At 42.9% G+C, this 72,089-nt stretch overlaps 1 protein-coding gene across 1 annotated transcript; it reads right to left on the bottom strand.

The window, feature by feature from the left end:
• Positions 1–30,038: 30,038 nt before the first annotated feature.
• Positions 30,039–69,673, bottom strand: LOC138663845 (oocyte zinc finger protein XlCOF6-like). Its single transcript, XM_069750197.1, has 7 exons — positions 69,614–69,673; positions 51,971–52,108; positions 51,663–51,842; positions 51,456–51,579; positions 51,275–51,372; positions 41,061–41,151; positions 30,039–32,632 (listed from the first exon to the last, which is right to left on the bottom strand). Exons 1-7 carry the CDS (start codon positions 69,638–69,640, stop codon positions 31,032–31,034), a joined length of 2,259 nt encoding a protein of 752 aa, XP_069606298.1. The 5' UTR covers positions 69,641–69,673; the 3' UTR covers positions 30,039–31,031.
• Positions 69,674–72,089: the final 2,416 nt, after the last annotated feature.

Genomic DNA, 72,089 nt, shown 5'->3' with positions numbered 1-72,089 from the left:
AAAAAAATAAACAAAGAAATAACATTCTTTTTTGCTGCAGTGCATTTCACACTTCCAGGCTGATCTACAGTCCAAATGTCACAATGCCAAGTTAATTCCAAATGTGTAAACCTGCTAAATCTGCAGGGGGTTGAATACTACTTGTAGGCACTGTATATTTATAATGAAAAAATATAACAGCATCAAAATACTATCTTAGGCCTGTCTCACACGTCCAGATAATTCTGGTACCGAAATAAATCGGTACCGGAATTATCCGTGTCCGTGTGCCCCTACGTTTTTGTGGCACATCAGTGTGCCCACTGGGTACCACACGCACCGTGCTGGGTACCACACGTACCAGCATCTGGTGCTGAAGCCCCATTCATATCTTCCCTGCAGCAGCGTTTGCTGCAGAAAAGGTATGAATAATAGTGTTTAAAATAAAGATCTATCTTCCTCGACGTCCTCCCACCCCCTGTTCGCCCGCCCCCACCCCCCACCCCCGCTGTTCTGAAAACACTCACCAAGCTCCCTCGTTGGCTGTCGCTTCTTCCTGTTCTGGCCGCAGCTTCTCCTGTATGCGGTCACGTGGGGCCGCCGATTACAGTCATGAATATGCGGCTCCACCCCTATGGGAGGTGGAGCCGCATATGCATTACTGTAAATGAGCGGTCCCACGTGACCGCATACAGGAGAAGATGCGGCCAGGAGAGGAAGCAGCGCCGGCGAGGGAGCGAGCCGGGTGAGTATTTTCAGAACAGCGGGGGGGCGCACAGGGGGTGGGAGGGGGGTGGGCACATAGATCTTTATTTGAAACACACTTATTCATATCTTCTCTGCAGCAAACGCTGCAGCAGGGAAGATATAAATCGCGGCTTCAGCACCAGTGGGGGGGGACAGCGCTTAATGTAGCGCTGTCTCCTGCATGGCACATGGACTGTAAAGTAGATACGAAAAAGGAGGTTAACCTTCACAGCACCCCGTCTTGTCGGATGAACCTCCCACACAGATGGAGGGATACACGAAACGCGTAGGGAAGTATACCTTTTTCGTATCTACTTTTGTGGGGTCTAGTATAGATACTGGTGATATTTAGCAATGGGGGATTAGTATGGACAGGCATGTGCCATCTCCCCAATTATAACACCAGATAAAAAAAACGGTTATTATCTTACCCATTATGATAATAGGGTGAGATTGTGCAGTTCTCTGTTTTTCTTTCACGCATCGTCTAAGTGGTCATTTTTTTACCTAAGCCAGCAATATTTGTTTATCCATAGGACATATGTGGTTTAATGTAAATGACTTTTGAGGTGAAAGTTGATATTTTTCCGTACTGCTAAGAGGTCTAGGACCGTACATCTTGAGGCCTGCGGCAGGTCCGTTTACAGGAATCTCATGATTGGGAGGTCTGTAGCAGTCCGGTTCATTGGTATTTTTGTATTTTGGCTTTTCTCTTCCTGAAAGGTGATATACTGTTTGTCCTATATGTATGTTTGTCTAAAAAAATTTGGCATCTTATTTTAAATGAGTTTATTAAAAATTAATTTTTAACTAAATAATCACACCCTGCTTTTCACATTATATTTGATTGGTGGTCACAGCTTTCTAGATGATTTCAAGACAAGAATCATTCAACACCGACATACTATAAAAAAGAAACGCTTGGATTTACCAGTTTCCAAACACTTTTCAGAAAAAAAGCATACTGAGAAGCAATTGCGGTTTCGTATAATTGACACTATACCTGTTCAGAGGAGGGGATCGTATTAGATTATTAAAAAGGAGGGAATTGGAATGGATAACGAGACTGAATACTCTTAAACCGTATAGACTGAATGTAGATTTTAAATTGAATCAGCTTCTGTAACATGCATTGTTGGCTCTTTCTCCGATATGTTTTTAATATGTATATGAAGATCCTTTTTGATCGCCTTTCTCTCTTTTTCTTTTTTTCCAGGTGTCCCATTATATAAAGCAACAATGTTAATACATTTTCTTCTGTTTGTTCTTTTTTTATTGTTTTTTTCTTTTTTTATTCTTTTTTTCACATTTTGCTTGTTTTTTTGATACATGGAACAATATTGAATGTAAATCGTTGAATTCATTCGATATACTATCATCCAGCTTGAAATGTTAGAGAAATTTAATAAAATTCCTATATAGATCTCTAATTGATGTGTTCGGGTCTATGTATTTTCAGAATTGTGGACACTTCATGTATAATTGATCAGTGGTCTTGTGGTGTTACTTGTTGTGGATTTGAGTGACAGGGGGGTTTATTCGCCTCCTTTGTCACTCGGGTCCATGATTTGACGTAGGAGACGCCGCTTTAATGAGTGGGGTTATCCTGTGTCTTGTAGCACGGTTTTGGGCTTATGTCCTGACCCTGGTTCTCTTTAAAGGGACACTACCTGAATTTGGAGGGAACAATCTTCAGCCATGGAGGCGGGGTTTGGGGGTTTTTGATTCACCCTTTCCTTACCCGCTGGCTGCATGCTGGCTGCAATATTGGATTGAAGTTCATTCTCTGTCCTCCATAGTACACGCCTGTGCAAGGCAAGATTGCCTTGTGCAATCAAAAACCCAAAAACCCCGCCTCCATGGCTGAAGATTGTTCCCTCCAAATTCAGGTGACAGTGTCCCTTTAACATGTTTATTATAGGTCCTTTTCTGATCCCATTAACTGTTTGTATTTTCTGTGAAAAGAACCGAAAACTGTCTTATATTGATATTCTTCTAGTAATAATGGCCTGTGTGTCAATATATAGGACATGGAACATATAAATCTTTTCAGTGGGATGATAGTTGGTGTTCCATATACGCTCTGCGCAAGTGCAAGCTTGTCTTTAATATGTCTTGGTAGTGATAGCAGCACATAAGCACATTAGTGATCGGAGGTTAGTGGAATACCACAATAAAGATGGTGTCCGGTGCTCTGGATGTGATCTGCGCAGGCGCGGAGAGAGGCGCTATGGTTTATGGGTACTTTCGTCACGGACATGCGCAGTTGACATCTAGGAACGCCGTGGACATGATGTTTTACAAGAAAAGACATGTGTGAGTTTTTTTTATTGCGCTTCATGGATTGGGACACCTGGTTAGTTAAATGATTGCGATTAGGTACTTAATGTACTTTTAAATAATGTGAGAGATCGCATGAAGATTTATGCATATAAATAATATATCTTAAAGGATTCTTGAATACTGCACGTATGCACTTTCTTTGTCACTTGGCACGAACATATTATTGTATATTATTTGACATTTGGTATAATGATGTTATTAATGAGATTTGTATGTGTTTTATATAAAAACCTGACACTCCCATGTATTCACTGCTTGAGAAAGGATATCACATCCGAAACGTTGCCACTCCGTTCGGGCATTAAAGTCCACTTTTTTCATTTGGTAGTGCTGTTTTCCTTTTTTCATCTTATATATATATATATATATACAGTGGGGCAAAAAAGTATTTAGTCAGTCAGCAATAGTGCAAGTTCCACCACTTAAAAAGATGAGAGGCGTCTGTAATTTACATCATAGGTAGACCTCAACTATGGGAGACAAACTGAGAAAAAAAAATCCAGAAAATCACATTGTCTGCTTTTTTAACATTTTATTTGCATATTATGGTGGAAAATAAGTATTTGGTCAGAAACAAAATTTCATCTCAATACTTTGTAATATATCCTTTGTTGGCAATGACAGAGGTCAAACGTTTTCTGTAAGTCTTCACAAGGTTGCCACACACTGTTGTTGGTATGTTGGCCCATTCCTCCATGCAGATCTCCTCTAGAGCAGTGATGTTTTTGGCTTTTCGCTTGGCAACATGGACTTTCAACTCCCTCCAAAGGTTTTCTATAGGGTTGAGATCTGGAGACTGGCTAGGCCACTCCAGGACCTTGAAATGCTTCTTACGAAGCCACTCCTTCGGTGCCCTGGCGGTGTGCTTTGGATCATTGTCATGTTGAAAGACCCAGCCACGTTTCATCTTCAATGCCCTTGCTGATGGAAGGAGGTTTGCACTCAAAATCTCACGATACATGGCCCCATTCATTCTTTCATGTACCCGGATCAGTCGTCCTGGCCCCTTTGCAGAGAAACAGCCCCAAAGCATGATGTTTCCACCACCATGCTTTACAGTAGGTATGGTGTTTGATGGATGCAACTCAGTATTCTTTTTCCTCCAAACACGACAAGTTGTGTTTCTACCAAACAGTTCCAGTTTGGTTTCATCAGACCATAGGACATTCTCCCAAAACTCCTCTGGATCATCCAAATGCTCTCTAGCAAACTTCAGACGGGCCCGGACATGTACTGGCTTAAGCAGTGGGACACGTCTGGCACTGCAGGATCTGAGTCCATGGTGGTGTAGTGTGTTACTTATGGTAGGCCTTGTTACATTGGTCCCAGCTCTCTGCAGTTCATTCACTAGGTCCCCCCGCGTGGTTCTGGGATTTTTGCTCACCGTTCTTGTGATCATTCTGACCCCACGGGGTGGGATTTTGCGTGGAGCCCCAGATCGAGGGAGATTATCAGTGGTCTTGTATGTCTTCCATTTTCTAATTATTGCTCCCACTGTTGATTTCTTCACTCCAAGCTGGTTGGCTATTGCAGATTCAGTCTTCCCAGCCTGGTGCAGGGCTACAGCTCTTTGGTCTTCACCATAGTGGAGTTTGGAGTCAGACTGTTTGAGGGTGTGCACAGGTGTCTTTTTATACTGATAACAAGTTTAAACAGGTGCCATTACTACAGGTAATGAGTGGAGGAAAGAGGAGACTCTTAAAGAAGAAGTTACAGGTCTGTGAGAGCCAGAAATCTTGATTGTTTGTTTCTGACCAAATACTTATTTTCCACCATAATATGCAAAAAAAATGATAAAAAAACAGACAATGTGATTTTCTGGATTTTTTTTTCTCAGTTTGTCTCCCATAGTTGAGGTCTACCTATTATGTAAATTACAGACGCCTCTCATCTTTTTAAGTGGTGGAACTTGCACTATTGCTGACTGACTAAATACTTTTTTGCCCCACTGTATATATATATATACACACACACTGTATATATGTTTTCACGAATATTTGAGCCCATGGATCCATTCTATGTCCATTTTGCAAGCCAGCGAGAAAATCTCGCCGTACGGATGCCATACGGATTACATACGGAGGTTTACATACGCAAAATACGCAGCCACACCCTGCCTACGGATGACATACGGATTACTGTTTTGGGATCATTTCTGCATATTACGCCTATAAAAAACAGACCATATTTCCCTACACTGAGTGTGACCCTGGCCTAAATCTTCAGTGTCACTAATGCTTTTCTGGACTGTAGCTTTTGGTATGGCAGATTCATCGATCATTTGCTCCTCATCTGGCATAACATCATTCATTCACTATATGACTCTGAATCTATTCAGTCTAAAATTCACTTTTAATATACTGAAAATCATGATTGAATTTTTGATTTAACCCCTTTACCCCCAAGTGTCGTTTGCACATTAATGACAGGGCCAATTTTTACAGTTCTGACCACTGTCCCTTTATGAGGTTATAACTCTGGAACGCTTCTATGGATCCTGGTGATTCTGACTAGTGATGAGCGAGTATACCCGTTGCTTGGGTTTTCCAGAGCACGCTCGGATGGTCTCCGAGTATTTGTGACTGCTCGGAGATTTCGTTTTCCTTGCCTCAGCTAAATGATTTACAGCTACTAGCCAGCTTGATTGCACGTGAAAATTCCCTAGCAACCAGGCAATCCCCACATGTACTCATCCTGGCTAGCAGCTGTAAGTCATTCAGCTGAGGCAAGGAAAACTAAATCTCCGAACACTAATTCTGACATTGGTTTCTCATCACATATTGTACTTCACGATAGTGGTAAAATTACTTTATTATTATTTGTGGAAAAAAATGGAAATTTGGCGAAAATTTCACAATTTGCCAACTTTGAATTTTCATGCCCTTAAATCACAGAGATATGTCACACAAAATAGTTAATAAGTAACATTTCCCACATGTCTACTTTACATCAGCACAGTTTTGGAACCAAATTTTTTTTGTTGGAGTTATAAGGGTTAAAACTTGATTAATGAGTTCTCATTTTTACAACACCATTTTTTTAGGGACCACATCACATTTGAAGTCACTTTGAGGGGTCAATATGATAGAAAATACCCAAAAGTGACAACATTCTAAAAATTGCACCCCTCATCGTGTGCAAAACCACATTCAAGAAGCTTATTAACCCTTCTGGTGCTTCAAAAGAATTTTTTGAATGCTTTTATAAAAAAATGAACATTTAACATTTTTCACAAAAAAATTAATTCAGATCCATTTTTTTTTATTTTTCCAAGGGTAATGGGAGAAATTGGACCACAAAAGTTGTGGTTCAATTTGTCCTAAGTACGCTGATACCCCATATGTGGGGGTAAACCACTGTTTGGGCACATGACAGAGCTCGGAAGGGAAGGAGCACCGTTTGACTTTTCAATGCAAAATTGGCTGGAATTGAGATCAGATGCCAGGTCGCATTTGGAGAGCCCCTGATGTGCCTAAACAGTGGAAACCCCCCACAAGTGACCCCACTTTGGAAACTAGACCCCCCAAGGAACTTATGTAGATGTGTGGTGAGCACTATGAATCCCCAAGGGCTTTACAGAAGTTTCTAACGTAGAGCCCTAAAATTAAAAAATCATAATTTTTCCACAAAAATCTTTTCACCCCCAATTTTAAATTTCCCAAGGGTAACAGGACCCCAAACGTTATTGTGTAATTTGTCCTGAGTACGCTGATACCCCATATGTGGGGGTAAACCACTGTTTGGGTGCACAGCAGAGCTCTGAAGGGAAGGAGCAGTGTTTTACTTTTTCAACACAGAATTGGCTTGAATTGAGATCGGACGCCATGTTGCGTGTGGAGAGCCCCTGATGTGCCTAAACAGTGGAAACCCCCCAATTCTAACTCCAACCCTAATCCCAACCATAACCCTAACCACACCCCTAACGCAAACATGCCCCTAATCCCAACCCTAACCTTAACCACACCCTAACCCTGACATACCCCTAACCCTAATCCCAACCGTAATCCCTATCATAAACATAATCCAAACCCTAACCCCATCTCTAGCTCCAACCCTAACCTTAGCCCCAACCCTAACACTAACTTTAGCTCCAACCCTAGCTTTAGCCCCAACCCTAGCCCTAACGGGAAAATAGAAATAAATACATTTTTTTTTATTTTATTATTTTTCCCTAACTAAGGGGGTGATGATGGGGGGTTTGATTTACTATTTATAGCGGTTTTTCAACAGGTTTTTGTTCGGCAGCCATCTCACACTAAAAGACGCTTTATATTTTTTGCATCACCACATTTTAAGAGTTTTAATTTTTCCATATTTTAGTCCACAGAGTCATGTTAGGTCTTGTTTTTTGCGGGAAGAGTTGGCGTTTTTATTGGTAACATTTTTGGGCACATGACATTTTTTTATCACATTTTAGTCCGATTTTTAGGAGGCAGAATGAACAAAAACCAGCTATTCATGAATTTCTTTTGGGTGGGGCGTTTATACCGTTCCGCGCGTGGTAAAATTGATAAAGCAGTTTTATTCCTTGGGTCAGTACGATTACACAGCGATATCTCATTTATATCTCTTTTTATGTTTTGGCGCTTTTATACATAAAAAGCTATTTTATATAAAAAAAATAATTGTTTTTGCATCGCTTTATTCTGAGGGCTATAACTTTTTTAATTTTTTTGCTGAAGACAGTGTATGGCGGCTTGTTTTTGCGAGACAAGATGACGTTTTCAGCGGTACCATGTTTATTTATATCCGTCTTTTTGATCGCGTGTTATTCCACTTTTTGATGATGATGATAAAGCATTGTTTTTTGCCTCGTTTTTTATTTATTTTTTTAGTGTTCACTGAAGGGGTTAACTAGTGGAACAGTTTTATAGAACGGGTCATTACGGACGCGTCGATACTAAATATGTGTACTTTCATTGTTTCTTTGTTTATTTTTTTTACTCAAAGAAATGTATTTATTGGAACAATATTTATTTATTTATTTTTTTCTTTATTTATGAATTTTTTAAAAATATTTTTACACATGATTTTTTATTTTTTTTATTTTTACTTAGTCCCAGGGTGGGACATCACTATACATGGTCAGATCGCTGATCTGACATTGTGCACAGCACTGTGTCAGATCAGCGATCTGACAGGCAGTGCTGCAGGCTTGCCAGAGGCTGCTCTCCGCAGGCGCCGGGAAGCCACCTCCCTGCAGAACCCGGAAGGACCTCCGCAGCCATCTTGGATCCGGGGCTTGCAGGAAGGAGGAGGTAAGAGACAGTTTTATAGGTTGCGTCATTACGGACGCGGCGATACCAAATATGTGTACTTTTATTGTTTAGATTTTTTTATGCAAATATTTATTGATAGAATAAATATTGATTTTTTTATTATTATTTTTAAAAAATATTTTTACAATTATTTAAAAATAAATTTGTAATTGACTCCTACTTTTACACTTTGTCCCACTATGGGACAATCATTTTTTGCATGCTGATCGCTTCTATGGCAAGCTGTCAGCGCTGCAGTTTCTGTACACTAACCTGAGAGACGTCCTGACATGCACTGCGCATGACAGGAAGTAACTCAGCTCTGGACACCTGGATGTCGTCATAACGACATCGGGTCTCCATGGCAGCGATTGGGACCCCACAGCACACCGCAGAGGGGCTGTCACCTCTTGTGCCGCTCCGGAATGCTGTGGTCGATCACAGCATTTCGGGGGTTAAAGTGCCGGGAGTGGTCTGTGACGTCGGATGGCAGAAAGGGGTTAAAACTAACAAGTATCATTGGTCAAACAATCATTACAGAAATTTTTAGAGGGAAAAACATTGTGGATAATAAACATAGGTTTAAATCATCTAGTTCTGAAGAACACACAGATCGATGCCTCACACCCATCACTTTATCTCTGGAATACAGTGAACAATTTTCTATCATTATAAAATTGGCTATCAATTACTGGATTGTTTAAATGGGGCGTGAAGTCTTGTAATGTGTTCGTATACCAAGAAATGTTTAAGAATGTTTTGATTTCTCAAACAAAGCCGAGTTTCCTGCTAAAACCTTAAATTGCCAATCACATCATGTTGTGTACGTCGTGGAGCGCTCTCACTGCAACGTAAAATACATCGGCCGTATCACTCGCCAAGGTCCGCGCTTATGGAGCATGTCTACGCCCTACACAACCATGAATACTCTCATCAGCGAATCTGTCAGGAATCAAAGCATTTAATTAAAAAACATCATAGCAACACATCAGGAATAACGGTTTATGCCTGGGGTGGGGAACCTCAGGCCCCTGGGCCACTTACGGCCCTCGATAACCTTTTATCCGGCCCCCAAGCAGATTCTCAGGGACCACATTCTTGTGCAGGGAGGTGTATTTTAATTACAAGCAGCTCATTAATTTCTTCTTGCTCTGTTAGCACACACGCAATGTTCACTACTGAACACTGAAGGGCATGCAAAGAAAAATTACATCCTGAAACCAGTGCCAGAGTCAGGATGCACTTCGTGGGCGGAGTTTGTACAGTCCCCGAAGGATGGTATAAATATCCAAATGGCCCTTCGTAGAAAAAAAATGTCCCCACCCCTGGTTTATGCAATCGTACAGGTATTCAGTAGAAACAGAGGCTACTGTGAAATGACGTGAGGCTTAGTGGATATATAATCTGAATACAAGTTGTGTCTGAATCTTAGAAAATATATTATGCTCCATTATTAGTTATCTATATTTACCATAAAAGTAGGTGAAGAATTGAATGGATCATAATGTTCCTATTCTTCCCATTGCTTATATTACATTGAGGTATAACTGTTTATGGACAATAGAAATATTGTAATAAGAATTAATTTATAGAATATTAATAACTTCTGTAAACAAACAACTCCTAGTTTTGGCATACAAACACTGTTGAAAAATCACTGACGTCTGAATGATTCCGAAGAGTTTTTACAGTATCAATTTGAGACAAAGCCGGATTGTGGAGATGGTTTTAGATGCAGGTAACATATGTAAGGAGGAAGACCGGCTGTGGCTACCTGTGCAATACTGCATCCAGAACTGCTGAGGCTGCTTCCAGCGTTGCGGGGGGAAGGAAAAGGGAGCCGGACAGGACCCATGACCTGGAGAGAAGGGGCGTGGTAAGCAGGGGATAAGAGAGAGTGTAGCGTGGGAAAAGCCAGAGAGTTCCTGTCGAAGGAAGGAGCAGGCAGTGGCAAACTACACTCTGCGAAGTGAGGTGAAGCGTGGAGCAGAGACCCAGGAGGGGTTCAGTGAGGGCTCCCGAGTAGCAGTGGGCGCGCTGTCAGGCACCGAGCAAAGCAGTATGGGTGCAGGAACGAGAAAAAGGAGCAATATCATGGGGTGTGTATCCAGCTATCGGTGGGTGTGCAGCAGAGCACACGCCAAGTACAGACTTGTGCAGAACTTCACACTTCGGCTCTGCAGATTAATGGACTAGGGGCTTAACAGGCAAAACCGGTGACTGCCCGCTGCTGCCAGAAGAAGGACCGTGTGTTGGGCTGGGAAGCCTGAAGACGCAGGTGGTTTATTGCATTCATTGTGACATTTGCCATCTTAAAGGGAACCGGTCACCCGTTTTTTTCAAGATGAGCTAAAAATAGCGTTAAATAGGGGCAGAGCTGTGCTTTACATTAGTGCATTTTGTGAGCCTTTGTTCCCCACCTATGCTGCCGAAATACCTTTGTAAAGCCGCCGTTTTGGGCTGTCACTCACGCTGGTCTGGTCAGGTGGGCGTGGTGACAGCGCTGTTTCTCCCCCAGATCTCCGTTGGTGGTGTAGTGGTGTGCGCATGTCCAACTGGCGAATCCACTGCGCAGCTTGAAGGAAAAGAGCGCGATCTGCGCTATTCAGATGTTTATCGGTGGGCGCGGCCATCTTCCTGAGGCCGCGCGTGTGCAGATGGTTCTTCTCGGCTTCCCGGGGCTTAAGGAAAATGGCCACGGGATGCCGCGCGTGCGCAGATGGTTCTTCTCGGCTTCCCGGGGCTTAAGGAAAATGGCCACGGGATGCCGCGCGTGCGCAGATGGCGATCTCGGCGGCCATTTTCCTGAAGCCGAGTTCGTATGGAGAAAGGTTTTTCTCCCGCTTGAGGAGGCAATCTCCCCAAAAAATTATTCCTTCGGGAAGCCTTCTGGATCATACAATTAGATACCAAACAACCAAAGGGTCTTCATTTTCGTAATGACAACATGTTCATTTACTAAATAAAAAAACTTTCTAGCATCAAATTATTTGTCTGCCATTGATAGCTATCTAATTGTGCTGTGGGAACACGCTCCATTTTTTACGTGTCTATTCACATTATAAACAATTTGTTCATCTTCAATTTCGTAGTGTGAACATGCTCCATTTTGTATGTATTCATCCATATTATAGACAATCTATTTTTACTTTTGCAATATAAACATGCCATTTTTCTGTAGGTATCTAATCATTTCACAGCCAATTTGTCCACCTTGCATTTTGCAGTGTGAACATGCTTCATCTGATGGTTTGGAGTTGTTATGGATAATTTTGTGTTTTGCGGAATAGCAAGAGAATAAAAAGATATATGTAATACTTCTGCATGCAATGTATGAAACATGTTTTTCCATGGGATATATCAATGTGCAGTAAAATTCGACAAACTGTCGTTTATAAACAATATAATGTTTGCATTTTTGTATATTCATTAAGTCGCATTCTGAAGCTATGCTTGATCTGAATATTAGATTTTGAGTTAACATATAGCATTAACCCCTTTCTGTCATTAGACGTACTATTCCGTCCATGTGGGGTGGGCCCTACTTCCCATGGACGGAATAGTACGTCATGGGCGATCGGCCGCGCTCACTGGGGGAGCGCAGCCGATCACCGCCGAGTGTCAGCTGATTATTACAGCTGACATCCGGCACTATGTGCCAAGAGCGGTCACGGACCGCTCCTGGCACATTAACCCCCGGCACACTGCGATCAAAGATGATTGTCGCATTACGGCGGCCCAGGGAAGCATAGCACAGGGAGGGGGCTCCCTGCGTGCTTCCCTGAAACCCTAGGAACGCGATTTTGGATCCTCCCTGCAGGCCCCGGATCTAAAATGGCCGTGGGGGGCCTTCCGGGTCCTGCAGGGAGGTGGCTTACAAGCCCCTGCTCAGAGCAAGCGCCGGCAAGCCTCCTTCAGTGCCTGACATATCGCTGATCTGACACAGTGCACTGCAAAGTGTCAGATCAGCGATCTGTCACTGTAACATGATGTCCCCCCTGGGGCAATGTTACAAAGTTAAAAAAAAATATTTACATGTGTAAAAAAATCCTAAATAAAGAAAATATATATATATATATATTGAATCAATAAATACATTTCTTTGTCTAAATAAAAAAATAATAAAAGTACACATATTTAGTATCGCCGCATCCGTAACGACCCGACCTATAAAACTGTCCCACTAGTTAACCCCTTCATTGATCACCATAAAAAAGGCAAAAAACCATGCTTTATTATACCGCCAAACAAAAAGTGGAATAACACGCGATCAAAAAGACGGATATAAATAACCATGGTACCGCTGAAAACGTCATCTTGTCCCTCAAAAAATGAGCCGCCATACAGCGTCATCACCGAAAAAATAAAAAAGTTATAGTCCTCAGAATAAAGCGATGCAAAAATAATTCTTATTTATATAAAATACATTTTATTGTATAAAAGCGCCAAAACATTAAAAAATGATATAAATGAGGTAATCGCTGTAATCTTACTGACCCGAAGAATAAAACTGCTTTATCAATTTTATCAAACGTGGAACGGTATAAACGTCCCCCTCCAAAAGAAATTCACGAATTGCTGTTTTTTGTTAATTCTGCCTCACAAAAATCGGAATAAAAAGCGATCAAAAAATGTCACATTCCCTAATATGGTACCAATAAAAACATCAACTCATCCCACAAAAAAAAAGACCTCACATGATTCTGTGGACCAAAATATGGAAAAATTATAGGTCTCAAAATGTGAAGACGCAAAAACTATTTTTTGCAATAAAAAGCGTCTTTTAGTGTGCGACAGCTGCCAATCATAAAAATCCACTAAAAAACCCGCGATAAAAGTAAATCAAACCCCTCTTCATCACCCCCTTAGGAAAAAAAATTAAATTTAAAAAATGTATTTCCATTTTCCCATTAGGGTTAGGGCTATGGTTAGGGCTAAAGTCAGGGTTAGGGCTAAAGTTAGGGTTAGGGTTGGGGCTAAAGTTAGGGTTGGGGTTTGGATTACATTTACGGTTGGGATTAAGGGTTGGGATTAGGGGTGTGTCAGGGTTAGGGGTGTGGTTAGGGTTATGGTTGGGATTAGGGTTAGGGGTGTGTTGGGGTTAGGGATGTGGTTAGGATTGGAGTTAGGGGGCATGTTCGGGTTAGAGGTGTGGTTAGGGTTATGGTTTCACTTAGAATTGGGGGGTTTACACTGTTTAGGCACATCAGGGGCTCTCCAAACGCGACATGGCGTTCGATCCGAATTCCAGCCAATTCTGCGTTGAAACAGTAAAACAGTGCTCCTTCCCTTCCGAGCTCTCCCGTGCACCAAAACGGGTTTACCCCAACATATGGGGCATCAGTGCACTCAGGACAGTTTGGGCAACAACTTTTGGGGTCCAATTTCTCTAGTTACCCTTGGGAAAATAAACATTTGGGGGGCTAAAAAATCATTTTTGTGGGAGAAAAATTATTTTTTATTTCCACGGCTCCGCGTTATAAACTGTAGTGAAACATTTGGGGGTTCAAAGTTCTCACAACACATCTAGATAAGTTTTTTGAAGGGTCTAGCTTCCAATATGGGGTCACTTGTGGGGGGTTTCTACTGTTTAGATACATCAGAGGCTCTGCAAACGCAATGTGACGCCTGCAGACCATTCCATCGAAGTCTGCATTCCAAACGGCGCTCCTTCCCTTCCAAGCTCTGCCATGCGCCCAAACAGTAGTTTTCTCCCACATATGGGGTGTCAGCGTACTCAGGACAAATTGGACAACAACTTTTGGGGTCCAATTTCTCCTGTTACCCTTGGGAAAATACAAAACTTGGGGCTAAAAAATAATTTTTGTGGAAAAAAATATATTTTTATTTTCATGGCTCTGCGTTATAAACTGCAGTGAAACACTTGGGGGTTCTCTCACAACACATCTAAATAAGTTCCTTAGGGAGTCTACTTTCCAAAATGGTGTCACTTGTGGGGGGGTTCAATGTTTAGGCACATCCGGGGCTCTCCAAACGCGACATGGCGTCCCATCTCAATTCCAGTCAATTTTGCATTTGAAAGTCAAACTGCGCTCCTTCCCTACCGAGCTCTGCCATGCACCCAGTGGTTTACCCCCACATATAGGGTATGAGCGTACTCAGGACAAATTGCACAACAACTTTTGAGGTCCAATTTCTTCTGTTACCCTTGGGAAAATAAAAAATTTGGGGGCGAAAATATTTTTGAGAAAAAATATGATTTTTTATTTTTACGGCTCTACATTATAAACTTCTGTGAAGCACTTGGTGGGTCAAAGTGCTCACCACACATCTAGATAAGTTTCTTAGGGGGTCTACTTTCCAAAATGGTGTCACTTGTGGGGGGTTTCAATGTTTAGGCACATCAGGGGCTCTCCGAACGCAACATGGCGTACTATCTCAACTCCAGTGAATTTTGCATTGAAAAGTCAAATGGCGCTCCTTCCCTTCCGAGCTCTGCCATGCGCCCAAACAGTGGTTTACCCCCATATATGGAGTATCAGCATACTCAGAACAAATTGTACAACAACTTTTGGAATCAAATTTCTCCGGTTACTCTTGGTAAAATAAAACAAATTGGAGCTAAAGTAAATCTTTTGTGAAAAAGTTGAATGTTCACTTTTTTTTTAAACATTCCAAAAATTCCTGTGAAACACCTGAAGGGTTAATAAACTTCTTGAATGTGGTTTTGAGCACCTTGAAGGGTGCAGTTTTTAGAATGGTGTCACACTTCTGTATTTTCTATCATATAGATCCCTCAAAGTGACTTCAAATGTGATGTAGTCCCTAAAAAAAAATGGTGTTGTAAAATGAGAAATTGCTGGTCAAATTTTAACCCTTATAACTCCCTAACAATAAAAAATTTTGGTTCCAAAATTGTGCTGACATAACGTAGACATGTGGGAAATGTTACTTATTAAGTATTTTGTGTGACATATCTCTGTGACTTAAAGGGACTCTGTCACCTGAATTTGGAGGGAACAATCTTCAGCCATGGAGGCGGGGTTTTGGGGTTTTTGATTCACCCTTTCCTTACCCGCTGGCTGCATGCTGACTGCAATATTGGATTGAAGTTCATTCTCTGTCCTCCATAGTACATGCCTGCGCGAGGTAAGATTGCCTTGTGCAGGCATGTACTACGGAGGACAGAGAATGAACTTCAATCCAATATTGCAGCCAGCATGCAGCCAGCGGGTAAGGAAAGGGTGAATCAAAAACCCAAAAACCCCGCCTCCATGGCTGAAGATTGTTCCCTCCAAATTCAGGTGCACAATTTTCAAAATTGAACGTTGAAGCGTTCCAGAGTTATAACCTCATAAAAGGACAGTGGTCAGAATTGTAAAAATTGGCCCGGTCATTAGAGTGCAAACCACCCTTGGGGGTAAAGGGGTTAAGGATATTCTCATATATAAAAACAGGTGCATTGTGCTTATGTTAATTCCATCATGATGCCATAGGAGGCTGTGCCTCTCTCTATATATAACTTCTGATGTAACGCTGCTATATTCTACGACTAAGGGCTACAGCCAGAAATGCGTTAGAATGCTACATGATTTTACAATTTGTCAGGACCACTTTTTTTTTAAAGAATTAGATAAAGAAGAATATTTTCATTGAAATTCAGTTTGCTGATCCAAATTTTTTTTTGTCTGATGATTTCATTGTATGATTGTAATAGGTATTTATTCACATGATATACTGATAGTGGCACATAGACACTTTAACACAGTGGTTAGTATCTTTTAGCATTCACTATATTAATAAAGTTTTACATCATTGTAATTGCCAGGTGCTGTGCGCTTTGTACAGGTCCGTCCGTCTGCTCCCAGATTTGTTTTTCCCCGGCAATCAAGAGTAAGCTGACACGCACAGCGGCCGTTACCACAACTGCCTGAGTGTTTGCGGCTCACCTCCTGGAGATGACGAATCACTTCATGGGATGCGATGGAATGATGCGGCGCGTCGCCTCTCTATGGAATTAGCAATGGTACACGTGATCCATCATCTGTTAGCTCATTGGAATCGGGATAGTTTTTAAAGGTCCGGTCTCCCTCTCCCTCAACATGCCCCCTGAAGAAGTATAGACGAAACACGCGTCGGGGAAGAGGGACACGGCAGAGGCTCCACACACTTAGTAAGCATACTGGAGAATTTCAGTCTTTAGTTACACTTCTTGGGAGGGTTGTTTTGCCTTAGTCAATAAGGATTTTTTGCATCACTACTCATATTGGGATATGAGCTATAGATATTACCAGGCTATTATATCTTATATATGATTTAGATACTTGAATTCCTGACTATGCGGCAAATTATTTATCCACTAAGGTGATTGATTGACAATAGATTGTTTGTCTCCATCAGTTGTGTACATACCTTACTATTTGGCATATTATGTATGGTTAACGGAACCTAGTAGCCTTATGTGTCTCTCACAATTGTTACCTGATTTTGTTCAAATCTTGCTCATTTTTACTTTACTAATTTAATAAAAGATATTTTTATTGATTTTTTTGAAAATTGTGCTGTTTCTGTTCATTCCTATTGGACATCTTGGTGTAACAGACATAACACAAACTGAAAATTTTGCAGTGGTCTCTTAATTTATGCCAGAGCTGTATTTTTTCTGAGTTTAATAATTAACGTATAATATTATTAATTTTGCATACTCCGGTATACATCATCACTTTATCACTGTGGTCATTCATACATTCGTATATACACTGCTCAAAAAAATAAAGGGAACACTTAAACAACAGAATATAACTCAAAGTAAATCAAACTTCTGTGAAATCAAACTGTCCACTTAGGAAGCAACACTGATTGACAATCAATTTCACATGCTGTTGTGCAATTGGAATAGACAACAGATGGAAATTATTGGGAATTATCAAGACACACTCAATAAAGGAGTGGTTCTGCAGTTGGGGACCACAGACCACATCTCATTACCAATGCTTTCTGGCTGATGCTTTGGTCACTTATGAATGTTGGTTGTGCTTTCACACTCGTGACAGCATGAAACGGACTCTACAACCCACACAAGTGGCTCAGGTAGTGCAGCTCATCCAGGATGGCACATCAATGCAAGCTGTGGCAAAAAGGTTTGCTGTGTCTGTCAGCGTAGTGTCCAAAGGCTGGAGGCGCTACCAGGAGACAGACCAGTACACCAGGAGACATGGTGGGGGCTGTAGGAGGGCAACAACCCAGCAGCAGGACCACTACCTCAGCCTTTGTCAAGGAGGAACAGGAGGAGCACTGCTGTTGTGAGTTCTGTTTTTGGGCTCCCTCTGGTGGTTACTGATGGTACTGGGTGACTTGTCTTTCTTGGGTCTCTGGGTTCCACCTGTTCCATCAGGATATGGGAGTTTCCTATTTAACCTGGCTTTGCTGGCATTTCCTCGCCGGTTATCAATGTATCCAGTGTGTCTTGTTACCTCTGCTCCCTGCTCCTAGAACCTTCTGGTCAAGCTAAGTTTGAATTTTCCTGTTTTGGTGTTTTGCTTTATTTGGTTTTTAGTCCAGCCTGCAGATATGTGATTCTTTGCTGCTGGTTGCTCTAGTGGGCTGAAATTGCTCCTCATGTACCATGAGTTGGCACATGAGTTCAAGTAATTTCAGGATGGTTTTTTGAAGGGTTTTTCGCTGACCGCGCAGTTCACTTTTGTATCCTCTGCTATCTAGCTTTAGCGGGCCTCATTTTGCTGAAACTGTTTTCATACTGCGTTTGTGCTTTCCTCTCATTTCACTGTCATTATATGTGGGGGGCTGCTATTTCTGTGGGGTATTTCTCTGGAGGCAAGAGAGGTCTGTGTTTCTTCTAATAGGGGAAGTTAGATCTTCGGCTGGAGCGAGACGTCTAGGATCATTGTAGGCACGTTCCCCGGCTACTTTTATTTGTGTGTTAGGTTCAGGGTCGCGGTCAGCTCAGGTTCCATCGCCCTAGAGCTTGTTTGTATCTGTGCTTGTCCTTTGGTGATCCCCTGCCATTGGGATCATGACAGTATAACCGGCCCACAAAGTGTTAATTGTATTGGCTGAAGTAGGAGGATAAGTAGTCTGAGGAAGTTTTTTTTTTTTTTCTCTTTCCCTCAGAGTTTGCTGCCTAGCCTTATTGCAGCCTGGCTACTTCCTCCTCCTCTTAATCTTTGAATGGCTCTGATCCCAGCTGTTTATCATGGACGTCCAGAGTTTGGCTTCCAGCCTGAATAATCTTGCCGCTAAGGTTCAAAATATACAGGATTTTGTTGTACATGCTCCTATGTCTGAACCTAGAATTCCTGTCCCAGAGTTTTTTTCTGGAGATAGATCTCGTTTTCTGAATTTTAGGAATAATTGCAAGTTGTTTCTTTCTTTGAAATCTCGCTCCTCTGGAGACCCTGCTCAGCAAGTCAAGATTATTATATCTTTCCTGCGGGGTGACCCTCAGGATTGGGCATTTGCATTGGCACCAGGGGACCCTGCGTTGCTTAATGCGGATGCGTTTTTTCTGGCATTGGGTTTGCTCTATGAGGAACCTAACCAAGAGATTCAGGCTGAAAAAGCTTTGTTGGCCCTCTCTCAGGGGCAAGATGAAGCAGAAATGTATTGTCAAAAATTTCGGAAGTGGTCGGTGCTTACTCAGTGGAATGAGTGCGCCCTGGCTGCAAGATTCAGAGATGGCCTTTCTGAGGCCATTAAAGATGTTATGGTGGGGTTCCCTGCGCCTACTGGTCTGAATGAGTCTATGACTATTCAGATTGATCGGCGTTTACGGGAGCGCAAACCTGTGCATCCTTTGGCGGTGTCGTCTGAACCGTCACCTGAGATAATGCAATGTGATAGAATTCAGTCCAGAAGTGAACGGCAAAATTATAGGCGGAAAAAAAGGTTGTGCTTTTATTGTGGTGATTCAGCTCATGTTATATCAGCATGCTCTAAACGCACAAAAAAGGTTGATAAGTCTGTTGCCATTAGTACTTTACAGTCTAAGTTCATTCTGTCTGTGACTCTGATTTGTTCATTATCATCCATTTCCGTCGATGCCTATGTGGATTCAGGCGCTGCCCTGAGTCTTATGGATTGGTCATTTGCCAATCGCTGTGGGTTTAGTCTGGAGCCTCTGGAAGTCCCTATTCCTTTGAAGGGAATTGACTCTACACCTTTGGCTATGAATAAACCTCAGTACTGGACACAAGTGACCATGCGTATGACTCCCGTTCATCAGGAGGTGATTCGCTTCCTGGTACTGTATAATTTGCATGATGTCCTAGTGCTTGGTCTGCCATGGTTACAAACTCATAATCCAGTCCTTGACTGGAAATCAATGTCTGTGTTAAGCTGGGGTTGTCAGGGGGTTCATGATGATGCACCTCCGATTTCTATCGCTTCATCTACTCCTTCTGAGATTCCTGTGTTTTTGTCTGACTATCGGGATGTTTTTGAGGAGCCTAAGCTCAGTTCGCTTCCTCCTCACAGGGATTGCGATTGTGCTATAAATTTAATTCCAGGCAGTAAATTTCCTAAAGGTCGTTTGTTCAATCTGTCAGTGCCAGAGCATACTGCTATGCGGGATTATGTTAAGGAGTCCTTGGAAAAGGGACATATCCGTCCATCTTTGTCGCCTTTGGGAGCAGGTTTTTTTTTCGTGGCCAAAAAAGATGGTTCCTTGAGGCCTTGTATAGATTATCGTCTTTTGAATAAGATTACCGTAAAATATCAGTATCCTTTGCCATTGTTGACTGATTTGTTTGCTCGCATTAAGGGGGCTAAATGGTTCACTAAGATTGATCTTCGGGGTGCGTATAATCTTATACGAATAAAGCAAGGTGATGAGTGGAAAACCGCATTTAATACGCCTGAGGGCCATTTTGAGTATTTGGTAATGCCTTTTGGACTTTCTAATGCTCCTTCAGTCTTCCAGTCCTTTATGCACGATATTTTCCGTGAATATCTGGATAAATTTATGATTGTGTATTTGGATGATATTTTGTTTTTTTCTGATGACTGGGAGTCTCATGTTCAGCAGGTCAGGAAGGTGTTTCAGGTCCTGTGGGCCAATTCCTTGTTTGTAAAAGGCTCAAAGTGTCTCTTTGGAGTCCAGAAGATTTCTTTCTTGGGGTATATTTTTTCCCCTTCTACTATTGAGATGGATCCCGTCAAGGTTCAGGCTATTTGTGACTGGACGCAGCCTACATCTCTTAAGAGTCTACAGAAGTTCTTGGGCTTTGCTAATTTCTATCGTCGTTTTATAACTAATTTTTCTAGTGTTGTTAAGCCTTTGACGGATTTGACTAAGAAGGGTGCTGATGTTGCTAATTGGTCTCCTGCGGCTGTGGAGGCCTTTCAGGAACTTAAGCGCCGGTTTTCTTCTGCTCCTGTGTTGCGTCAGCCAGATGTTTCGCTCCCTTTTCAGGTTGAGGTTGATGCTTCCGAGATTGGAGCGGGGGCGGTTTTGTCACAGAGAAGCTCCGATGGCTCAGTGATGAAGCCATGCGCGTTTTTTTCTAGAAAGTTTTCGCCGGCTGAGCGGAATTATGATGTTGGTAATCGGGAACTTTTGGCCACGAAGTGGGCATTTGAGGAGTGGCGTCATTGGCTAGAGGGTGCTAGACATCGTGTGGTGGTCTTGACTGATCACAAAAATTTGATTTACCTTGAGTCTGCCAGGCGTCTGAATCCTAGACAGGCTCGTTGGTCACTGTTTTTCTCTCGTTTCAATTTTGTGGTTTCATACCTGCCAGGTTCAAAGAATGTGAAGGCGGATGCTCTTTCTAGGAGTTTTGTGCCTGACTCCTTTGGAAATTCTGAGCCCTCTGGTATCCTTAGGGATGGGGTGATTTTGTCTGCTGTCTCCCCAGACTTGCGACGTGCTTTGCAGGAGTTTCAGGCGGGTAAACCTGATCGTTGTCCGCCTGAGAGACTGTTTGTTCCGGATAATTGGACCAGTAGAGTCATCTCCGAGGTCCATTCTTCTGCGTTGGCAGGTCATCCTGGAATATTTGGTACTAGAGACTTGGTGGCCAGGTCTTTTTGGTGGCCTTCCTTGTCGAGGGATGTGCGTTCTTTTGTGCAGTCTTGTGAGGTTTGTGCTCGGGCTAAGCCTTGCTGTTCTCGGGCCAGTGGATTGTTGTCACCTTTGCCTATCCCGAAGAGGCCTTGGACGCACATTTCCATGGACTTTATTTCGGATCTCCCCGTCTCTCAAAAAATGTCCGTCATCTGGGTTGTGTGTGATCGCTTTTCTAAAATGGTTCATCTGGTACCCTTGCCTAAGTTGCCTTCCTCCTCTGAGTTGGTCCCTCTGTCTTTTCAGAATGTGGTTCGTTTGCATGGGATTCCTGAGAACATCGTTTCTGACAGGGGATCCCAGTTTGTGTCTAGATTTTGGCGGACGTTCTGTGCTAAGATGGGCATTGATTTGTCCTTTTCGTCTGCATTCCATCCTCAGACGAATGGCCAGACTGAACGAACTAATCAGACCTTGGAAACTTATTTAAGGTGTTTTGTTCCTGCTGATCAGGTTGACTGGGTTACCTTTTTGCCGCTGGCCGAGTTTGCCCTTAATAATCGGGCTAGTTCTGCTACCTTGGTTTCTCCTTTCTTTTGTAATTCGGGGTTTCATCCTCGTTTTTCCTCTGGTCAGGTGGAACCTTCTGATTGTCCTGGAGTGGACATGGTGGTGGATAGGTTGCATCGGATTTGGAGTCATGTGGTGGACAATTTGAAGTTGTCCCAGGAGAAGGCTCAGCAGTTTGCTAATCGCCGTCGCCGCGTGGGTCCTCGACTTCTTGTTGGGGACTTGGTGTGGTTGTCTTCTCGTTTTGTTCCTATGAAGGTCTCTTCTCCTAAGTTCAAGCCTCGGTTCATCGGTCCCTATAGGATCTTGGAAATTCTTAACCCTGTGTCGTTTCGTTTGGATCTCCCGGCATCGTTTGCTATTCATAATGTGTTCCATCGGTCGTTGTTGCGGAAGTATGAGGTACCTGTTGTTCCTTCGCTTGAGCCTCCTGCTCCAGTGCTGGTGGAGGGAGGATTGGAGTATGTTGTGGAGAAGATCTTGGATTCTCGTGTTTCCAGACGGAAACTCCAGTATTTGGTCAAGTGGAAGGGTTATGGTCAGGAGGATAATTCTTGGGTGGTTGTCTCGGATGTTCATGCTGATGATTTGGTTCGTGCTTTTCATAGGGCTCATCCTGGTCGCCCTGGTGGTTCTCGTGAGGGTTCGGTGACCCCTCCTCAAGGGGGGGGGTACTGTTGTGAGTTCTGTTTTTGGGCTCCCTCTGGTGGTTACTGATGGTACTGGGTGACTTGTCTTTCTTGGGTCTCTGGGTTCCACCTGTTCCATCAGGATATGGGAGTTTCCTATTTAACCTGGCTTTGCTGGCATTTCCTCGCCGGTTATCAATGTATCCAGTGTGTCTTGTTACCTCTGCTCCCTGCTCCTTGAACCTTCTGGTCAAGCTAAGTTTGGATTTTCCTGTTTTGGTGTTTTGCTTTATTTGGTTTTTAGTCCAGCCTGCAGATATGTGATTCTTTGCTGCTGGTTGCTCTAGTGGGCTGAAATTGCTCCTCATGTACCATGAGTTGGCACATGAGTTCAAGTAATTTCAGGATGGTTTTTTGAAGGGTTTTTCGCTGACCGCGCAGTTCACTTTTGTATCCTCTGCTATCTAGCTTTAGCGGGCCTCATTTTGCTGAAACTGTTTTCATACTGCGTATGTGCTTTCCTCTCATTTCACCGTCATTATATGTGGGGGGCTGCTATTTCTGTGGGGTATTTCTCTGGAGGCAAGAGAGGTCTGTGTTTCTTCTAATAGGGGAAGTTAGATCTTCGGCTGGAGCGAGACGTCTAGGATCATCGTAGGCACGTTCCCCGGCTACTTTTATTTGTGTGTTAGGTTCAGGGTCGCGATCAGCTCAGGTTCCATCGCCCTAGAGCTTGTTTGTATCTGTGCTTGTCCTTTGGTGATCCCCTGCCATTGGGATCATGACACACTGCCAGAGCTCTGCAAAATGACCTCCAGCAGGCCACAAATGTGCATGTGCCTGCAGAAACGGTTAGAAACTGACCCCATGAGGATGGTCTGAGTGCCTGACATCCACAGATAGGGCTTGAGCTAACAGCCCAACACTGTGCAGGACGTTTGGCATTTGCCACAGAACACCAGGATTGGCAAATTCGCCACTGGCGACCTGTGCTCTTCACAGATGAAAGCAGGTTCACACTGAGCACATGTGACAGACGTGACAGAGCCTGGAGATGACTTGGAGAGCAATCTGCTGCCTGCAACATCCTTCAGCATGACCAGTTTGGCAGTCCGTCAGTAATGGTGTGGCATTTCTTTGGAGGGCCGCACAGCCCTCCATGTGCTGGCCAGAGGTAGCCTCACTGCCATTAGGTACTGAGATCCTCAGACCCCTTGTGAGACCATATGCTGGTGCAGTTGACCCTGGTTTCCTCCTAATGCAGGACAATTCCAGACCTCGTGTGGCTGGAGTGTGTCAGCAGATCCTGCAAGATGAAAGCATTGATGCTATGGACTGGCCCCCAGACCTGAATCCGATTGACCACATCTGGGACATTATGTCTCACACCATCCACCAACGTCATGTTGCACTACAGACTTTCCAGGAGTTGGCAGATGCTTTAGTCCAGGACTGAGAGGAGATCCCTCAGGAGACCATACGCTGCCTCATCAGGAGCATGCCCAGGTGTTGTAGGGAGGTCATACAGGCACGTGGAGGCCACACAGACTACTGAGCATCATTTCCATGTCATGAGGCATTTCCACTGAATTTGGATCAGCCTGTAACTTCATTTTCCACTTTGATTTTGAACATCATTCCAACTCCAGACCTCCGTGGGATATTAGTTGTGATTTACATGGATAATTTTTAGGTTTTATTGTTCTCAACACATTCCACTATGTAATGAATAAAGATATACAACTGGAATATTTCATTCAGTGATATCTAGGATGTGGGATTTTAGTGCTCCCTTTATTTTTTTTGAGCAGTATATTACTTATGAGATATATTTATTTCTGTACAATCAATTTGTGACAAGTATGTTCCTTGTATATTGGTACCCTCGGTAAAGTCAACTTCCGTTTTAACATCTCCTTTAAATCATGTAATATATTTTGTTCTATATGTACCTAATAATGACAAAACACAAAAATTGAGCTTGGTTTATGTTGGTATACATGCAGCACATAAATGCAAGTCATACAAAACCTACAGGAATCAAAATGAACATAAACTCTGCTATAACTAAATAAGTAAAAAGCAAAAGTGCATTTAAATAAAATAGGGTTATGAGTAACACTATTTTGATCCGAAATAGAATAAAAACCATCCCACAATAGAACCCCATGTACGGTAATTTAAATGCACGTTTGCTTTTTATTTAGTTAAAGCAGGGTTTATGTTCATTTTGCTTCTTGTAGGTGTTGTATGTACCTAATAATAAAGTCTATTGATTTTTTTATATATATGGCTGTTTTACTCCTAGTTTTCTGTGTAGGTTATATTTTTACAAGTCTTATTAGGAGGGCCTATTATATTTTGTTTATCTATTTAAAGGTTATAGAAGAACGGAAACAGCCATGCTTACTGCACAGATACAGGAACAGAACCAAGCCTACTACCTAGGAACAGTACCAGAGCAGTGCTTACTACATAGCTATAGGAGCAAAACCAAGCTAAGTCCAGAGATATGTTAACAGAACACAATGTCAGAATAAAAACTCTGTGAATTAGAAATTGCATGTTATTGTCATAGATTTGCCTAACTCATCAAACTGCAAGTTGTGTTGACAAAAGCTGAACACTACAAAAGTTATATAGTGAGATCCTTTTGCACACTACCTTAGTAAAACAGCAAAATCCCTCAAAAAATATATTGATTTAGTTTAACAATACTATTAGGATTCAGCTGTTTTCACACCCTTTGCACTCGTCATATCACCATGTTATGTACAGTTTGCCTAGTTAAAATCACGCCAACCTTTCTCTTCTCAGTTTCTCCATTGAAATAATGAGAGAAGCAGAAGAGAAAGTGGATGAATTGTTTCTATGCAATTAGCATATGGGCCAGTAATATAAGGAGCTCAGAGAGTTTGAAAACAGCCGAATAATAACGGCGCATGCACACGTTGAGTATTTGGTGAGTTTCTTACCTCAGAATTTGTAAGCCAAAACCAGGAGTGGGTGTAAAATACAGAAGTGGTAACGTGTTTCTGTTATACTTTTCCTCTGATTGTTCCACTCCCGATTTTGGCTTATAAATACTGATATAAAATACTGACCAAATACTGAACGTGTGAATGTAGCCTAATAGTACATTTACACACTAAAACCAAAGACAGAAACATAATAAGTAAATAAACAGCAAAAATACATGAACATTATATAGGGTACTTCGTTAACATAATTTTGATTAATAAAAAATGCAAAAGCCATCCTACCAATTCACGGTGACCGTAATCAGGATGGTCCTAATTTTAACCCCTTAAGCCCCAAGGGTGGTTTGCACATTAATGACCGGGCCAATTTTTACAATTCTGACTGCTGTCCCTTTATGAGATTATAACTCTGGAACGCTTCAACGGATCCTGATGATTCTGACATTGTTTTATCGTGTACTTCATGATAGTGGTAAAACTTATTTGATATTATCTGCATTTATTTGTGAAAAAAACGGAAATTTGGCAAAAAAATTTAAAATTTTGCAATTTTCCAACTTTGAATTTTCATGCCCATAAATCACAGAGATATGTCACACAAAATATTTAATAAGTAATATATCCCACATGTCTACTTTACATCAGCACAATTTTGGAACCAACATTTTTTTGTAACGGAGTTATAAGGGTTAAAAGTTGACCAGCAATTTCTCATTTTTACAGCACCATTTTTTTTAGGGACCACATCACATTTGAAGTCATTTTGAGGGGTCTATATGATAGAAAATAACCAAGTGTGACACCATTCTAAAAACTGCACCCCTCAAGGTGCTCAAAAACCGCATTCAAGAAGTTTATTAACCCTTCAAGTGTTTCACAGGAATTTTTGGAATGTTTAAAAAAAAATGAACATTTAACTTTTTTTTCACAAAAAATTTTCTTCAGCTCCTATTTGTTTTATTTTACCAAGGGTAGCAGAGAAAATGGACCCCAAAAGTTGGTGTACAATTTGTCCTTAGTGCGCCGATACCCCATATGTGGGGGTAAACCACTGTTTGGGCACATGGAAGAGCTCACAAGGGAAGGAGCACCATTTTTCAAAGCAAAATTTACTGGAACTGAGATGGGACGCCATATTGCGTTTGGAGAGCCACTGATGTGCCTAAACATTGAAACCCCCCACAAGTGACACCATTTTGGAAAGAAGACCCCCTAAGGAACTCAGCTAGATGTGTTGTGAGAGCTTTGAACCCCCAAGTGTTTCACTACAGAACCGTGAAAATAAAAAAATTAAAATTCACACAAAAATTATATTTTAGCACCTGTTTTGTATTTTCCCAAGGGTAACAGGAGAAATTGGACCCCAAAAGTTGTTGTCCAATTTGTCCTGAGTACGCTGATACCCCATATGTGGGGGGATCCACCGTTTGGGCGCATGGGAGAGCTCGGAAGGGAAGGAGCGCCATTTGGAATGCAGACTTAGATGGAATGGTTTGCAGGCGTCACATTGCGTTTGCAGAGCCCCTAATGTACCTAAACAGTAGAAACCCCCACAAAAGACCCCATATTGGAAACTAGACCCCCCCAAAGAACTTATCTAGATGTGTTGTGAGAACTTTGAACGCCCAAGTGTTTCACTACAGTTTATAACACAGAGCCATGAAAATAAAAATAAAAAAATTTCCCCCCAAAATTATTTTTTAGCCCCCAGTTTTGTATTTTTCAAAGGGTAACAGTTGAATTTGAAACTCAAAAGTTGTTGTCCAATGTGTCCTGAGTACGCTGATACCCCATATGTTGGGGTAAACCCCTGTTTGGGCACACGGGAGAGCTCGGAAGGGAAGGAGCACTGTTTTACTTTTTCAACGCAGAATTGGCTGGAATTGAGATCGGACGCCATGTCGTGTTTGGAGAGCCCCTGATGTGCCTAAACATTGGAAACCCCCCCAATTCTAACTGAAACCCTAATCCAAACACACCCCTAACCCTAATCTCAACGGTAACCCTAACCAAACCCCTAACCCTGACACACCCCTAACCCTAATCCCAGCCCTATTCCCAACCGTAAATGTAATCCAAACCCTAACCCTAGCCCCAACGCTAACTTTAGCCCCAACCCTAACTATAGCTCCAACCCTAACCCTAACGGGAAAATGGAAATAAATACAGTTTTTTAAAGTTTTCCCTAACTAAGGGGGTGATGAAGGGGTGTTTGATTTACTATTTATAGTGGGGTTTTTAGCGGATTTTTATGATTGGCAGCCGTCACACACTAAAAGACGCTTTTTATTGCAAAAAATATTTTTTGCGTTACCACACTTTGAGAGCTATAATTTTTCCATATTTTGGTCCACAGAGTCATATGAGGTCTTGTTTATTGCGGGACGAGATGATGTTTTTATTGGTAACATTTTCGGGCACGTGACATTTTTTGATCGCTTTTATTCCGATTTTTGTGAGGCAGAATGACCAAAAACCGGCTATTCATGAATTTCTTTTTTTTTTGGGGGGCGCTTATACCGTTCCACGTTTGGTAAAACAGATAAAGCAGTTTTATTCTTCGGGTCAGTACGATTACAGCGATATCTCATTTATATTATTTTTTTATGTTTTGGCGCTTTTATACTATATAAACTATTTTATAGAAAAAATAATTATTTTTGCATCGCTTTATTCTGAGGACTATAACTTTTTTTATTTTTTCGCTGATAATGCTGTATGGCGGCTCGTTTTTTGCGGGACAAGGTGACGTTTTCAGTGGTACCAAGGTTATTTATATCCGTCTTTTTGATCGCGTGTTATTCCACTTTTTGTTCGGCGGTATGATAAAGCGTTTTCTGCCTTTTTTTTTTACGGTGTTTACTGAAGGGGTTAACTAGTGGGACAGTTTTATAGGTCGAATCGTTACGGACGCGGCGATACTAAATATGTGTATTTTTATTGTTTTTTTTTTACATTTAGATAAAGGAATGTATTTATTGGAATATTTTTTTTTATTATTTATTTAGGATTTTTTTTTTTTTTTTTTACTTTTTTACTTTGCCCCAGGGGGGGACATCACACTAAAGTGACAGATCGCTGATCTGACACTTTGCTGTGCACTGTCTCAGATCAGCGATCTGACGTGCACAGTAGGGAGGTTTCCCGGCGCCTGCTCTGAGCAGGCGCTCTGAAGCCACCTCCCTGAGGACCCAGAAGTAGCCCTGCGGCCATTTTGGATCCGGGTCCTGCAGGGAGGAGAGGCTCGGTACAAGGTGAGCACATCGCCTTGTACCGATCGTCTCAGGGAAGCCCGCAGGGAGCCCCCTCCCTGCGCGATGCTTCCCTATACCGCCGGAACACTGCGATCATGTTTGTGAGCCGGGGGTTAATGTGCCGGGGGCGGGGTCCATAACCGCTCGTGGAACATAGCGCCGGATGTCAGCTGCGATAGTCAGCTGACACCCGGCCGTGAGCGTGGCTGATCGTGCTGGACGTACTATTCTGTCCTTGGGAATTAGAGCCCACACCACATGGACGGAATAGTACGTCCAATGGCAGAAACGGGTTAAACATAGCTTCAATGACTAAGAATGTTCCAGAAACTCTGTATGCAGTCTGTCTACAGGTTGGTGTATTGGAGACGCCCACTGCAGAGAGGAACAAAGACAAGCATACCCCCACCAGATACAGGACAAGGAATGCTAATGTAAGCCTGATTACAGTATGGTCCATGTGTACAGGTTGGGGGGGGGACACTGTTACAGTCTCCTCCTGGCTTCTAGTAAGAGGCATACCCCTGATAACATTTAGTGTGAGATCAGGGTGTGTGGACAGCCTCTGACCAGCTAGAGTCATTCGTCTGTGCTCTGGTTGCCCTCCTTTTCTGGAGGAATTTTACCTCCCTCATAGATGTTTTTATCAATATATCCAGGTCCAACACAACTTTGATGCACAGAACAGGATTTTATGGAGTAAAGTCATTACAATTATAAAATCATAATGAGCAGGTTTTGTTGGAGACTCCATGTGTTTTTTTTTATTTTTATTATGGAATGTAGAAGAACTGACACTAGACACCCACTGTTTAACTTCGGTAGGACATTTATTGTTTTTTGCACATACATTTTTAACATTTAGATAGATTCAGACGAACCCTCCTACAAAACATGATAAAGTCATAACTACAGGACTGCATGATAAAGTGATTTATTCTAAAAGAAAAGCTAGAGCCAAAAATGAGAGAATCCAGGCCCTGTGGCTGGATACTCCACGCCTGGCCCCCAGCGTGTTAGGACCAGATGGGGTCTTTGTCCCTGGAGCTTCTCTACTCTGTATAATCAGACTCAGATCTTGTTCATATAAAGAGCGTGGGAGAATAATAGAAACTGCCTAAATATGAGGACCTTGTCTGATCTACATGTCCTTGTCTAATGAACTATGGAGATAACGCTATACCTCTGTATAAAATATATGATGTTGCTGTAGCCCTAATATTTCCATACAGGGGGTCTCTGAATATATCATCTGGCCCCAGAGTTACAAATTGAGATAATGGAGACAAGGAGAAGGAGACATTATATTTTAATTGGCATAGATCACAGCAGATGTTCCAACAAAGAAGGAATGGATCATATATGCAAATAGTAATTCACAATACATAAATGTATATTATCGCAGTACAGAAAAGTGAAAGATGTTTGTTGACAGACACTGATTGTGAATTGAAAGAGATTGATGAATGGCAGATTGCGGAAATTGGGAGTTAGGAAGAAATGCTGGGTATTTTGGGGAGGTTTTAGGCTATGTGCACACGTTGCGGATTTAGATGCGGATCCACAGCGTTTTTTGGATGTGCAAAATTGTATCAAATCCACAGTGTAGTGCACAAGCAATGTAAGTCAGTGGAAAATTGACATTTCTTGTGCACATGCTGTGGAAAAAAAACACGCGGAATAGATAGATATTAGATCGATTTATCGATCTAATATCTATCTGTTATCTATCATCTACCTATCTGTGTGTTAACAGCATTCTTCAATGCAGTATATAAATTAAGAGGTTGGACAAGAAATGGCATTACAATTCTTTTTTTTTGTTAAACAATAGATCTTTAGTTAGCCTACAAAAACGCATACAAATCCGAATGAAAAAAAGGATGAAAATCCGCACCAAAACCGCACGGATTTCTGCCTGCGTTTTCTGCCAAGAGATGCAGAATCTGCACAGAAAATTCCACAGGCAAAGCTGCAACGTGTGCAGGTGTAGGATTACTCTTATCCAATTAGTGAATATATAAATATATAACTGAGAAATATTCAATGAACATGCAATATTGAATTTCATTTGCTTATTAGATAACAGATGTTTGTTGGTAACTGCATATATTTTAATTCAAATGTAAGTTCTCTTGCTTTCTCATTTACCTATTTGTCATTACTTTAACTCTCAGTTATGTGCTTTCTTGTAATGTTTGTCAAAAATATATGATTTCGCCTTGTGTGACTTTTCTTTTGTGGTTAAAAAAAATGTGATTTTTCAGTAAAATATGTCCCACCTTCTAAATATGACTTTTCTCTATGTGAGATATTTGATGCTTAGAAAGACTCCTTTTGTTGCTAAAGCATTTCTCACATTCTGAACATGAATATGGCTTCTCCCCTGTGTGACTTCTCTGATGTCTAACGAGATTTGATTTATCTGTAAAACATTTTCCACATTTTGAACATGAAAAGGGCTTCTCCCCAGTGTGAGTTCTCTGATGTGAAACAAGATATGATTTATCTGAAAAACATTTCCCACACTCTGAACATGAAAATGGCTTTTCCCCAGTGTGAAATCGCTGATGTGCAGCAAATTGTGATTTTATTGCAAAACATTTCCCACATTCTGAACATGAAAATGGCATCTCCCCTGTGTGAAATCTCTGATGAATAATAAAATGTGATTTATATGTAAAACATTTCCCACATTCTGAACATAAATATGGCTTCTCCCCCGTGTGACTTCTCTGATGCATAACAAAATGTGATTTATTTGCAAAACATTTCTCACATTCTGAACATGAAAATGGCATCTCCCCTGTGTGACTTTTCTGATGTGTAATAAGATTTGACTTACTTGCAAAACATTTCTCACATTCTGAACATGAAAATGGATTCTCCCCTGTGTGACTTTTCTGATGTGTAACAAGATTTGACTTACTTGCAAAACATTTACCACATTCTGAACATGAAAATGGCTTCTCCCCTGTGTGAGTTCTCTGATGCTCAACAAGATTTGACTTACTTGCAAAATATTTACCACATTCTGAACATGAAAATGGCTTCTCCCCTGTGTGAGTTCTCCGATGTCTAAAAAGATTTGATTTCTCTAAAAAACATCTCCCACATTCTGAACATGAAAATCGCTTCTCCCCTGTGTGACTTCTCTGATGCGTAACAAGAATTGGCTTACTTGTGAAACATTTACCACATTCTGAACATGAAAACGGCTTATCCCCGGTGTGACTTCTATGATGCGCAACAAGATTTGGCTTGGTTGCAAAACATTTCCCACATTCTGAACATGAAAATCGCTTTTCCCCTGCGTGAGTTCTCTGATGTCTATAAAGATTTGATTTCTCTGAAAAACATCTCCCACATTCTGAACATGAAAATGGCTTCTCCCCTGTGTGACATCTCTGATGCGTAACAAGATAGGTCTTACTTGCAAACCATTTCCCACATTCTGAACATGAATATGACTTCTTCCCTGTGTGAACTGTTTTTTGGCTAACATGCTCTAATTTCTTGCTAAAATTTTTCCCATACTCTGAAGAAGAAAATCTATTCTCCGCTATGTGAATTTTTGGATGTGTAACAAAAGACATTTTGAGGGAGAAACTTTTTTCATATTCTAAACTCGAAAATTGCTTGTTTGCTGTAAGAACAGTTAGATTTTTAATGCCTATTTTGTGACTTTTATTTCTCTTAACAGTCTGTGATGAATCAGAAGATGGGACTTGTTTAAAAGGATCAGATAATAGATCTTTGTTGGGAAAGGATGAGGCTATATCTGGAATAGTCGCATATACATTAGTCATATCTTGATTTAGATCAAGGTCATCTAATTTAAAAGTTGAAGATTTCAATTGTTCCTCTGATCTCCCGTTACAGTCATCTGCCAAGAATAAAGATTATTTTTGACTGAATTATGATGAATTACTTTTTTATAACATTTTTAAAATACCCAAACATATTGTAAGTTATGAGGGAAAATTCCATTATTTACTAAAACAAAAACATTTAAAAAATCTAACAGTAAACATTGAAAAGCAACATGGCCTCCATAAATAAATCAATTCAGCAAAATCTGCATTCCCAAAGCCAAATGTGCCTTTTGATCCTGAGCCTTACAGTGTGCGAAAAAACTGTTAGCGTCCACATGTTTAGCATTGCAGTAATGGGAAGAACCCACTTAAACATTTACAGTATGCATGCCCTCAGAAGCACTAGTTGGGCACCACTTATTGAATGCAAAAATGGCATATTTGCAATTGTCATTCTCCAACATCCACTGTGTGCTAGTTTGCAGAGAATACCTGTGGAGTCAAAATAGTCACTACCCCTAAAGATGAATTCACTGAGGGAAAATTTTATGCAGTCTTCCACTGCCTTTCCTGCCATCCTGACACCTTAGGTGATCTGAAAATTGCTAATCACAAAAGTCCAAAAAAGGTCATTCAAAATGGCACTTCTCAAACAATTACAAAACAAGTTTTAGCCACAAATTTGTGACCAAAAAAGGAAGAGATCCATCAAAACAAAGAAAAACATAGTCATAAGGTGCTATCAGTGATTAGAACCCTCGTCAGTAGTGAAGTCATACCTTCTAATGCCGAGGAATGAACACTCAGAGATAGCGCTTGTAGATGCCCAGTGTAGGGGGTGATTATTCCTTGGCCTCAAAAGGGATAACTTCACTACTGACAGGGGTTCTAATCACTGATATGGATAAAACGTGTTTGGATCTACAAATGGTGACAAACTATTCCTGCAAAATCTGTGTTCTCACAGTCAAATGGCATTCCTTCCAAGCCCTGCCATGTGCCCAAACAGTATAATACTGTCTGATTTAGGAGAAGTTGGAAAATATATTGCGGTGTCTATTTTTTTTCTATTTCCCCTTTTAAAATTGAAAACATGTATTCACCTAAAGGGTTAAACTTCCTGAATGTGGATTTTGTAAGTAACTCCAAAAATGATATGGCAGTAAAAAAAAAATTGTTTTTTATAAATGTCCTTGAACATATGAAAATTGGTTGTTTAAGCTTTTTAACCCCTTCATGACCCAGCCTATTTTGACCTTAAAGACCTTGCCATTTTTTGAAATTCTGACCAGTGTCCCTTTATGAGGTAATAACTCGGGAACGCTTCAACGGATCCTAGCGATTCTGAGATTGTTTTCTTGTGACATATTGGGCTTCATGATAGTGGTAAATTTAGGTCAATAAATTCTGTGTTTATTTGTGATAAAAACGGAAATTTGGCGAAAATTGTGAAAATTTTGCAATTTTCACATTTTGAATTTTTATTTTGTTAAACCAGAGAGTTATGTGACACAAAATAGTTAATAAATAACATTTCCCACATGTATACTTTACATCAGCACAATTTTGGAAACAACATTTTTTTTTGCTAGGAAGTTATAAGGGTTAAAATTTGACCAGCGATTTCTCATTTTTACAACGAAATTTACAAAACCATTTTTTTTAGGGACCACCTCACATTTGAAGTCAGTTTGAAGGGTCTATATGGCTGAAAATACCCAAAAGTGACACCATTCTAAAAACTGCACCCCTCAAGGTGCACAAAACCACATTCAAGAAGTTTATTAACCCTTCAGGTGCTTCACAGCAGCAGAAGCAACATGGAAGGAAAAAATGAACATTTAACTTTTTAGTCACAAAAATGACCTTTGAGCAACAATTTTTTTATTTTCCCAATGGTAAAAGGAGAAACTGAACCAGGAAAGTTGTTGTCCAATTTGTCCTGATACCTCATATGTGGGGGTAAATCACTGTTTGGGCGCACGGCAGGGCATGGAAGGGAAGGAGCGCCATTTGACTTTTTGAATGAAAAATTGGCTGCACTCTTTAGCAGACACCATGTCACATTTGGAGAGCCCCCGTGTGCCTAAAAATTGGAGCTCCCCCACAAGTGACCCCATTTTGGAAACTAGACGCCCCAAGGAACTTATCTAGATGCATAGTGAGCACTTTAAACCCCCAGGTGCTTCACAAATTGATCCGTAAAAATGAAAAAGTACTATTTTTTCACAAAAAAATTCTTTTAGCCTCAATTTTTTCATTTTCACATGGGCAACAGGATAAAATGGATCCTAAAATTTGTTGGGCAATTTCTCCTGAGTACACCGATACCTCACATGTGGGGGTAAACCACTGTTTGGGCACATGGTAAGGCTCGGGAGGGAAGGAGCGCCATTTGACTTTTTGAATGAAAAATTATCTCCATCGTTAGAGGACACCATGTCGCGTTTGGAGAGACCCTGTGTGCCTAAACATTGGAGCTCCCCCACAAGTGACCCCATTTTGGAAACTGGACCCCCCAAGGAACTTATCTAGATGCATAGTGAGCACTTTAAACCCCCAGGTGCTTCACAAATTGATCCGTAAAAATGAAAAAGTACTTTTTTTTTCACAAAAAATTTCTTTTCGCCTCAATTTTTTCATTTTCACATGGGCAATAGGATTAAATAGATCCTAAAATTTGTTGGGCAATTTCTCCCGAGTACGCCAATACCTCATATGTGGGGGTAAACCACTGTTTGGGCACACGGCGGGGCTCGGAAGGGAAGGCGCGCCTTTTGACTTTTTGAATGGAAAATTAGCTCCAATTGTTAGCGGACACCATGTCGCGTTTGGAGAGCCCCTGTGTGCCTATGCATTAGAGCTCCCCCACAAATGACCCCATTTTGGAAACTAGACCCCCCAAGGAACTTATCTAGATACATACTGAGCACTTTAAACCCCCAGGTGCTTCACAGAAGTTTATAACGCAGAGCCATGAAAATAAAAAATAATTTTTCTTTTTTTAGCCTGGAATTTCCTATTTTTCCAACGGTAATAGGAGAAATTGGACCCCAAAAGTTGTTGTCCAGTTTCTCCTGAGTACGCTGATACCCCATATGTGGGGGTAAACCACTGTTTGGGCACATGCTGGGGCTCGGAAGTGAAGTAGTGATGTTTTGAAATGCAGACTTTGATGGAATGCTCTGCGGGCGTCACGTTGCGTTTGCAGAGCCCCTGATGTGGCTGAACAGTAGAAACCCCCCACAAGTGACCCCATTTTGGAAACTAGACCCCGAAAGGAACTTATCTAGATGTGAGGTGAGCACTTTGAACCCCCAAGTGCTTCACAGACGTTTATAACACAGAGCAGTGAAAATAATAAATACGTTTTCTTTCCTCAAAAATAATTTTTTAGCCCAGAATTTTTAAATTTTCCCAAGGGTAACAGGAGAAATTTGACCCCAATATTTGTTGTCCAGTTTCTCCTGAGTACAGTGATACTGTTTGGGCACATGCCGGGGCTCGGAAGTGAAGTAGTGACGTTTTCAAATGCAGACTTTGATGAAATGCTCTACGGGCGTCACGTTGCGTTTGCAGAGCCCCTGATGTGGCTAAACAGTAGAAACCCCACACAAGTGACCCTATTTTGGAAATTAGACCCCGAAAGGAACTTATCTAGATATGTGGTGAGCACTTTCAACCCCCAAGTGCTTCACAGAAGTTTATAACGCAGAGCCGTGAAAATAATAAATACGTTTTCTTTCCTCAAAAATAATTTTTTAGCCCAGAATTTTTTATTTTCCCAAGGGTTACAGGAGAAATTGGACCCCAAAAGTTGTTGTCCAGTTTCTCCTGAGTACGCTGATACCTGATGTGTGGGGGTAAACCACTGTTTGGGCACACGTCGGGGCTCAGAAGGGAAGTAGTGACTTTTGAAATGCAAACTTTGATGGAATGGTCTGCGGACATCACGTTGCGTTTGCAGAGCCCCTGGTGTGCCTAAACAGTAGAAATCCCCCACAAGTGACCCCATTTTGGAAACTAGACCCCCCAAGGAACTTATCTAGATATGTGGTGAGCACTTTGAACCCCCAAATGCTTCACAGACGTTTACAACGCAGAGCCGTGAAAATAAAAAAATCATTTTTCTTTCCTCAAAAATGATGTTTTAGCAAGCAATTTTTTATTTTCTCAAGGGTAACAGGAGAAATTGGACCCCAGTAATTGTTGCGCAGTTTGTCCTGAATATGCTGGTACCCCATATGTGGGGGTAAACCACTGTTTGGGCACATGTCGGGGCTCGGAATTGAGGGAGCACCATTTGACTTTTTGAATACAATATTGGCTGGAATCAATGGTGGCGCCATGTTGCGTTTGGAGACCCCCTGATGTGCCTAAACAGTGGAAACCCCTCAATTCTAACTCCAACACACCCCTAACCCTTATCCCAACTGTAGCCATAACCCTAATCACAACCCTAACCCCAACACACCCCTAACCCTAACCACAACCCTAATTCCAACCCAACCCTAACCCTAAGGCTATGTGCCCACGTTGCGGATTCATGTGAGATTTTTCAGCATCATTTTTGAAAAATCTGCGGGTAAAAGGCACTGCGTTTTACCTGCGGATTTACCGCGGATTGCCAGTGTTTTTTGTGCGGATTTCACCTGCGGATTCCTATTGAGGAACAGGTGTAAAACGCTGCGGAATCCGCACAAAGAATTGACATGCTGCGGAAAATACAACGCAGCGTTTCCGCGCGGTATTTTCTGCACCATGGGCACAGCGGATTTGGTTTTCCATATGTTTACATGGTACTGTAAACCTGATGGAACTCTGCTGCGGATCCGCAGCGGCCAATCCGCTGCGGATCCGCAGCCAAATCCGCACCGTGTGCACATAGCCTAATTCTAAAGGTATGTGCACACGCTGCGGAAAACGCTGCGGATCTACAGCAGTTTCCCATGAGTTTACAGTTCAATGTAAACCTATGGGAAACAAAAATCGCTGTACACATGCTGCGGAAAAACTGCACGGAAATGGAGGGGTTTACATTCCGCAGCATGTCACTTCTTTCTGCGGATTCCGCAGCGGTTTTACAACTGCTCCAATAGAAAATCGCAGTTGTAAAACCGCAGTGAAATGCGCAGAAAAACCGCGGTAAATCCGCGATAAATCCACAGCGGTTTAGCACTGCGGATTTATGAAATCCGCTGCGGAAAAATCCGCAGAGGACCAGAATACGTGTGCACATTCCTATCCATAACCCTATCCCTACCCCTACCCCTAACCCTAGTTCTAACTCCAACCTTAGTGGGGAAAAAAAAAAAATTTCTTTATTTTATTATTGTCCCTACCTATGGGGGTGACAAAGGGGGGGGGGGGTCATTTACTGTTTTTTTTTTTTTTTTTGATCACTGTGAGTTTTTTTCACAGTGATCAAAATTCACTCTGGAACGAATCTGCCGGCCGGCAGATTCAGCGGGCGCACTGCGCATGCGCCCGCCATTTTGGAAGATGGCGGCGCCCAGGAAAGAAGACGGACGGACACCGGGAGGCTCTGTAAGTATAAGGGGGGGGGGGGGGTAGATAAGGGCACGGGGCGCGGGCGTCGGAGCACGGGGAGGAGGGATCGGAGCATGGGGGGGTGGATCGGTGTGCGGGCGGGTGGATCGGTGTGCGGGCGGGTGGATCGGTGTGCGGGGGGTGGATCGCAGTGCGGGGGGGTGGATCGGAGTGCACGAGGGGTGGATTGGAGCACGGGGGGTGGGATTGGAGCACGGGTGGAGCGGACAGGAGGACGGGGGAGCGGAGCACAGGACGGAGGGGAGCGGACCACAGATCGGAGGGCTGGGGGGGCGATCGGTGGGGTGGGGGCAAATAGGTGTTTCCAGCCATGGGCGATGATATTGCAGCATCGGCCATGGCTGGATTGTAATATTTCACCAGTTTTTTAGGTGAAATGTTACAAATCGCTCTGATTGGCAGTTTCACTTTCAACAGCCAATCAGAGCGATCGTAGCCACGGGGGGGTGAAGCCACCCCCCCTGGGCTAAAGTACAACTCCTCCTGTCCCTGCACGCCAGGTGAAATTACAGTTAACCCTTTCACCCGGCCTGCAGGAACGCGATTCTGCCATGACGCATACGCTGCGTCATGGGTCGGAATGGCACCGACTTTCATGACGCAGCGTATGCGTCAAAGGTCGGGAAGGGGTTAAAGACCTAAAAAAATAAAATATTTGAGAAATGCTGTCAACTTAAAGTAGAAATACAAAAAATGCGGTTTATTAAATATTGTGTGTAGTCTAAATATTTGTTTTAATGGTGTTTAAATTCTAATACTTAAAAAAATTACCAAATTTAAATTTTTTCAATAAATAAACTCAAAACATATTAACCTAAAATTACCACTAACGTTAAGTACAATGTGTCACAGAAAAACCCAACAATCTCAGAATCACTTGTATTAGGATAAGAATTTCAAAATTATTACTACATAAAGTGACTCATGTCAGATGTGAAATATGGAAATGCATGTAGAAAAGCCGCGGAGACACCATCATGTGTTTCTCAACTCAAGCAATAAATAGCCAGGTCTTTGACCGGGAAGGAACAACCACGGGAAGTGCAGCATCCAAAAAGGAAAACCACCTATGCCAAAACATGGTATCCATCCACAGACAGATACCCCGAAACAGCTGTCTGTGGATGTATACCATGTTTTGGCATAGGTGGTTTTCCTTTTTGGATGCTGCCCTTCAAGTGGTTGTTCCTTCCCGGTGAAAGACCTGGCTATTTAATGCTAGCGCTGAGAAACACATGATGGTGTCTCCGCGACTTTTCTACATGCATTTGCATATTTCCCAAAAGGGATGGGAGCAGTGTTCTGGATCACAGCGTTGAGAAACACGTGATGGTGTCTCCGCGGCTTTTCTACATGCATTTGCATATTTCCCATAAGGGATGGGGGCAGTGTTCTGGATCACTGGGTTGAGAAACACGTGATGGTGTCTCCGCGGTGTTGGATGTTTTGATCTCCCCGAGGTCATTCATGCTTATGTTTATGGTCCTTTTACTAGGCACTGCTCCTAATAGCCAGTTTCCTACTCCACACTGATGAGGGGCAAATACCCTGAAACAGCTGTCTGTTGATGGATACCATGTTTTGGCATAGGTGGTTTTCCTTTTTGGATGCTGCCCTTCCTGTGGTTGTTCCTTCCCGATGAAAGACCTGGCTATTTATTGCTTGCGTTGAGAAACACATGATGGTGTCTCCATGGCTTTTCTTCATGCATCTGCATATTTCCCATAAGGGATGGGGGCATTGTTCTGGATCACTGCGTTGAGAAACACGTGATGGTGTCTCCGCGGTGTTGGATGTTTTGATCTCCCCGAGGTCATTCATCCTTATGTTTATAGATGTGAAATATGGGGCATGGTTAGGAACAAAACTGGAAAGGCAAAAAGCGATTAAATTAGAGCATCTTGTGCAATAACTACTGTACACAAAAACTGTGACATATCTAGGTAATTATTGTGTGTGACCTGGTAGCTCTCAGCAATCCAAACTGTTGTAGGGAGCAGTATTTTATGTCAGATGAGTTTCTTTAAGAAATATTAGACATTTAGTGAGAACTTTTTAACATAGTGCACTAAACCGGAGTTACACTCATTTATGAAGGACCATTGGAGCTCATAGAAGTCCTGTCTAGAAAGGTAGAAAAAGTATTAGTGCTCCCTGTTTCAGAAGAGATTGTGCAGTAATTTGCATTCCTTAGGATCAAAAACACCATTAAATTTATGATATGGAGTCATTAGAGCCATTAACCAAGCACATCTTAGAGACATATGCAATAGGTGTAAGTTTTTTTCACATAGTTTATCGTGAACCTCTGAAGTTAGACAGTTCTTTTCTCCCAGAAACTGAAAAGTAAGATTAATGGGATAATCTTCTGTTATTGTACAGAAATTTGCATTTGGCCAAGATTAAAAATTATTAAACAAGGAAAGAGGAATGGAGTGATCCATGGATTGGATCTATATGCAGTATCTCAAGGCACCAAAAAGTGAGTCAATTCACACTATACCTTTACATACCTTTAGAGACTAACTACAACACTCAGAAGCCTGCGCTTCCCCTTTCTCTCTCTATAATCCCCTCTTGTTTTATAGAAACTGAAAGGTAAAATTAATGGGATACTCTTCTGTTATTGTACAGAAATTCGCATTTGGTCAAGATTAAAAATTATTAAATGTAATTTACTCTACTAATAAGGAGGAATTTTTATGTTCTGGTCCCATAGAGTCAACAATGAATGACTCCAGTAAATGTTCAAACTAATGGGAACAGTTTGGGGTGCAGGAGCATGCAGTGGTCTAGCAAGAGAATGGTGACCTTTAATTGTGATATTACCACACAACACCACTGATAAAGCAGTGCCAGCTAGTGATGAAGTAAGAATAGTAATGAAAAGATTCTGCGACTTCTTTGCATTTAGTGGTTACTACTCACCTGGGCGGTTATCTATGGGAATTTCCTCTTCACACCGCTCATCACCCCTCACATATGTCTCTGTAGTATTAATATGGGTCAGATCTTCACCCTGAAACAAATATTGTAAAAGTCACAGACAGATGGAGACGTCACATCTACGATCATCTCTAATCCTGCAATCTCTGCTGTTTTCATTACACAAGTATAAAACATATAATACTTACAGTAGGACGCTGAGCCACAAAATGTGATGAGTCATTACACATGGACAAGTTGTGAGACAGGGTAGTCAAGAGGTCCGGGGTCAGATGCCAAGAGAGCTCATCATAAATTATTGGGGTAAGAGAATTGCTTAGTCAGGTAACAGTCCGAGGTCAGAATTCCAGGAAGGTAGTGAGACAAATGGGCTAGGCAAACAAATAAATGGTCAAAGGCAAGGACAAAGGTCAGGCAGGCAAAGAACAGAAACAAAGCCCTGAAAAACACACACATACCACCGAGCTAAGGTTAGTTACTGTCAACCATCTAAATATCCAGATATTCAACCACAATGGGAGACAACTGAACGAAACCAAGCATGCCCTTGCCTTGATTGGCGTTTGGACTGTCACTCACAATACTGACAACTCAGGAATACCCTGATCCTATAGGGCGGCTGGGCTGTCACTCACTGAGTCCAGGACAGAGTGAATGGTGCAATCATGACAATACCCTTTTTTCTACAACCCCTGGCAAAAATTATGGAATCGTCGGCCTTGGAGGATGTTCATTCAGTTGTTTAATTTTGTAGAAAAAAAGCAGATCACAGACATGGCACAAAATGAAAGTCATTTCAAATGGCAACTATCTGGCTTTAATAAATACTAAAAGAAATCAAGAACAAAAAATGTTGTAGACAGTAATGGTTAATTTTTTTAGAACAAGCAGAGGAAAAAAATTATGGAATCACTCAATTCTGAGGAAAAAATTATGGAATCATGAAAAACAAACAAACACTACAAAACATCACTAGTATTTTGTCGCACCACCTCTGGCTTTTATAGCAGCTTGTAGTCTCTGAGGCATGGACTTAATGAGTGTCAAACAGTCTCTTCATCAATCTGGCTCCAACTTTCTATGATTGTTGTTGCCAGATCAGCTTTGCAGGTTGGAGCCTTGTCATGGACCATTGACCTTATGTGTCTATTTTCAAGGAATGTTTTAACAGTTTTTGCTCTATGGCAGGCAGGATGCATTATTATCTTGAAAAATGATTTCATCATCCCCAAACATCCTTTCAATTGATGGGTCCAAATTATCAACATAAACTTGTGCATTTACTGAAGATGTAATGACAGTCACCTCCCCAGTGCCTTTACCTGAGATGCAGTCCCATATCATCAATGACTGTGGAACTTTGCATGTTCTCTTCAGGCAGTCATCTTTATAAATCTCATTGGAGCAGCAGCAAACAAAAGTTCCAGCATCATCACCTTGCCCAATGCAGATTTGCAATTAATCACTGAATAGGACTTTCATCCAGTCATCCACAGTCCACGATTGCATTCCCTTAGCCCATTGTAACCTTGTTTTTTTTCTGTTTAGGTGTTAATGATGGATGTGAATCCCATTTCCTTTAGGCGGTTTCTTACAGTTCAGTCACAGGCGTTAACTCCAGTTTCCTCCCATTCGCTCCTCATTTGTTTTGTTGAGCATTTCCTGTTTTGGAGACATATTGCTTTAAGTTTCCGATCTTGACGCTTTGATGTCTTCGTTGGTCTACCAGTATGTTTGCCTTTAATAACCTTCCCATGTTGTTTGTATTTGGTCCAGATTTTAGACACAGCTGACTGTGAACAACCAACATCTTTTGCAACATTGCGTGATGATTTACCCTTTTTTAAGAGGTTGATAATCCTCTCCTTTGTTTCAACTGACATCTCTCGTGTTGGAGCCATGATTCATGTCAGTCCACTTGGTCCCCACTCGACCTTCTCCGATTTTGCTGAAAATTTATAAGGATGTACATGTATGTTTGAAAAGAGGTTCTGTAAATTTTTAGGGCAAGATCTCAAATACATTGGGCACTGTTGACCTTTCAATGGAATTTTTTTGGTACCAGTCATGGAAAGTCGCCCTGTGATGGGATTGGAGAGACAGCAAAGAGGTTGGCAGCTTGTGCCAGTCTTCAACGCCCAACTGAAAACCAAATACTGACCCCGGTGGATTTTTTCAACTTTTGCAACGAGCAACTGCATGGAATCAAGTTTTTTTTTTTGTTCCAAAAGAAAAAAATTGACGAAATACGGGTAGTTCAAGAGGAAAGGTTCAAAGATGGACATACAATTGCTGGAACAAGAGAAAATCACTAGTTTGTGCCAATTGATGACAAAAAGATTTGCATTTCAAGGGTGTCAAATGAGCCATCATCTTTCATTGCCCATGTAGATAGATCTGTCAGATCAGAAATGCCTTTTGTGCCAATTGCAAACCTCCAGCCAGGGCAATACATTGCCTGCATTTACGATAGGAACTGGTGGATTGGAAATATTTCTGAAATTTCAGTCGACGAGCATGATGCATTAATAAATTTTATGCATCCTCATGGACCAGCTAGCTTCTTTCACTGGCCTGTGAGAAATGATACATGCTGGATTCCCGAGCAGTCAATCATTGCAATAATTCCAGCACCAGCTGCAACAGCAATGGGCCGACAATACACCTTCTCTGAACCGATTATGTTGGAAATTCAGCAACAATTCCAGACCACTTAGACTGAACATTATGGCTTGGGAACCAACAAAAGATACCCAATATTAGGCTTGGGATACTAGCCAAAGACACCCACCCTCAGGCTTCGGAACCTGCGATAAAGAGACCGCCAGAGGCTCGCCTTGCACGGCTATCGGCCATTGCTCCTAGGCGATGGGGCTGCCAATTCTCGAAAGACAGCATTATTACAATTCTTAATAGGATTATAATACCAATTCTTAGAGAATTGGTTGTGGTATAACCACCATGGACCAACGCAAGGGTTTGAATAGTGCAGTTACCATTCATTGCGTATTAATAAATAACACCATGTTCAGTGGCATTTTTCATTTCTTAAACTGAGAGACTCCAAAAAAAAAAAAAACAATGATCCTTGTAGAGAAAAATGTGCTCTTTCTAATGATATCAGAATTAATATATTTTAGGGGTACCCTTTTTGAGAAATTTGACCTAAAAATAGGTAAAATTCGGGTATTTTACGTTTTTCATCATTTGTGGGTGTGAATATTTCCACAAATACATATGCTTTGCCCGTGATATTGCAGCAATGCAAAGTCATGTAGATGTTTGGTGTACAGGGCAAAGCACCAGTTACTATTGGTTTTTGGTCTTGAGTTATATATGGGCAAAGTTTGGCATAAATTTTATGCAACGCGTTTTTCAAGCTACTTTGACACAAAATTGCGGCCAAAATATTTTGTCATAGCCGGTAATAATTTTATCGTGTTTAGCAGCAAAAGTTGAGCTAGTATGCCAAATTTCAGCATCATAGCCAGTATAGAACTCTAATGGCTATGTGCCAAAGTTTGCAAAATCCTCTTAGCTGAAGCCGCAGGCTTGGTGGAACCTCCAGTGAAAGGTCAACAGTGCCCAATGTATTTGAGATCTGGCCCTAAAAATTTACAGAACCTCTTTTCAAACATACATGTACATCCTTATAAATTTTCAGCAAAATCGGAGAAGGTCGAGTGGGGACCACTGGTCCACTTGACATGGAATGACCCATTATTATCTTCATTTAATTTGTCTTAAATGAAAAAACACAAAAGAGAATGAAGCAAAAAGCAAAACATTGATAATTTCACACAAAACTCCAAAAATGGGCCAGACAAAAGTATTGGCACCCTCAGCCTAATACTTGGTTGCACAACCTTTAGCCAAAATAACTGCGACCAACCGCTTCCGGTAACCATCAATGAGTTTTTTACAATGCTTTGCTGGAATTTTAGACCATTCTTCTTTGGCAAACTGCTCCAGGTCCCTGATATTTGAAGGGTGCCTTCTCCAAACTGTCATTTTTAGATCTCTCCACAGGTCTTCTATGGGATTCAGGTCTGGACTCATTGCTGGCCACCTTAGAAGTCTCCAGCGCTTTCTCTCAAACCATTTTCTAGTGCTTTTTGAAGTGTGTTTTGGGTCATTGTACTGCTGGAAGACCCATGACCTCTGAGGGAGACCCAGCTTTCTCACACTGGGCCCTACATTATGCTGCAAAATTTGTTGGTAGTCTTCAGACTTCATAATGCCATGCACACGGTCAAGCAGTCCAGTGCCAGAGGCAGCAAAGCAACCCCAAAACATCAGGGAACCTCCACCATGTTTGACTGTAGGGACCGTGTTCTTTTCTTTGAATGTCTCTTTTTTTCTCCTGTAAACTCTATGTTGATGCCTTTGCCCAAAAAGCTCTACTTTTGTCTCATCTGACCAGAGAACATTCTTCCAAAACGTTTTTCAGGTAAGTTTTGGCAAACTCCAGCCTGGCTTTATTATGTCTCGGGGTAAGAAGTGGGGTCTTCCTGGGTCTCCTACCATACAGTCTCTTTTCATTCAGATGCCGACGGATAGTACGGGTTGACACTGTTGTACCCTCGGACTGCAGGGCAGCTTCAACTTGTTTGGATGTTAGTCGAGGTTCTTTATCCAACTTCCGCACAATCTTGCGTTGAAATCTCTTGTCAATTTTTCTTTTCCGTCCACATCTAGGGAGGTTAGCCACAGTGCCATGGGCTTTAAACTTCTTGATGACACTGCGCACGGTAGACACAGGAACATTCAGGTCTTTGGAGATGGACTTGTAGCCTTGAGATTGCTCATGCTTCCTCACAATTTGGTTTCTCACGTCCTTAGACAGTTCTTTGGTCTTCTTTCTTTTCTCCATGCACAATGTGGTACACACAAGGACACAGGACAGAGGTTGAGTCAACTTTAATCCATGTCAACTGGCTGCATGTGTGATTTAGTTATAGCCAACACCTGTTAGGTGCCACAGGTAAGTTACAGGTGCTGTTAATTACACAAATTAGAGAGGCATCAAATGATTTTTCTAACAGTGCCAATACTTTTGTCCACCCCCTTTTTTATGTTTGGTGTGAAATTATATCCAATTTGGCTTTAGGACAATTTTTTTTGTGTTTTTTCATTTAAGACAAATTAAATGAAGATAATAATAACAAAGAATTTGTGTTTGCAATCATTTTCAGGAAGAAACTGAGTATTATCTGACAGAATTGCAGGGGTGTCAATACTTCTGACCACAACTGTATGTATTCCTAATCATAATTTTGTTTAATTCAAGGACAGAGGCCACCATCTGTTAGGCGTCAGGATTCTCCCACTGCACGGGATAGAACCCAAACCTTATCTGCCTCTGCGATCTCCCATTCAGCTTTGGCCACTGCGGGTGCTGCTGAGCATAGACATCGGTCCCAGCATCTTGCTCAGGCTCGTGCTGTTCGTCTGGTTACTGCTGGCTCTCCAGCCAAGTCTATGGTATCCAGCGACAGGCAGCGACGATTGAACGCTCTGGAGGCTAAGTCCAGAAAATCACCTTACTGGGCATGTCCGTGACGTGGCGTCTTCCCATTGGTGGTCGGATGTCTCCGGCTCTGGTGATGTGGCAGCTCCAGATTGGCCAGCGGACGATGCCTCAGCCAACAGGGCGGGAGTGTTTGGGGTTGAGCCTTTTGTATAAAAGACTCCCAATGGCGCCCACGGGGGAGCTAGTATAATTTGTGTGTGGCTATGTGTGTGGAGATCCTACAACTCTGTCTGCAAGTGTTGTATGTCTGCATGGCTCTGGACTGTACACATAGGCAGGCAGCTAGCGTCAGTGGTTTTAATTAGCCGCTTGGCTTAGCATCTGTTTCCTACATGTGTGCGGTTAGCACAGTAGAGTCTCAGAGCAAACTCAACCCTGGTCAGAGTTTTGTACTCGGCATCTGCTTCGTTCCTGTGTGCAATTTACATGGTTCAGTTGCTGTGTGAGTTCAGTTCTTGTGCTTATCCTGTGACCATTAACTGGAGTAAGCTCTTAGTACTGTTCCTTTTCTTTGGAGTAACTGAGCCTTGTGCTCAGCCTCCTGTGCACACGGAGTGACGTTAACTCCATGTGTATTTGTAGTCGCTCGCTGCATGTTCCGTCATTGCTCACTAGCAGCAGTTTTACATCTCTGCACAGTGGACCCTGGGTTGCGATTACACTTTTTCTATTTATTTTGTTTAGTGCAATCCATCAACCCTAACGCTATCTTTCCATTTAACAAAGAAATATCGAGCAGCTAGCAGGCCAGGAGGAAGGACAGATATCACCTTTGTGTAAACTTTTGTTCACATATTCTTTCATGTTGGTCCGTTAAGGCCCAAATTGTATAGGCAAGCTTTAGGAAACTTGGTATTAGGGAAAGGTGGTATCTCTTTCTCTTTTTCTGAAAACACATCTCCAAAGTCTTTCAAATACCCCTACAGACCCTCCAGACTAGGGGAGCAAATGTGTACAGAACTTAAAACATCTCTTATGACAACAGTGGCTCCATTGAACAATATCCTTCTGTGAAGAATATTGGAGATATAATTCCACGTCTATTATTTGTATCCTCTTTGGCATGGAATTTTAAAAACCCCTTCAGTGTGCAGTTGTAACAGAACACTAAGCAGCAGCTGGGGGCAAAAGTCAAAGGGCAGTGAGTGACAGAACTGACACCTTGTCCAGCTCAGATCAGAGAAAATTCAGCTCACCCCTTTGAATGCTTTCACAGTCCTTGAAAGAAACCTGAGCACAGAAAAGAGTTTTTGATTGACACTGTGAACTATTGCAGAGAAAAAAAAGAGGTATCCAGCTCCGGAGATAAAATCAAAATTCTTTATTCCAAAATTTGAAACAGAAGAAGGGATTAGCTGTTGGACTTGAGGCTGTAACTTCCGGAGGAAAAGTCGTGGTTTCACTGAACGCGTGTATAACCATTGTGTATATAGAGTATTGTCTAGTGTGCCATTAAGGAGATTAAATATATAATTTAACCTTGGGCTGCTCTTTTATCTCGATCTACGAATCCAAACGTCCTTTTCTTGGTTTAATGTTCCATGCTACTGGGGCTGGTTTCTGGCCCGATATAATTCCTTTTAACGGACCGAGCTTACATAAAACGAGGAACTAGTGGCAGCTCTACCGGGCTGATAAGGTTTTGTTCACTGGGGCTAGTTAAAGGGGCATCTCTGCCTGTCAGAGTTGTGGGCGAGTGTGATCCCACATCAATTGACTGTGTGGGTCACTTCCTCTCACTCACTGTGCCTTCTTGGGCCCCTGTGGTGAGGGGGTGTCTGTATAAAACTGTGCCAAGCTGACCTTACGTGTCCACAGGGTGAATAAATCTACACATTGGTACAAGTGGTGAGACTTTACCACGTGATCCGGCAGACGTAATATTGACTTTAGGCGGTGTGGCGAGGTGCGGATCCTTCACATCTTCCGACACCAATACATAACAGGATTGTGAATAAGCAGCCATGGAAACCCCAATTCCAACCCAGCAGGTACATTATCCAAAAATAAGCAGGAGATTGCCTCAGAATGAAGTGTTCCCACTTGAAGTAACGGTAACGGTGTCCTGTCAATGTCAAAAATTTGGATAGTTCTTTCCAACCTAACTGTCCCTGATCCTAATATCTGAACAAGTCCTGAATCGATAAAGTTGGGAGCAGATCCACAGTCAATGAAAGCCAATGCTGATAACAACTGGTTCTTTAAAAAGTAACTCCACATTTAGCAGTACTTTATTTGAGGAGTTAAAAAGTACCTGGAAGCCTGGGTAACCTCCTCGACAATCACCTAGGCTTAGTCAATTCCTGACGACTGTCTTCCTTGAGGATACATTGAGCAGTCCTTTAGAAAATGCACAGCACAATCATAGTATGGGCAGAGTCCGAGATTGCGCTAACATTTCCTTTCAAATGCCCGAAAGCTGGCAGCTCTGACTTCCATTGGTTCCACCTCAGGTAAGCGGACAGATTAGAGGGAATGACCGAAACACCCTGCCGCTCAACTTGCCTCTGCCAAATTCTGTGATCAATCCTAATGGCCTGAGTCATTGCCTCTCCCAAGAAACAAACTGGAGTATGCAGAGCCAGAGAGCTGCATCACTCCACAGAAAGCCAGTGGAAAATAGGCGGAAATTGGTTGTATAGTCATCAGGGGGAAGCCTCCTGTTTCAGGCTCATGATTCTTGCCTCCGTGACCTGGATCCTGTTAGCTTCATCATAGATCAACCCTAAGGAGTCAACAGAAGATCATACAGGCGCTTGTGGGGACAAAGAAAATTCACAAGTCTGAGCCCCCCCACCCACTGACCAGTGACTCATACTGAAGACTGGAGTTGTAGGGTAAAAAATACCTTACAGCTCACCTTGAACACCCTAAACTGTTTTTTTGTCCCCCAAAAATTTGTCAGGAAGGGCCACTACTGGTTTGCGAGAGACCAACTGCACGTCAGAAGGTACAGCCATCATAGCTATTGTCATGATATGATTGAAGGATAGCAAGGGCTTTGGGCTCTTATTCCGTCCCTCAAGCTAAGGGACTCTAGGCTAGCCCTGTTCCCAGGATTACACCTGTTGGTGGGGATGCCTGGGTCTCGTACCTTGGTATTCTCTTGAACTGAACTAATCTGATCCCCTCCCATCGCCCTGGGAACAAGGGGACAAAATTGTATGGGTTAACACAGACAGACAGGGGAAACAGAAGCTTAGTCACACAAATCTCACACAGGAATAAACACTAAGCATAAAAGTGGAAAGCCAGTGAGGCAAAGAAATTACATAAAACATCAAAGGAGAAAGGAAGGTTTTCACCAAAAACTGCACACCAATATCGCAGAACAATTACCAGAAATCCCTGGATATCACCACCTCTCTAGACCAGGTTAAGACGAGGTATAGTAGGCACTTACTGAATAGTCCAGCTCATATATATAGGTTAAAAGAAGATATAATTGATTCTCCCAGAACATGAGACCAAAGAGTATTAACAACCTAGCCCAGCAGAGATTTATCTCCTGGTAACCAGTCTGGAAGCTACAAGTCTCTATATTGATGCCCGAGCCTCACTGCGCTGATTACAGCCATTAGTGAAGTTACAAGGAAAAGTGCAAGAATCTAGAGATTCCACAGACCCAGATGCCGCCATGACAGTCGGCGACGTTTGTATAAATCTCATTGTAAGCTACTGATGGTAGCGTAGAGCTCTGGGAAATACTCAACACGCTAGAAAACAGTCCCAGAACAATTCTAGTGTTCCTTGGCACCTGATCGCAAAGTGTACGAATTGTATCCATACTGCTTGGAAAAAAGTACAAGGCCAGTCATAATGTGACACTGAGTCACAAATATGATGCTGAATCACTATTAGTCAAAAGGGGATAAAAAAGGCATAGCCAGGTCACAGTCTGAGGTCAGAATTCCAGGAAGATAGCGGATCAAGACAAAGGGGCTAAGCAAATGGATTATCAAAGACAAGGTTCAAGATCGAGCAGCAAAAGATCAAGAAAAAAGCCCTGATAAACAAGGCACACACACACACCACCGATCTAAGGCTATGACTGTTAATAATCAGTTACTAACAGCCACCTAAATAGCCAGGTAATCACCTAGAACAGGTGACACCTGGAAGAAACCCAGCACTCCACTGCCATGATTTGCGGTTGGACTGTAACTTACAATACTGACAGCTAATCATGCCCCTGCATCAAATTAGATGACTGAGCTGTCACACACTCCCTGCTTCCTTGACACAGAGTGCTGGAATTGTGACAATACTGGTGGATAAAACAAGATCGAACACAAGACCCTTACAGCCTTCTACACATCTTATTGGAGATTTCATGACTAGTGATGAGCGAATATACTCGTTACTTGAGATTTCTCGAGCATGCACCGGGGGTCCACCGAGTATTTTTTAGTGCTCAGAGATTTAGTTTTTAGCGCCGCAGCTGAATGATTTACATCTGTTAGCCAGCATAAGTACATGTGGGGATGCCCTAGCAACCAGACAACCCCCACATGTACTTATGCTGGCTAACAGATGTAAATCATTCAGCTGCGGCTAAAACTCCGAGCACTAAAAAATACTCAGAGGACCCCCGAGCATGCTCAAGAAATCTCGAGTAACGAGTATATTCGCTCATCACTATTCATGACATCTCTCCATCTACCTGATGATCCTGAGGAACAGCGGGATTTTCTTTTTTACTGTCCTGTGGAAGAAGAGGACGGGGACATCTCTCTGGCGTTGTTCGCTTACTGGATAGAACTGGAGGAAACACATACAGGGGATGAATTAATTCTTTACATACAGATCATTAGAGGTTGTGAGTATTTAGTCCTGTCTTTTACCTGGTGATGTGAGGGGTTGGGGAACCTCCATCATGACGTCCTTGTACTGATCTTTATGTCCTTCTAAATACTCCCACTCCTCCATGGAGAAATATACCGTGACATCCTGACACCTTATGGGGACCTGACACATACAATAATAGCATCACCCCTCTCATCCCATTATAGCATTACTGTATAATGCCCCAGCATTCCCAGCAGTGTCACCTCTCCAGTCAGCAGCTCAATCATCTTGTAGGTGAGTTCTAGGATCTTCTGGTCATTGATGTCGTCATGTATTAGGAATTGAGGTGGAGGTCTTGTGATTGGGCTCAGGGGTCTTCCCCATTCCTCAGACACAGGGGCCTGGCCGCGCTCACTAGAGGTCTTCTTCACCACTGTGTAATCCTGGTTATGGAGAGACACATTAATAAATCCCACTACAGACGTTTCCAGAGTCCTCACCTCTCCTTTCTGTCCTTCTGTTATTGCCATAGATAAGAATGATGTAATGTGACGTTATCAGAATCTCTCACCTCTCCAGTAAGCCGACAGAGGATCTCTAGGGTGAGGTGTAATATCTTGTTGTAACTACTATCCATCCTTGATGGGTCAATCAGGAAAATTCTTTTATATGGAAGCTCTCCACTAAGAGGATTCGATATCGTAGGGACCTGAATGGGAAGTAAAGTATCCTGTGTAATAATACAATTATTGGAGAAAATAAAGGGAACATATAATGATATATAATGTGTAGATGTTGTATTCTAAGATTGTATAAGCTGGAATGTCATAAACATCACCCACTTGCTGCACTGGTGACTCAGATGAAAACGTAAAGTAGGACTCTGCTTCTCACACTCACTTGTCCATTCAACCAGGGCAGAAGGAAATGATGGAGGTGATGGAATGGGCAACGATGGGAGTGGTGGGTGAAAAGGCAATGATGGTGGTAGTGGAAAGGACAATGATGGTGGTGGAAAGGGTAGTGGTGAGGGAAAAGGAAATGATAGAGGTGGTGAAAAGGGCAATGATGGGGGTGGGGGGAGGGGGCAATAATGGAGGTGGTGGAGAGGAGAGGACAATAATGATAAGCGGGGGAAGAGGACAATGACATTGTGTGCGGGATTGGGATGGGAGGAAGGGGGATTTATAAATGGACTTTGGAACAGGGGGAGGTGGAGGAAGACGTTATTATCGCTTATTATGTCTAATACAGTCCCTTAGTATATACTGCACTCACTTATTATATATAGAACAACCAAAAAAAGAACAAGAGCACCAAAACAACCACGTTTTATAAAAGTAACAATTTTATTAACTCAAACAAAACATAACAAGGTAAAATAATAGAGATAGCAGGGAGATGACAAAGACTCACCAAACGTGGTGGCAAAGCAGTACCCAACAGGCAATCAATAACAAATACTTAATAAATAGTCAACTCAAAAGTGCCAGTGCATTGTGCAAAGTTTCATAGGAATATACATACAGTTAGGTCCATATATATTTGGACAGAGACAACATTTTTCTAATTTTGGTTATAGACATTACCACAATGAATTTTAAACAAAACAATTCAGATGCAGTTGAAATTCAGACTTTCAGCTTTCATTTGAGGGTATCCGCATTAAAATTGGATGAAGGGTTTAGGCGTTTCAGCTCCTTAACATGTGCCACCCTGTTTTTAAAGGGACCAAAAGTAATTGGACAGATTCAATAATTTTAAATAAAATGTTCATTTTTAGCACTTGGTTGAAAACCCTTTGTTGGCAATGACTGCCTGAAGTCTTGAACTCATGGACATCACCAGACGCTGTGTTTCCTCCTTTTTGATGCTCTGCCAGGCCTTCACTGCGGTGGTTTTCAGTTGCTGTTTGTTTGTGGGCATTTCTGTCTGAAGTTTAGTTTTTAACAAGTGAAATGCATGCTCAATTGGGTTGAGATCAGGTGACTGACTTGGCCATTCAAGAATATTCCACTTCTTTGCTTTAATAAACACCTGGGTTGCTTTGGCTTTATGTTTTGGGCCATTGTCCATCTGTAGTATGAAACGACGACCAATCAGTTTGGCTGCATTTGGCTGGATCTCAGCACACAGTATGTCTCTGAATACCTCAGAAGTCATTCGGCTGCTTCTGTCCTGTGTCACATCATCAATAAACACTAGTGACCCAGTGCCACTGGCAGCCATGCATGCCCAAGGCATCACACTGCCTCCGCTGTGTTTTACAGATGATGTGGTATGCTTTGGATCCTGAGCTGTACCACGCCTTCGCCATACTTTTCTCTTTCCATCATTCTGGTAGAGGTTGATCTTGGTTTAATCTGTCCAAATAATGTTTTTCCCGAACTGTGATGGCTTTTTTAGATGTTTTTTAGCAAAGTCCAGTCTAGCCATTTTATTCTTAATGCTTATGAGTGGCTTGCACCGTGCAGTGAACCCTCTCTATTTACTTTCCTGCAGTCTTCTCTTTATGGTAGATTTGGATATTGATACGCCGACCTCCTGGAGAGTGTTGTTCACTTGGTTGGCTGTTGTGAAGGGGTTTCTCTTCACCATGGAGATTATTCTGCGATCATCCACCATTGTTGTCTTCCGTGGGCGCCCAGTTCTTTTTGCATTTATGAGTTCACCAGTGCTTTCTTTCTTTCTCAGGATGTACCAAACTGTAGATTTTGCCACTCTTAATAATGTAGCAATTTCTCGAATGAGTTTTTTTCTGTTTTTGCAGCTTAAGGATGGCTTGTTTCACCTGCATGGAGAGCTCCTTTGACCGCATGTTTACTTCACAGCAAAACCTTCCAAATGCAAGCACCACACCTCAAATCAACTCCAGGCCTTTTATCTGCTTAATTGAGAATGACATAATGAAGGGATTGCCCACACCTATCCATAAAATAGCCTTGGAGTCAATTGTCCAATTACTTTTGGTTCCTTTAAAAACAGGATGGCGCATGCTAAGGAGCTGAAACTCCTAAACCCTTCATCCAATTTTAATGTGGATACCCTCAAATGAAAGCTGAAAGTCTGAATATCAACTGAATCTAAATTGCTTTGTTTAAAATTTATTATGGTAATGTCTATAACCAAAATAAGAAAAATGTTGTCTCTGTCCAAATATATTTGGACCTAACGGTATATATATATATAGATATATATATATATATATATATATATATATATATATATATATATATATATATATATATATATATCTATATATATATATATACCCATTGTAAGAGATGCAATAGACACCATAAAAGCTCATCAGTGTCAAAAAATGACATACAGGTGAAAAATAGAGCATGGCCATTAAAAGGAGTAACAATTAGATTACCTAGGGGACAACGATGCCACCCACCCCAACGCGTGTTTCGGCCACGTGCCTTCTTCCTGGGGTATGGCATCATGGGATATGGTGAATTATTTATAGAACACATGGGTCAATCACGATGCTTGTATCAAACAGCAAGTCCCCTAGCGGCGCATGCGCAGTTGGACCGCATCCGGAGCCAACACAACGCCGAAGGCGTCAAGGTAAGAGGAAGTCCATGTCACCCGGAACCGCCCACGCCTGACCAGGTGATTGGGAATGAGGACGCGAGCTTCCGCTAGACCCGAGGAGACACCACCAGCATTGCTCAGCAACGCAGCGCCGACGCGCATGCGCACTGGGTAAATATAAATATTACTGAGATCAGCCCGAATGAAGGAAATAATAAGAATATATAAATAGACATTGTCCAGCAGGGTCCGGCAATAGCGCACCAATATGCATGCAATTAGATAAATATACGGTAATTATTTCTAAAAGAAATTCATATAAAGAGAAGAATTGATACCATATAGAGATGAGTGCAAAAAAGGTTGGATAAACACGTATGTATAGAAACAACAATAATAATAACAATCATGTGTAATAAATACATACCAAATGAAATATATGTGATACATATCATAACAGTATACATTACAACAACATGCACTAAAGAAATATGGCCACGGATAAATAATGAAAATAGGCCTAGACAAAATCAGTGTAAAAAACTGTAATAATAAATATATCAAGAACAGTGTATATGTTATAGTCATCTTCATAGAAGAAATTAACATAATCTATAGAATAAGGTCCTCCTCAGATCCAAAGAGATGCAATATAGCCAGAACACAAAGCTGGAACAAACAACGTGAGAAAAAGATTCCTGAAGAAAAAATAATACACAAATAATTAATTAAAAAATACAAAAATTGAAAACACTAAAACCAATGCCACTTAAAAAGCATGAAACCGAGCATCAAAGAAAAGGAGCAAAAATCAAGTCTCATTGAGACCAGGGGGTTGTAGGGTCCAGAGACTCCAAATTAACCGTGATTCCCTCTGTGCCAAGTGCCGACTCAAATTGCCCCCCCCCCCACAAATTAACAATCAATCGATCTATCCCTTTAATCCTAAAACCAGAAGGGTCACACGTGTGATGTAGCTTGAAGCGTCTAGGGATTGTTTTTAGGCACTCCACATTATCCTCTTTAACGGCCGCCAGGATGCCACGAAAATGTTCGCGTGCTCGTACATTAATAGCATGTGTCGTTAACCCTATATATATCTTGTTACAGGGGCAGGTCCCATGGTATACAACCATAGTAGTTGAACAACTAATTGTATGAGTAATGACAAATTCACGGCCATCAGAGGACAAAAAATGAGTTGCATGATCGATGTTGCGACCCAACCTATACATTTTCCACAGGGTCTACAACCCCACTGAGGGCGATCAACACTTGACCTTCTAGAAAAAAATTGGAGGAGGAGTAACCAGTGACAAATAACTCCTCACCAGATGGTCACCCAAATTTCTGGACCTACGGGCTGTAACAGATGGACAAGATGGTAAGTATTGTTTTAAAACAGGGTCAGCAAGCAAAATCGGCTAATATTTGGCTATCACATCAGACATGTCCCTCCACCGAGAGTGATGCTGCGTGATCAATCTCACTTGATTTGTGGTCTAAAGGTACCGTCACACTTAGCGACGCTGCAGCGATACCGACAACGATCCGGATCGCTGCAGCGTCGCTGTTTGGTCGCTGGAGAGCTGTCACACAGACCGCTCTCCAGCGACCAACGATACCGGTAACCAGGGTAAACATCGGGTAACTAAGCGCAGGGCCGCGCTTAGTAACCCGATGTTTACCCTGGTTACCATCCTAAAAGTAAAAAAAAACAAACACTACATACTTACCTACAGCCGTCTGTCCTCCAGTGCTGTGCTTCTCTGCACTCCTCCTGTACTGGCTGTGAGCACAGCGGCCGGAAAGCAGAGCGGTGACGTCACCGCTCTACTTTCCGGCTGACCGACGCTCACAGCCAGTACAGGAGGAGTGCAGAGCACAGCGCTGGAGGACAGACGGCTGTAGGTAAGTATGTAGTGTTTGTTTTTTTTACTTTTAGGATGGTAACCAGGGTAAACATCAGGTTACTAAGCGCGGCCCTGCGCTTAGTTACCCGATGTTTACCCTGGTTACCAGTGAAGACATCGCTGAATCGGTGTCACACACGCCGATTCAGCGATGTCTGCGGGGAGTCCAGCGACCAAATAAAGTTCTGGACTTTCTTCCCCGACCAGCGACAGCACAGCAGGGGCCTGATCGCTGCTGCCTGTCACACTGGACGATATCGCTAGCGACGACGCTGCAACGTCACGGATCGCTAGCGATATCGTCTAGTGTGACGGTACCTTTAGTTTGTTTAGAAGAAAAGAGAAGTTGATGACGATCAGAGTTCTTGGCCCTATTGTACGTTTTCTTAATACTCCTTTTGCTGTAGCCCCAATCCAAAAAACGGTTTTTCAAATCCTCAGCTTGGATTTGAAATGTCTCATTTAACGTACACATTCTTTTGAGTCAGAGAAATTGGCCAGTAGGAACGGCACCAATCACATGGGGTGGGTGGGAGGAGGAAGCATGCAACAAAGAATTCACAGCCGTATCCTTATGGAAAACACTGGTGAGTAATAGGCCATCCACACTTCTCTCCACCATGACATCTAAAAAAATCAACCCGGAAATAATCAAATTTATAACTGTGATGTATATTCAATTGGTTATTATTTAAACCCTGAACAAAAGTTTGTAACTCAAAAGGTGTACCCCGCCAGATCAGAAAAATGTCATCGATGTAGCGGGCCCAGAATACAACCCGCTCCATCGATGAACACCGATCTGACGAGAAGAGATCCCTCTCCCACAGCCCCAGGAACAGGTTGGCGTTCAAAGGTGCACCAGCCGCACCCATCGCTGTTTCCTGGAGCTGTAGGTAGAAGGATCCATTAAAAAGAAAAAAAAATTATGAGTCAGAAGAAATTCCAAAAGATGAGACAAAAATTCGATATCACTCAGGGAGAGACTGGTCATGGACAGAAAATGTGAAACGACCCTCAAACCATCCTGGTGGCAAATATTAGTGTAAAGTGACTCTACATGACATGTGACCAGGATCATGTCCTCATCAACATGGATGGAGTCAACCTTTTTAAGAAAATCCAATGTATCCTTTAGTTAAGAGGGAATAATCTCCACCAGGAGCTTGAGAAAAAAAAAAAGAAAAAGAAAAAAAAAAAAAAAAAAAAAAATCGATATATTTCCCAATGTTCTCCGTCCACTCACACCAAAGTTTAATTGGCCAGATTAAAATGTTCCCCCCTTTGTCCGCTGGTTTCAGGACTACGTCCTTAAGTTGTTTATGTTTTTTTTAGAGCTTGTGTTTCAGCTGAAGACAGATTACTATGTCTAATGGAAGTTGGAACTGAGTCAAAATCATTGGAAACTAATTTTACGAAAATGTCCACATTGGGACATAAAGACAAAGGGGGAACTTTCTGGACTTAGGATACAAAAAAGGAGGCACCATACCCAATGAAGGATTTGAATGTTAACGGGCCAATTCCTCTAAAGTTTGTAGTGCCAATTGTTCCTCTGGCAATGGAAAGACCTGCTGAATCTCCTCTGTTATGATCTGGTGGCCTAGGAGCAGCATGCGACGTACTCTGGAGAAGGTGGTACCTGTACTGACCGCAAACCCTGAACTTAGCACCGCAACTAGAAGTAGCCGTGGGATGTACCTAACACTCCCTAGACACCTCGACACAGCCTAAGAACTAACTTCCCCTAAAAATAGAAACTGGAAAACTATCTTGCCTCAGAGAAAATCCCCAAAGGATAGACAGCCCCCCCCCCCCACACAAATATTGACTGTGAGAGGAGAGGGAAATGACATACGCAAACTGAAATCAGGATTTAGCAAAGGAGGCCATTCTAGCTAAAAAGAAAGAATAGGACAGAGTACTATGCGGTCAGTATTAAAACACTAGAAAATATCCACCACAGAAAATACAAATCTCCACATCTGACTAAAGACATGGAGGGTATATCTGCATCTCCAGAGACACAGCTTGGCTGCAAAAAATCCTTCACAGACAAAGCTGGACAAGACAAAACATGAAAATGCACTGAACAATAAGGTCCACAGCATGTGGACAGCAAAAACAAAGCCAGAACTTATCTTTGTAAAAATGAACAGCAAAAAAGGAGAGACCAGGTATGGATGCGAATCCTCCAAAAACAATGGACAACTGGCACTGACTAAAGGATAAAGCAAGACTAAATAGCCCTAGTCCAAATTGCAATAAGTGGACATACCTGATAAACCACTACCACTCATAACCACCGAAGGGAGCCCAAGAGCAGAATTCACAACAGTACCCCCCCTTGAGGAGGGGTCACCGAACCCTCAACAGAGTCCCCAAGCCGATCAAGACGAGCCAAATGAAAGGCACGAACCAAATTGTCAGCATGAACATCGGAGGCAACAACCCAAGAATTATCCTCCTGGCCATAACCCTTCCATTTGACCAGATACTGAAGCTTCCGCCTCGAAAAACGAGAATCCAAAATCTTCTCAACCACATACTCCAACTCCCCATCAATCAACACCGGGGCCGGAGGATCAACAGAGGGAACAACAGGCACCACATACCTCCGCAACAAAGATCTATGGAAAACATTATGGATGGAAAAAGAGGCTGGAAGGGCCAAACGAAAAGACACTAGATTGATAATCTCAGAAATCCTATGAGGACCAATAAACCTAGGCTTGAACTTAGGGGGAAGAAACCTTCATAGGAACATGACGGGAAGACAACCAGACAAAATCCCCAACCTGAAGCTGGGAACCAACACACCGACGACGGTTAGCAAAATGCTGAGCCTCCTCCTGAGACAACACCAAATTGTCCACCACATGAGCCCAAATTTGCTGCAGCCTGTCAACCACAGAATCCACACCAGGACAATCAGAAGGCTCAACCTGCCCTGAAGAAAAATGAGGATGAAAACCAAAATTACAAAAAAAAAGGCGAAACCAAGGTAGCAGAACTAGCCCGATTATTAAGGGCAAACTCGGCCAATGGCAAGAAAGCCACCCAATCATCCTGATCAGCAGACACAAAGCATCTCAAATAAGTTTCCAAAGTCTGATTAGTTCGCTCGGTTTGGCCATTTGTCTGAGGATGAAATGCGGAAGAAAAAGACAAATCAATGCCCAGCCTAGCACAAAAGGCCCGCCAAAACCTAGAAACAAACTGGGAACCTCTATCGGACACAATATTCTCCGGAATGCCATGCAAACGAACCACATGCTGAAAAAACAACGGAACCAAATCAGAAGAGGAAGGCAATTTAGGCAAAGGTACCAAATGAACCATCTTAGAAAACCGGTCACAAACCACCCAGATAACCGACATCCTCTGGGAAACTGGAAGATCTGAAATAAAATCCATAGAAATATGCGTCCAAGGTCTCTCAGGGACCAGCAAAGGCAGAACAACCCACTAGCGCGGGAACAGCAAGGCTTAGCCCATGCACAAATCCCACAGGACTGCACAAAAGAACGCACATCCCGCGACAAAGAAGGCCACCAAAAGGACCTACCAACCAAATCTCTGGTACCAAAAATCCCAGGATGGCCAGCCAACACAGAACAATGAACCTCAGAAATCACTTTGCTAGTCCATCTATCAGGAACAAACAGTTTCCACACAGGACAGCGGTCAGGTTTATTAGCCTGAAATTCCTGAAAAACCCGTCGTAAATCAGGGGAGATGGCAGAAAGAATCACCCCTTCGTTCAGAATGCCGACCGACTCAAGAACCCCAGGGGAATCAGGAAAAAAACTCCTAGAGAGGGCATCCGCCTTAACATTCTTAGTACCAGGAATGTACGAGACCACAAAATCAAAACGGGAGAAAAACAGGGACCATCGAGCCTGTCTAGGATTCAGTCGTTTGGCAGACTCGAGGTAAATCAGATTCTTATGATCGGTCAGGACCACAATACTGTGCTTGGCCCCCTCAAGCCAATGTCGCCACTCCTCAAATGCCCACTTCATAGCCAACAACTCCCGATTGCCAACATCATAATTGTGTTCCGCAGGCGAAAACTTCCGAGAAAAGAAGGCACACGGTTTCATCAAGGAACCATCAGAATTCCTCTGAGACAAAACGGCCCCTGCCCCAATCTCAGACGCATCAACCTCAACCTGAAATGGAAGAGAAACATCCGGCTGACGCAACACAGGGGCAGAAGTAAATCGGCGTTTAAGCTCCTGAAAGGCAGAAACAGCCGCGGAGGACCAATTCGTCACATCAGCGCCTTTCTTTGTCAAGTCGGTCAGAGGTTTAACCACACTGGAGAAGTTGGCAATGAAACGACGATAAAATTTAGCAAAGCCCAAGAATTTCTGAAGGCTCTTCACAGATGTGGGCTGAATCCAATCATGAATGGCCTGAACCTTAACCGGATCCATTTCTATAGATGAGGGAGAAAAAATGAAGCCCAAAAAAGAAACCTTCTGCACTCCAAAGAGGCACTTCGACCCCTTCACAAATAAAGCATTATTACGGAGGATCTGAAATACCATCCTGACCTGTTTCACATGAGACTCCCAATCATCGGAAAAAATCAAAATATCATCCAAATATACAACCATGAATTTATCAAGATAACTCTGAAAAATATCATGCATGAAGGACTGGAACACAGATGGGGCATTAGAGAGTCCGAATGGCATCACAAGGTATTCAAAATGGCCTTCGGGCGTATTAAATGCAGTTTTCCATTCGTCACCCTGCTTAATATGAATAAGATTATATGCCCCTTGAAGGTCAATCTTAGTAAACCAACTAGCCCTCTTAATCCTAGCAAACAAATCAGTAAGCAAGGGCAAAGGGTATTGAAATTTGACCGTGAGGCGATAATCAATACAGGGTCTCAAGGAGCCATCCTTCTTGGCAACAAAAAAAAAAACCTGCTCCCAATGGTGAAGAAGATGGCCGAATATGCTCCTTCTCCAAAGACTCCTTAATATAGCTCCGCATGGCGGCATGTTCTGGCACAGACAGGTTGAAAAGTCGGCCCTTAGGGAACTTACAACCTGGAATCAAGTCAATAGCACAATCACAGTCCCTATGCGGTGGAAGGGAACTGGATTTGGGCTCATCGAATACATCCTGGAAATCTGACAAAAACTCAGGAATTTCAGAACAGGGGGAAGAGGAAATTGACATCAAAGGAACGTGACCATGAACCCCCTGACAACCCCAACTAGTCACAGACATAGATTTCCAATCTAACACCGGATTATGTACCTGTAACCATGGAAAACCCAGCACAATATCATCATGCAAATTATGCAACACCAGAAAACGACAATCTTCCTGATGGGCTGGCGCCATGCGCATGGTAAGCGGTGTCCAAAACTGAGGTTTATTTATAGCCAACGGTGTAGCATCAATCCCCCTTAAAGGAATAGGGTTCTGCAAAGGCTGCAAGGGGAAACCACAACGTCTGGCAAATTCTAAGTCCATTAAGTTCAGAGCGGCGCCTGAATCTACAAATGCCATGACAGAAAATGACGATAATGAGCAGATCAAGGTCACAGATAACAGAAATTTAGGTTGTACAGTACTGATGGTAACAGAACTAGCGATTCTCTTTGTACGCTTAGGGCAATCAGAAATAACATGAGCAGAATCGCCGCAGTAAAAACACAACCTATTCTGGCGCCTGAATCTTTGTCGTTCAGCTCTAGACAAAATCCTATCACACTGCATAGGCTCAGGGCTCCGCTCGGAGGACAACGCCACAGTGTGCACAACTCTGCGCTCGCGCAAGCGCCCATCAATCTGAATGGCCAGAGACATAGAATCACTCAGACCAGCAGGCGTGGGGAACCCCACCATAACATCTTTAACGGATTCAGAAAGACCCTTTCTGAAAATTGCCGCCAAGGCATCCTCATTCCATTTAGTCAACACAGACCATTTTCTAAATTTCTGGCAATACGATTCTGCCGCTTCTTGACCCTGACACAGGGCCAACAAGGTCTTCTCTGCATGATCCACTGAATTAGGTTCATCATACAATAACCCTAGCGCCTGAAAAAAGGTGTCTACATTAAGCAAAGCAGGATTCCTAGATTCCAGGGAAAATGCCCAATCCTGAGGATCACCACGCAACAGGGAAATAACAATTTTAACCTGCTGAATGGGATCACCAGAAGAACGGGGTTTCAGAGCAAAAAACAGTTTACAGTTATTTTTAAAGCTCAAAAATTTGGACCTGTCCCCAAAAAACAAATCAGGAGTTGGAATTCTAGGCTCTAAAACCGGAGTCTGAACAATATAATCGGAAATACCCTGTACTCTAGCAGCGACTTGGTCCACACGAGAAACCAATTCCTGAACCTCCATGCCAGCGCTAGACTCCTAAGCCACCCAGAGGAAAGGAGGGAAGGAAAGACAAAACAGACTACAGAAAAAAAATGGCTCAGCACTTTCCTTCCCTTCTTCTGAGATGAGTTTAACTCATTGTTGGCCAGTTGTACTGTTATGATCTGGTGGCCTAGGAGCAGCATGAGACGTACTCTGGAGAAGGTGGTACCTGTACTGACTGCAAACCCTGAACTTAGCACCGCAACTAGAAGTAGCCGTGGGATGTACCTAACACTCCCTAGACACCTCGACACAGCCTAAGAACTAACTTCCCCTAAAGATAGAAACGGGAAAACTATCTTGCCTCAGAGAAAATCCCCAAAGGATAGACAGCCCCCCACAAATATTGACTGTGAGAGGAGAGGGAAATGACATACGCAGACTGAAATCAGGATTTAGCAAAGGAGGCCATTCTAGCTAAAGACATGGAAGGTATATCTGCATCTCCAGAGACACAGCTTGGCTGCAAAAAATCCTTCACAGACAAAGCTGGACAAGACAAAACATGAAAATGCACTGAACAATAAGGTCCACAGCATGTGGACAGCAAAAACAAAGCAAGAACTTATCTTTGTAGATATGAACAGCAAAACAGGAGAGACCAGGTATGGATGTGAATCCTCCAAAAACAATGATCAACTGGCACTGACTAAAGGATCAAGCAAGACTAAATAGCCCTAGTCCAAATTGCAATAAGTGGACACACCTGATAAATGCTGCAATCCAAAGACAGCAGCACTACCACTCATAACCACCGGATAGAGTCCAAGAGCAGAATTCACAACACTCCTATTATGGTGCCATTTCTTAAAGAATAAAGATTGTGCAAACATGTGTAGATCTTTTAAGGCCAAAAAGGATCAAACTGCATGCTGGGTGAAAATGTTAAACCCTTAGGCTACGTTCACATTAGCGTTGCGCGCCGCTGCGTCGGCGACGCAACGCACGACGCACGCAAAAACGCGTGCAAACGCACGCAAAAACGCTGCGTTTTGCGACGCGTGCGTCGTTTTTTGACGAAAATCGGACGCAAGAAAAATGCAACTTGTTGCATTTTCTTGCGTCCGACGCTAGCGTCAAAAACGACGCACATGTCGGAAAACGCAACGCGAAAAACGCATGCGTCCCCCATGTTAAACATAGGGGCGCATGACGCGTGCGTCGCCGCTGCGTTTCCCGACGCTGCGTCGGGAAACGCTAATGTGAACGTAGCCTTAGTGAGGAGAGAAATTTCAACATGGCTAAAAGAGTATTCTGAAAGATTAATTACCTTGGGGGTGTCTTTTTGAGCAAAATAATTCTGATCACGTTTATTATAGGATGCTTTCCATTTCCACTTCCTTTTACCCGTATTCCCGAAGCGAGTTTGCATGGAATGTTGAGAAGTATCAGACACATCCCCCGAGGAAGATGCTGATGAAACAGATGGCGACCTATGTTTTTTCCCAGAGGAGTTCACTCGTCTCCATCTATAAACTGTTTTGTTCTGGAAATCCGTTGTATCACGAAGCAGTTTTTTAGCATGGCTGGTCTTAATCTGTGTCTCCCATTCAGCAGAAAGCTTGTCCATAGACGTATTTAAAGCCAAAACCACATCTGCACTGGCCATTTTTTTAAATTTATAATACAGATCGTCAATTTCGGTTTATAGTGCCAAAAGAGATTTTTTAATCAAAATTAACAAGATGTTCCATAAACTGATTAGAAGCTCCGTTGCACACCTCCTCCCATCCAGTCATAAATTGTTCATCAGTCACTGGAAATGATGGAAAAAATCTGTATGCATAAACCCCACGGAACAAGGCTCTTCCTGAGATAATTCTTCATGAAGGCCTTGTTCCACCACATTTTCGTACGTTTGTGTAACAATCTCTTTATCGGAGTCTGTAAATTACTTAAATCTCCTTGATCATCGGTTAACATGCTGGCTGACTCCTTGTCAAAAACCTGAGCAACCAGTGACTGCCAGGTTGCATCTCCAGTACGGTAATCCATCCTGGTCAGGAAAAAAGAAGCTGTATTGATTACCGTATATCGATTTTTTTTCTCAAGCCCTTGGTGGAGACTATTCCCTCTTACCTAAAGGATACATCAGATTTTCTTAAAAAGGTTGACTCCATCCATGTTGACGAGGACATGATCCTGGTCACATGTGATGTAGAGTCATTTTACACTAATATTCGCCACCAGGATGGTTTGAGGGCCGTTTCACATTTTCTGTCCATGACCAGTCTCTCCCCGATATCGAATTTTTGTCTCATCTTTTGGAATTTCTTCTGACTCATAATTTTTTTTCTTTTTAATGGATCCTTCTACCTACAGCTCCAGGGAAAAGCGATGGGTGCGGCTTGTGCGCCTTCGTACGCCAACCTGTTCCTGGGGCTGTGGTAGAGGGATCTCTTCTCGTCAGATCGGTGTTCATCGATGGAGCGGGTCGTATTCTGGGCCCGCTACATCGATGACATTTTTCTGATCTGGCGGGGTACACCTTTTGAGTTACAAACTTTTGTTCAGGAGTTAAATAATAACCAACTGAATATACATCTCACTTATAAATTAGATTATTTCCGGGTGGATCTTTTAGATGTCATGGTGGAGAGAAATGTGGATGGCCTATTACTCACCAGTGTTTTCCATAAGGATACGGCAGTGCATTCTTTGTTGCATGCTTCCTCCTCTCACCCACCCCATGTGATTGGTGCCGTTCCTACTGGCCAATTTCTCTGACTCAAAAGAATGTGTACGTCAAATGAGACATTTGAAATCCAAGCTGAGGATTTGAAAAACTGTTTTCTGGATCGGGGCTACAGCAAAAGGAGTATTAAGAAAGCGTACAATAGGGCCAAGAACTCTGATCGTCATCAACTTCTCTTTTCTTCTAAACAAACTAAGACCACAAATCAAGTGAGATTGATCACGCAGTATCACTCTCGGTGGAGGGAAATGTCTGATGTGATAGCTAAATATTGGCCGATTTTGCTTGCCGACCCTGTTTTAAAACAATACTTACCATCTTGTCCATCTGTTACAGCCCGTAGGTCCAGAAATTTAGGTGACCATCTGGTGAGGAGTTATTTGTCACCGGTTACTCCTCCTCCAATTTTTTCTAGAGGGTCAGGTGTTGATCGCCCTCAGTGGGGTTGTAGACCCTGTGGAAAATGTATAGCTTGTCCCAACGTCGATTATGCAACTCATTTTTTGTCCTCTGATGGCCGTGAATTTGTCATTACTCATACAATTAGTTGTTCAACTACTATGGTTGAATACCATGGGACCTGCCCCTGTAACAAGATATGTATAGGATTAACGACATTCTCTTAAGGTACAAGCATGGGAACATGTTCGTGGCATCCTGGCGGCCGTTAAAGAGGATAATGTGGATTGCCTAAAAACAATCCCTAGACACTTCAAGCTACATCACTCGTGTGACCCTTCTGATTTTAGGATTAAAGGGATAAATCGACTGATTGTTAATTTGAGGGGGGCAATTTGAGTCGGCACTTGGCACAGAGGGAATCACGGTTGATTTGGAGACTCCGGACCCTACAACCCCATGGTCTCAATGAGACTTGAGTTTTGCTCCTTTTCTTTGGTGCTCGGTTTCATGCTTTTTAAGTGGCATTGGTTTTAGTGTTTTCAATTTTTTTTAATTAAGATGAGATCCTCAAACCCCTTGTGAGACCATATGCTCGTGCGGTTGGCCCTGGGTTCCTCCTAATGCAGGACAATGCCAGACCTCATGTGGCTGGAGTGTGTCAGCAGTTTCTGCAAGATGAAGGCATTGAAGCTATTGACTGGCCCTCCCGTTCCCCCAGCCTGAATCCGATTGAACACATCTGGGAGATAATGTCTCGCGCCATCCACCAACGTCACGTTGCACCACAGACTGTCCAGTAGTTGGCGGATGCTTTAGTCCAGGTCTGGGAGGATCTCATCACGAGCATGCCCAGGCGTTGTATGGAGGTCATTCAGGCACATTTAGGCCACACACACACTACTGAGCATCATTTCCTTGTTTTGAGGCATTTCCATTGAAGTTGGCCTGTAATTTGTTTTTCCACTTTGATTTTGAGTATCATTCCAAATCCAGACCTCCATTGGTTAATAATTTTGATTTCCATTGATGATTTTTGTGATTTTCTTGTCAGCACATTCAACTTTGTACAGAACAAAGTATTCAATGAGAATATTTCATTCATTCATATCTAGGATGTGTTATTTGAGTGTTCTCTTTATTTTTTTGAGCAGTGTATATAGAATAGTGGCCCCAGCCCCTATATACAGTACAGACCAAAAGTTTGGACCCACCTTTTCATTTAAAGATTTTTCTGCATTTTCATGACTATGAAAATTGTACATTCACACTGAAGGTATCAAAACTATGAATTAACACATGTGGAATTATATACTTAAAAAAGTGTGAAACATCTGAAATTATGTCTCATATTATAGGTTCTTCAAAGTAGCCACCTTTTGCTTTGACGACTGCTTTGCACACTCTTGGTGTTCTCTTGAAAATACAGAAAAATCTTTAAATGAGAAGGTGTGTCCAAACTTTTGGTCTGTACTGTATATAGAGGCTGGGGCCATATATAAAGTACGATGGCCTCAGCCCCCATATACACAGTATGATTGCCCCGCCCCCCATACACACAGTACGATGGCCCCAGCCCCCCATACATACAGTACGATGGCCCCAGCCCCCCATATATACAGTACGATGGCCCCAGCCCCCCATATACAGAGTACGATGGCCCCAGCCCCCCATATACAGAGTACGATGGCCCCAGCCCCCCTATACACAGTACGATGGCCCCAGCCCCCATATATACAGTACGATGGCCCCAGCCCCCATATATACAGTACGATGGCCCCAGCCCCCATATATACAGTACGATGGCCCCAGCCCCCATATATACAGTACGATGGCCCCAGCCCCCATATATACAGTACGATGGCCCCAGCCCCCATATATACAGTATGATGGCCCCAGCCCCCACATATACAGTATGATGGCCCCAGCCCCCACATATACAGTATGATGGCCCCAGCCCCCACATATACAGTATGATGGCCCCAGCCCCCACATATACAGTATGATGGCCCCAGCCCCCACATATACAGTATGATGGCCCCAGCCCCCACATATACAGTATGATGGCCCCAGCCCCCACATATACAGTATGATGGCCCCAGCCCCCACATATACAGTATGATGGCCCCAGCCCCCACATATACAGTATGATGGCCCCAGCCCCCACATATACAGTATGATGGCCCCAGCCCCCAGATATACAGTATGATGGCCCCAGCCCCCAGATATGCAGTATGATGGCCCCAGCCCCCACATATGCAGTATGATGGCCCCAGCCCCCACATATACAGTATGATGGCCCCAGCCCCCACATATACAGTATGATGGCCCCAGCCCCCACATATACAGTATGATGGCCCCAGCCCCCACATATACAGTATGATGGCCCCAGCCCCCACATATACAGTATGATGGCCCCAGCCCCCACATATACAGTATGATGGCCCCAGCCCCCAGATATACAGTATGATGGCCCCAGCCCCCATATATACAGTATGATGGCCCCAGCCCCCATATATACAGTATGATGGCCCCAGTTCCTCCATATATACAGTATGATGGCCCCAGCCCCCATATATACAGTATGATGGCCCCAGCCCCCATATATACAGTATGATGGCCCCAGCCCCCATATATACAGTATGATGGCCCCAGCCCCCATATATACAGTATGATGGCCCCAGCCCCCATATATACAGTATGATATACATGATTATAATTATGATGGCCCCACAGCCTGTTCATATAACAAATAATTAAGTTTATACTCACCTCATCCTGATTCCTGGCACCACAGCATCCGTAGAGCGGCGTGAGACAATGACGCCATTGCCCCCCTGCATGAGCACGCTGGGGTCTCACAAGCCGCGATCTGCAGCTTATGAGACAGACTGATGCGCGTGGCCGTGTCCGCTGCCGGCCACATCACAGCACAGCAGACACGGCCACGCGCAGGTTGCCATCAGGCGGCTGACCCTGCACAGCTGCTGGGGGGTAGCGGCCCGGGGGGCATTTTCCTCCCTGCCACCTGGCCCAGCCAGCCCCTGCATTACACTGTGTAGGGCCAAGGAGGGGGAAGCACTATGTGAGGCATACGTGTTCCATTACTTCCTGTTTACAATAGTCTTATGTATCATAGGGAAAGGAGGAAAATGCTAGGATTCTCAGAAAGTGACAACAGAAAATAACCAAAATAGTCTCAGCACTGAAAGGGTTACTGCCCCCCTAGTAATGGGGAATCTCCAGCACCTACCTCCACCTGCAGAGCCGCACACCACATATATGGCTGCTCTGTGCGCACAGGACCTGTGATGAGGTCACAGGAGGGGAGGAGTCAGGGGTCACATGATCAGGGGCCTCAGTGTATGCAGGACTCTGCTGTGCTGGTTGTCATGGTGCTGGATGAGGGGAAGGTTATGTGTGGGGTCAGGAGGGGTTTACAGGGTGGATGTAGCAGAGCCGCGTGTGTACGGAGCGGAGCCGTGTGTGTATGAGGTGTACGGAGCAGAGCCGTTGTGTACGAGGTGTACGGAGCAGAGCCGTTGTGTACGAGGTGTACGGAACGGAGCCGTATGTACGAGGTGTTCGGAGCAGAGCCGTTGTGTACGAGGTGTACAGAGCGGAGCCGTGTGTACGAGGTGTACGGAGCAGAGCCGTTGTGTAGGAAGCGGAGCCATGTGTACGAGGTGTACAGAGCAGAGCCGTTGTGTACGAGGTGTACGGAGCAGAGCCGTTGTGTACGAGGTGTACGGAGCAGAGCCGTTGTGTACGAGGTGTACGGAGCAGAGCCGTTGTGTACGAGGTGTACGGAGCAGAGCCGTTGTGTACGAGGTGTACGGAGCAGAGCCGTTGTGTACGAGGTGTACGGAGCAAAGCCGTTGTGTAGGAAGCGGAGCCATGTGTACGAGGTGTACGGAGCAGAGCCGTTGTGTACGAGGTGTACGGAGCAGAGCCGTTGTGTACGAGGTGTTCGGAGCAGAGCCGTTGTGTACGAGGTGTACGGAGCAAAGCCGTTGTGTAGGAAGCGGAGCCGTGTGTGTACGAGGTGTACGGAGCAGAGCCGTTGTGTACGAGGTGTACGGAGCGGAGCCGTGTGTGTATGGAGCGGAGCCACGTGTGGAGGATGTATGTCATGATCGCCATCTTAAAAAGAGGAGAAAAAGAATGGACTAAAAAGAAGGCCTGCACAACCACGTGAAGTAGAAAAATTACTATAAACCTTTATTTAACACCATAGAAAGCATAAAAACAATGAAAACAGAAGCATATATACAAAACACATCCCCATTCCTAGAGAATACAAATATCAATACTCAATTATCATATGTGCCAAGTCACTCCATAGAAAATACACCCACATGAGATAATGCTATCAAATAAATGGTGTCAAAAAATGACAATAATGGCACCTATCCCTCATGTGACCAACTAGCAAAAGAGTCCTGTCCCAGACCGCAATTATTTATACCTACACAATGTCATCATACAACCTGGTAAGTAGTCCAGAAGGTATAGAGGAATGGCAACAATATACCGTCATAAGTGGTCAAAAAATATAGAGTCCAGAGTGCAAAAAGCCCTTGTTATAGGCAAATATGAAGAGGGAGAGGAGGAAGGGGTTACTGAACCCAGGAGCAGAAAACGGCAGCAGCGCCATAAAAGACCATAATAAGGCCACTTATTCACTCACTCAAGCGGAGCCACTTGTGTACGAGGTGTACGGAGCAGAGCCGCATGTGTATGGAGCACGTGTGAAGGATGTGTGTCATGATCGCCATCTTAACCATGAGTTGGAGGGAGGAATGCTAAGGCCGGCATCACACTAGAGAGTTTTACGGACGTATGAGAGGTGTAAAAAATTCTCCATTGCACACTGACCAATATTTCTCTATGGGGCAGCTTCTATCTGCCGTATATTTCGCAGCCGTATTTTACGGGCGTAGAAAATCGCAGCATGCTGCGTTTGTCAGCGTACGGCACAAAAAATCTGCCAATGAAAGTCTATGGGGGCGAGACAAATACGGATTACACACGGACCAACAGTGTGACTTATTAGAAATACGCAGCGGTGTTCTATAGAAAAGCCGGGAATTCAGTGCGGTGTACAGTAAAATCACACTGGCAGAATAGAATAGATAAAATTAATGTCCACAGTATAGCTATATATATAATTGTCTAAGAGGTACTTCGGTCTGTTTGTCTGTTTCTCTGTAACGGAAATCCTGGGTCGCTGATTGGTCGCGGCTGGCTGGCAGCGACCAATCAGCGACAGGCACAGTCCGGCCGCAAATCGGCCCCTCCCTACTTCCATCCAGTCAGTGCCACCTCCATGCTCCTCTCCAGTCAGCGCTCACATAGCGTTTTAGGACTGCGTTACATCGCAGCATAACGCGGTGTAACGCAGTCCGTTAACACTGCCATTAACCGTGTAAGTGCGCCCAACTTTTTACTATTGATGCTGCCTATGCAGCATCAATAGTAAAAACATATAATGTTAAAAATAATAATTAAAAAAAAACATTATATTCTTACTTTCTGGCGTCCGTGGCAGCCTTTCCCGCTCCTCGCGACGCTCCGATCCCAAGAATGCATTGCGGCAATGACCGGAGATGACGTGGCGGTCTCGCGAGACCGCTACATCATCACGTGTTATTGCCGCAAGGCATTATTGAGTGTCGTGAGGAGCATCGCTAAACACCTAGGCTGGATCCGGGGGCCGACGGAAGGTG

This window comes from Ranitomeya imitator, chromosome 2 (assembly GCF_032444005.1).
Source record: "Ranitomeya imitator isolate aRanImi1 chromosome 2, aRanImi1.pri, whole genome shotgun sequence".
In the NCBI taxonomy this organism is placed as follows: Eukaryota; Metazoa; Chordata; class Amphibia; order Anura; family Dendrobatidae; genus Ranitomeya; species Ranitomeya imitator.
The sequence above is the reverse complement of the archived record's forward strand: the minus strand, read 5'-3'. Positions and strand labels throughout refer to the sequence as shown.

Coding starts and splice junctions, on each gene's coding strand:
- LOC138663845 (XM_069750197.1), bottom strand. CDS start 69,640: ATGTGGTGTGCGGCTCTGCAGGTGGAG. Junction 52,109..69,613: donor GTGCGGCTCTGCAGGTGGAG/GTAGGTGCTGGA, acceptor CTTCCCATTCAG/GTCCCTACGATATCGAATCC. Junction 51,373..51,455: donor CCAACCCCTCACATCACCAG/GTAAAAGACAGG, acceptor TGTTTCCTCCAG/TTCTATCCAGTAAGCGAACA.